The following is a 72,089-nucleotide window of genomic DNA, read 5'->3' as shown; positions in this document are numbered from 1 at the left end:
ACCAACACCCAGCTTCACTTAACGACCAGCAAGCTACAGTGCTAGACACCCTATGCCAAACAACTACCAAGACAGGAACACAACCCCACCCATTAGAAGAAAGGCTGCCTAAAATCATAATAAGGCCACAGACAACGCAAAACACACCACCAAATGTGGACCTGCCCACCAGAGAGACAAGATCCAGCCTCATACACCAGTACAAAGGCACTACTCCCCTCCACCAGGAAGCCTACACAACCCACTGAACCAACTTTAGCCACTGGGGACAGACATCAAAAACAACGGGAACTACGAATCTGCAGCCTACAAAAAGGAGAACCCAAATACAATAAGATAAGCAAAATGAGAAGACAAAAAAACACACAGCAGATGAAGGAGCAAGATAAAATCCCACCAGACCTAACAAATGAAGAGGAAATAGGCAGTCTTCCTGAGAAAGAATTCAGAATAATGATAGTAAAGATGATACAAAATCTTGGAAATAGAATAGAGAAAATGCAAGAAACATTTCACAAGGACCTAGAAGAACTAAAGAGGAAACAAGAAACGATGAACAACACAATAAATGAAATGAAAAATAATCGAGAAGGGATCAATAGCAGAGTAACTGAAGCAGAAGAACGGATAAGTGACCTGAAAGATAAAATAGTGGAAATAACTACTGCAGAGCAGAATAAAGAAAAACGAATGGAAAGAACTGAGGACAGTCTCAGAGACCTCTGGAACAACATTAAACGCACCAACATTCGAATTATAGGGGTCCCAGAAGAAGAAGAGAAAAAAAAAGGGAGTGAGAAAATATTTGAAGAGATTATAGTTGAAAACTTCCCTAACATGGGAAAGGAAACAGATAATCAAGTCCAGGAAACACAGAGAGTCCCATACAGGATAAATCCAAGGAGAAACACACACAGACACATATATATCAAACTATCAAAAATTAAATACAAAGAAAACATATTAAAAGCAGCAAGGGAAAAACAACAAATAACACAAAAGGGAATCTCCATAAGGTTAACAGCTGATCTTTCAGGACAAACTCTGCAAGCCAGAAGGGAGTGGCAGGACATATTTAAAGTGATGATGGAGAAAAACCTACAACCAAGATTACTCTACCCAGCAAGGATCTCATTCAGAGTTGATGAAGAAATTAAAACCTTTACAGACAAGGAAAAGCTGAGAGAGTTCAGCACCACCAAACCAGTGTTACAACAAATGCTAAAGGAACTTCTCTAGGCAGGAAACACAAGAGAAGGAAAAGACTTACTATAACAAACCCAAAACAATTAGGAAAATGGGAATAGGAACATACATATCGATAATTACCTTATATGTAAATAGATTAAATGCTCCCACCAAAAGACACAGACTGGCTCAATGGATACAAAAACAAGACCCATATATATGCTGTCTACAAGAGACCCACTTCAGACCTAGGGACACATACAAGCTGAAAGTGAGGGGATGGAAAAAGATATTCCATGCAAATGGAAATCCAAAGACAGCTGGAGTAGCAATTCTCATATCAGACAAAATGGACTTTAAAATAAAGAGTATTACAAGAGACAAAGAAGGACACTACATAATGATCAAGGGATCGATCCAAGAAGAAGATATAACAATTGTAAATATTTATGAAGCCAACATAGGAGCACCTCAATACATAAGGCAAATACTAACAGCCATAAAAGGGGAAATCGACAGTAACACACTCATAGTAGGGGACTTTAACACCGCACTTTCACCAATGCACAGATCACCCAAAATGAAAATAAATAAGGAAACACAAGCTTTAAATGGTATAGTAAACAAGATGGACTTAATTGATATTTATAGGACATTCCATCCAAGAACAGCAGAATACATATTTTTCTCAAGTGCTCATGGAACATTCTCCAGGATACATCATATCTTGGGTCACAAATCAAGCCTTGGTCAATTTAAGAAAATTGAAATAATCTCAAGTATCTTTTCCGACCACAACGCTATGAGACTAGCTATCAATTACAGGAAAAGATCTGTAAAAAATACCAACACATGGAAGCTAAACAATACACTACTTAATAAACAAGTGACCACTGAAGAAATCAAAGAGGAAATCAAAAAATACCTAGAAACAAATGACAATGGAGACACGACAACTGAAAACCTATGGGATGCAGCAAAGGCAGTTCTAAGACAGAAGTTTATAGCAATACAATCCTACCTTAAGAAACAGGAAACATCTCGAATAAACAACCTAACCTTGCACCTAAAGCAATCAGAGAAAGAACAAAAAAAACCACAAAGTTAACAGAAGGAAATAAATCACAAAGATTATATCAGAAATAAATGAAAAAGAAATGAAGGAAATGGTAGCAAAGATCAATAAAATTAAAAGCTGGTTCATTGAGAAGATACACAAAACTGATAAACCATTAGCCAGACTCATCAAGAAAAAAAGGGAGACAACTCAAATCAACAGAATGAAAAAGGAGAAGTAACAACTGACACTGCAGAAATACAAAAGATCATGAGAGATCACTACAAGCAACTCTATGCCAATAAAATGGACAACCTGGAAGAAATGAACAAATTCTTAGAAATGCACAACCTACCAAGACTGAATCAGGAAGAAATAGAAAATGTGAACAGACCAATCACAAGCACTGAAATTGAAACTGTGATTAAAAATCTTCCAACACAGCTTACCTGGTGGAACAGTGGTTGAGAGTCCGCCTGCCGATGCAGGGAACACGGGTTCGTGCCCCGGTCCGGGAAGATCCCACATGCCGTGGAGTGGCTGGGCCCGTGAGCCGTGGCGGCTGAGCCTGCGTATCCGGAGCCCGTGCTCTGCAACAGGAGAGGCCATAACAGTGAGAGGCCCACGTTCTGCAAAAAAAAAAAAAAAAAAAATCTTCCAATAAACAAAAACCCCGGACCAGTTGGCTTCACAGGCGAATTCTATCAAACATTTAGAGAAGAGCTAACACCTATCCTTCTCAAACTCTTCCAAAATATAGCAGAGGGAGGAACACCCTCAAACTCATTCTACGAGGCCACCATCCCCTGATACCAAAACCAGAAAAAGATGTCACAAAGAAAGAAAACTACAGGCCAATATCACTGATGAACATAGATGCAAAAATCCTCAACAAAATACTAGCAAACAGAATCCAACAGCACATTCAAAGGATCATACACGATGATCATGTGGGGTTTATTCCAGGAATGCAAGGATTCTTCAATATACGCAAATCAATCAACAGGATACACCATATTAACAAATTGAAGGAGAAACACCATATGATCATCTCAACAGACGCAGAGAAAGCTTTTGACAAAATTCAACACCCATTTATGATAAAAACCCTGCAGAAAGTAGGCATAGAAGGAACTTTTCTCAACATAATAAAGGCCAGATATGACAAACCCACAGCCAACATCATCCTCAATGGTGAAAAACTGAAAGCATTTCCACTAAGATCAGGAACAAGACAAGGTTGTCCACTCTCACCACTCTTATTCAACATAGTTTTGGATGTTTTAGCCAGAGAAATCGGAGAAGAAAAGAAAATAAAAGGAATCCAAATCGGAAAAGAAGAAGTAAAGCTGTCACTGTTTGCAGTGACATGATACAATACATAGATTTCCTAAAGATGCTACCAGAAAACTACTAGAGCTAATCAATGAATTTGGTAAAGTAGCAGGATACAAAATTAATGCACAGAATACTCTGGCATTCCTATACACTAATGATGAAAAGTCTAAAAGTGAAATTAAGAAAACACTCCCATTTACCACTGCAACAAAAAGAATAAAATATCTAGGAATAAACCTACCTAAGGAGACAAAAGAACTGTATGCAGAAAATTATAAGACGCTGACGAAAGAAATTAAAGATGATACAAATAGATGGAGAGATATACCATGTTCTTGGATTGGAAGAATCAACATTGTGAAAATGACTCTACTACCCAACGCAATCTACAGATTCAATGCAATCCCTATCAAACTACCACTGGCATTTTTCACAGAACTAGAACAAAAAATTTCACAATTTGTATGGAAACACAAAAGACCCCGAATAGCCAAAGCAATCTTGAGAAAGAAAAACGGAGCTGGAGGAATCAGGCTCCCTGACTTCAGACTATACTACAAAGATACAGTAATCAAGACAGCATGGTACTGGCACAAAAGAGAAATATAGATCAATGGAACAGTATAGAAAGCCCAGATATAAACCCACGCAGATATGGTCACCTTATCTTTCATAAAAGAGGCAGGAATGTACAGTGGAGAAAAGACAGTCTCTTCAATAAGTGGTGCTGGGAAAACTGGACAGGTACCTGCAAAAGTATAAGATTAGATCACTCCCTAACACCATACACAAAAATAAGCTCAAAATGGATTAAAGACCTAAATATAAGGCCAGAAACTATAAAACTCTTAGAGGAAAACATAGGTAGAACACTCTATGACATAAATCACAGCAAGATCCTTTTTGACCCACCTCCTAGAGAAATGGAAATAAAAACAAAAATCAACAAATTGGACCTAATGAAAGTTAAAAGCTTTTGCACAGCAAAGGAAACCATAACCAAGAACAAAAAGACAGCCCTCAGAATGGGAGAAAATATTTGCAAATGAAGCAACTGACAAAGGATTAATCTCCAAAATTTACAAGCAGCTCATGCAGCTCAATAACAAAAAAACAAACAACCCAATCCAAAAATGGGCAGAAGACCTAAATAGACATTTCTCCAAAGAAGATATACAGATTGGCAACAAACACATGAAAGGATGCTCAACGTCATTAATCATTAGAGAAATGCTAATCAAAACTACAATGAGATATCATCTCACACTGGTGAGAGTGGCCATCATCAAAAAATCTAGAAACAATAAATGCTGGAGAGGGTGTGGAGAAAAGGGAACACTCTTGCACTGTTGCTGGCAATGTGAATTGGTACAGCTACTATGGAGAACAGTATGGAGGTTCCTTAAAAAACTAAAAATAGAACTACCATATGACCCAGCAATCCCACTACTGGGCATATACCCTGAGAAAACCATAATTCAACAAGAGTCATGTACCAAAAGGTTCACTGCAGCTCTATTTACAATAGCCAGGACATTGAAGCCACCTAAGTGTCCATCATCGGATGCATGGATAAAGAAGATGTGGCACATATATACAATGCAATATTACTCAGCCATAAAAAGAAACGAAATTGAGTTATTTGTAGTGAGGTGGATGGACCTACAGTCTGTCATACAGAGTGAAGTAAGTCAGAACGAGAAAGACAAATACCATATGCTAAAACATATATATGGAATCTAAAAAAAAAAATGTCATGAAGAACCTAGCGGTAAGACGGGAATAAAGACACAGACCTACTAGAGAATGGACTTGAGGATATGGGGAGGCGGAAGGGTAAAATGTGACAAAGTGAGAGAGTGGCATGGACATATATACACTACCAAATGTAAAATAGATAGCTAGTGGGAAGCAGCCGCATAGCACAGGGAGATCAGCTCGGTGCTTTGTGACCACCTAGCGGGTTGGGATAGGGAGGGTGGGATAGGGAGGGTGGGAGGGAAGGAGACTCAAGAGGGAAGAGATATGGGAATATATGTATATGTATAACTGATTCACTTTGTTATAAAGCAGAAACTAACACACCATTGTAAAGCATTTATATTAAAACAAATGTTTTTAAAAGTAAATAAATAAATATAAAAAAAGAAAAATTTTTTTAAAAATCTAAATGAAGTGTTTTTTTGTTTTGTTTTATTTTTTAACCTCAAACTAACTTTGAAATTCCCCAGTGGGTCCTGGAACATTTCCAAAGGTTTGTTCTCTCTCCTTATAAAAAAGGAAGATGTTACACTAATTAGGCTTATTTGATATGTTAAACTACATGGGAAGCATTGTTAAATAAGAAACAATACTAGGTATTCTTTATGTTGTGTATGTATAAGTAAATAAGTATTCCAGAAATTGTGTGATATACCTAGAAATCTGATATGTCCTAATGTAATATTATCAGTCATAACTCTGGTTATTATCTTAAAATGTTATATGTTACAGAAATAACCATTTCCCTGCAATTTCCATTATAATGAACTCTCATCAGATATTTAACCATCAGCATTTTAGTCTTTTGTCATTTACAGAGTTATTGTTTTACTCTGATGCTTTTACAAAAGCTTCCTGCAAAAGTGCTTCATCCTGAAAGAGACTGAATGAAAAGCCTTTTGACGAGTACAGCTTTCTGATAACTTTAACATCATACAATTGAACTCGGTAAGAATTTCCAGAACTACTGGAAAAATGATACAAGCAGAACAAATATTAATTACATGGGACTAAATGAGCTGAGAAGTTTGATTATACATTTTTATGACTTCTTGTTTGAAATATTGCTGATTTTTTTTAAATATTGCTGATTTTTTAAATGTTTTGTTTTTCCAGATTTAAGGAAACCTTTTTCTCTTAAGCTACCTCTGACTTACAGCACTTTGGTAAAATACATCTTTGTGAAAAAAGATGAAACATTTATCTTTTTCTTCGTACCTGATCCCTCCCAGAATTCACAGACTCTAAGTTAGTATTCTTATTTTCATGGCAATATAGTTATTTGCCTACGTTCACTAAGAATCTGTTCACTTTGTAACAGGACAGAATTGGGAAACACTGGGTATACTACCAAGGCTTTAAGTGGAGTATCATACTTGGGAGAGGTCTGCCTAGACTTGGATATGACCAAACAGCTTTAAGTAACCAAGGTTGACTTTATAGAGCCAATAAAGCCCCTTGGAAAACCAGTCTGGTACCTTGCTAACAGGGTCCCCAGAACCCTTACCAGGTGAGTAAGAAAGGTCAATTCCTGCCAAGTACAGGAACCTTCATATATTTGAGGGACCTCGAGAAGAGACGAATTAAATCTATAGGTGCTGCAGGCAAAGTCTGATGACAATCCCTTGTTTTGACTTCCTAGCTTTGAGGGTTTTAAAAGTCCAATCTGAGATTCCTTATGAAAAGTTCCAGCAAAGCAGATTTTTAAAAAGCCTGTATGGTCAATGATTGTTCTTGCTTCACTTATGCAAATAATCAGGTAAAGTTTGATGAGACTAGACTTATTTTGCAAACAAATTAGTATTAATCTGGCTATCTTAGGTGAGAATGAGCTTGATTTTAGAGAAAAAAATTATGCTTCAGTAACACTTTTGTGAATATTAGATCTAGTTCTGTTTGTCTTTGAGTGTTTGTTTTCGCCTATAAAGTGGACTGGATCATAAGGTCTAGTTTCCTCCAATGTCCGGGTACAACTCTCCAAATGAATGTTTCCAATTTTCTCCCATCCTTTTGGCTTGGAATCATGGAGAACTAAATCTGCCCTTTTTCCTGAAACCCTGCAAACTGAATGTGAACGACTTGATATAAACTTCAGAGAAAATGCCACAACAGCTCATGTTTAGACATTCTTCTTTGTGCCTTTTCCTGAATGGGCCACTCAAAAAGTTTACAAGCACACCCAATGACATCATGAGAGATATTCAAACTGCAAACCAGGAAAATATGTCAGATTGCCACTGCCTGCCCTCAATCTATCTGAAGATGTTTTGAGCTTGACATCCACCTAGAAATCTTCTCAACTAGCAACATTCAGGACTCATACAATGGGTTTACAATTTTCCCCAAAAATTAACCTTTGTTTTCCTTTTGTTTCCATCAAAATTCCTCCTGTTAAATACCTGACTTCTTGCACAATATAGTCCTAACTTTGGGGACCCAGGTGCATCACTCACCTCCTGAAATGCTGTATCTACGTAACAACCATATCCTTGTTTACTGTGTTTTTCCAGGTAACCTCCCATAACTGACTCCCCACCCCCAACATCTTTTGTCTTTAGCAGAAGATGGTATTTAAAGCAATGCCTATGGCCATTTTGAAGAGTTACTCAGTTTTCCTAGCTCTCACCCATGTATACAGGAAGTATACATGTTACTAAACTTTTGTTTGTTTTTCCTCTTGTTAACCTTTCTTATATCAATTTATTAGACCAGCCAAAGACACTAGAAGAACAGAGGAAAATTTTTTCCTCACCAATATAATACTAACTTATTAAAGATGGACAAAGGAACAATTAATAGGTCAATGGAACACACTAGAGACCCCAGAAATAGGCCTAGGCAAATACAGTCACTTGATACTCTACAAAGGAAGAATAACAGAGGATTAAAGAAAAGAGGATCTCTTCAACAAATGGTGCTGGAACAACCGAGTGTCCATATAGAAAAAAAAAAAGTGATGACACTGAATCTAATGTATACCAGACACAGAAATCAGTTCCAAAAGAAGAAAATCAGTTCCATTATAATAAAACATAAAAGAATATTATTACACTGAAGTTAAGGAAAGATATCTTACAACACAAGCACTAACCATAGGAGAAAAGATTAATACACTGGATATTAAAATTAAGAAATTCTGTTCATTAAAAGACACAAGGAGGGAGTCTGGATCAAGATGGCAGAATAGAAGGACATGGAGCTCACCTCCTCCCACAAATACATCAAAAATACATCTACAGGGCTTCCCTGGTTGAGAGTCCGCCTGCCGATGCAGGGGACATGGGTTCGAGCCCCGGTCTGGGAAGATCCCACATGACGCGAAGCGGCTGGGCCCGTGAGCCATGGCTGCTGAGCCTGTGCGTCTGGAGCCTGTGCTCCGCAACGGGAGAGGCCACAACAGTGAGAGGCCTGCGTACCGCAAAAAAAAAAAAAAAACACAAAAATACATCTACATGTGGAACAATTCTCACAGAATACCTGCTGAGTGCTGGCAGAAGATCTCATAAAAGCAAAATTGTAAGAAAGATCACCATGTAACAAAGTAAGATGAAACAAACAAACAAACAAAATGAATCAGGATGGAACCTGCACCTCTGGAAGGGAGCTATGAAAGGGGAAATGTTCCCTCACCTGGGAAGCCCCTTCACCAGCAGGGAGATCAGCTGGTACAGAAAGGGAGCTTCAGAGGCTCAGAGGAGAGTGCAGCAGTCAGCATGCAGCAGGCAGAACAGAGAGAGACCAGCACAAAGGGTCCTGGCCACCTCCCTGCACTCCCCACCCCATAACTCACATCTGCTGGTGCACGTGGGGGCTGGGTGCTGAAACATGGGCTTCAAAGGACAGACCCAGGGAGAGGACTGGGGTTGGCTGCACAGAGACAGCCTGAAGGGGTTGGAGTGTGATCCAAGCCGCAACCAGGGGTGTACAAAGTAAGGGGCCCAGGTCCTCCACTGAATCCCCATTGTTAAGGTGTGCACCCAAAGGGAGGGGTGGGGCCCACTATAGTGGCCTCATTCTCAGTGAGTGTTGCTCTGCCTCTATTAGCTTTGGGAGCTAATAAGTAATACTTAGGAAAAAACCTGACCAAGGAGGTGAAAGACTTATATGCTGAGAACTATAAAACATTGATAAAGGAAACTGAAGATAATTCAAAGAAATGGAAAGATAGTCCATGCTCCTGGATTGAAAGAATACTGTTAAAATGGACATACTACCCAAAGCAATCTACGTATTTAATGCAATCCCTATCAAATTACCCCTGACATTTTTCACAGAACAAGAACAAATTATCCTAAAATTTATATGGAACCACAAAGCCCCAGGATTGCCAAGTCAATTCTGAGGTAGAAGAAAAAGGCTGGATGATTCACCCTCCCAGATTTCAAACAATACCACAAAGCTACAGTAATCAAAACAGCTTGGTATTAACACAAAAACATATGGATCAATGGAACAGAATTGAGAGCCCAGAAATAAAGAACTGAGAGCCCATCCACCTACCATAAATTAATCTTTGACAAAGGAGGCAAGAATATACAACAGAGAAGAGACAGTCTCTTCAGCAAGTGGTGTTGGGAAAGCTGGACAACCACATGTAGATCAATGAAATTAGAACACTCCCTCACATCATACACAAAAATAAACTCAAAATGGATTAAAGACTTAACTATAAGAAGTGACACCATAAAACTCCTAGAAGAGAACATAGGCAAAACACTCTTACATAAATTGTAGCAGTGTTTTCTTAGGTCAGTCTCCCAAGGCAACAGAAATAAAAGCAAAAATAAATAAATGGGACCTGATCAAACTTATAAGCTTTTGCACAGCAAAGGAAACCATAAACAAACCAAAAAAACAACCTACAGACTGGAAGAAAATATTTGCAAACGATGCAACCTATAAAGGCTTAATCTCCAAAATATACAAAAACAGCTCATACAACTCAGTAACAAAAAAATCAAACAACCCAATCAAAAACTGAGAAGATCAAAATAGACATATCTCCAAAGAAGACTTACAAATGGCCAATAAGCACATGAAAAGATGCTCAACATCACTAATTATTAGAGAAATGCAAATCAAACCTACAATGCGGTACCACATCACACTGGTCAGAATGCCTGTCATTAAAAAGTCTACAAATAACAAATACTGGAGAGGGTGTGGAGAAAAGGAAACCCTCCTACACTGTTGGTGGGAATGTAAATTGGTGCAGCCACTATGGAAAACAGTATGGAGGGTTCCTCAAAAAATGAAAAATAGAGTCTTCTTATGATCCAGTGATCCCACTCCTGGGCATATATCCAGAGAAAACTAATTCGAAAAGATACATGCACCCCAGTGTTCATAGCAGCACTATTTACAATAGCCAAGACATGGAAGCAATGTAAATGTCCATGGACAGATGAATGGATAAAGAAGATGTGGTGTACATATATACAGTGGAATACTCAGCTATAAAAAAAGAATGAAACAATGACATTTGCAGCAACATGGATGGACTTAGAGATTATCATACTAAGTGAAGTCAGAGAGAGAAAGACAAATATCACTTATATGTGGAATCCAACATATGACACAAATGAACATATCTATGAAACAGAAACAGACTCACAGACATAGAGAACAAAGTTATGGCTACCAAAGGGGAAAGGGGATGGAGGAGGGATAAATTCGAAGTTCGGCATTAGCAGATACAAACTACTCTATATAAAATAGATAAACAAGGTCCTACTGTATAGCACAGGGAACTATAATCAATATTCTATAAAAAACCATAATGGAAAAGTAGACGCACACACACCTGAATCACTGCACTGTACACCAGAAACACAACACTGGAAATCAACTATACTTCAATTAAAAAACAGACAAGGAAAGTGAGCCAATGGAAGAATATATGTGCATCTTATATAAAGAAATAATATCCAGAAAATATAAAGAACTCCTACAAATCAATATGAAAGCTCATGAACAGGCATTTCACAGAAACATAAATTTTGAATAAACAGAGGAAAAGATTCTTAACTCCACTGGGAATCAGGGAATTGTAAATTAAAACCCAATGAGATACTATTTTAAACACTCGAAATAAGCACAACTTTACAAGTCTGATAGTTCCACATGTTGGCAATGATGCAGATGAATAGGAACTTTCACCTACTGCAAGGGAAATGTAAACTTGAAGAACCACTTCAGAAAACAATTTAGTATTATCTTTTAAAATTGGAAATTTGCTCACCCTTGACCAACAATTTCACTCTTAGGTATATACTCTAGAGAAACTTTGCAGAGGCATACAGAGAGATATGTTGAAGAATCTTCATGGTAACACTGTAATAGCAGAAAAATGGAAATAACCACAATGTCTAGTGAAAAGAATTGATAAATTATACTTACAATAGAATATTACATATCAATAAAATTGAGTTTGCTACAGATACACAAACAAAAGCATCTTAGAAGCTTTGAATGAAACTGCTAGAATATTTGCAAATAAAACAATGAACTTGTAGAAAATAACACATTTTTAAAATGACAGGATCTCCTCGTATCAGGAACAAGAGAAGGATGCCCACTTTTGCACTTTTACTCAGTACAGTATTGGAAATTCTAGACAGAGCAATTTGGCAAGAGGTAAATAAAAGGCATCCAAGTGAGAGAGGAAGAGGTCAAATTATCTCTGTTCACAGAAAACATGATCATATTGTAAAACACCCTAAATATTCCACACAAAAAACATTACAGCTAATAAACAAATTCACCAAAGTTTCTGAACACACAATCAACATGCAAAAATCAGTTGCATTTCTATAGCCAAAAAGGAATTAAGGAATACTTCCATTTACAATACCATCAAAAAGAATAAAATACTTAGGAATAAATTTAACCAAGGAGGTGAAAGATTTATACAATGAAAATGACAAAACACTGCTGAAACAAATGAAAGAAGGTATAAACAAAAATACTGCCCATATTCATGGATTGGAAGCACTTAATATTGTTAAAATGACAGTTCTACCCAAAAGTGATCTAAAGATTCAGTGCAATCTCAGTGAGTATCCTAATGGTGTTTTCAGTAGAAATAGAGAAGGCTATCCTAAAATTCACATGGAATTTCATGGGACCCAGAAAAACCAAAACGATCTTGAAAAAGAAGAAAACATTGGAGGATTCACACTTCCTGACTTCAAAACTTACTACACAAAGCGACACTAATCAAACCAGTGTGGTACTGGCCTAAGGGCAGATGTATAAACAAACAGACTAGAATAGAAAGCCGAGAAATAAACCCTCACATATATCATCAATTGATTTTGTTTTGTTTTTTTTTTTTACAAAGGTACCAAGACCATTTGATGGGGAAGAGTCTTTCAACAAATAAGGATGGGGAAACTTAATATCCACTTGCAAAAGTATGAAATTGGACCCTTACCTTACAGCATATACAAAAATTAACTCAAAATGGACCAAAGACCTAAATTTAAGAGCTAAAATAGTAAAACCCATGAAAAAAGATAGGAGAAAATCTTCATGGCGTTCGATTTGTCAATTATTTCTAGGACATGACACCCAACAAAAGAAAAAATAGGTAAGTTAGATTTGGTCAAAATTTAAATCTTTTATACATCAAAAAACACTATCAAGAGAGTGAAACAACTGACAGAACAGGAGAATATATTTGCAGATCTTATATCTGATAAGAGATTAATATCCAGAAAGCAAAGAACTCCTGTGATTCAACATAAAGAATAACAACAAGATAAACAATTCAAAAATGGGCAAAGGACTTGAAGAGACATTATTCAAAGAGATATACAAATGGTCAGTAATAAATAAGCACATGAAAAGATACTCAACATCACTAATCATTAGGGAATTGCAGATGACATGATACTATACACAGAAAATCCTAAAGACGCTACCAGAAATCTACTAGAGCTCATTAATGAATTCAGTAAAGTTGCAGGATACAAAATTAATACACAGAAATCTCTTGCATTTCTATACACTAACAACTAAATATCAGAAAGAGAAATTAAGGAAATAATCCCATTTACCATCGTATCAAAAAGAATAAAATACCCTAGGAATAAAGCTACCTAAGGAAGCAAAAGACCTGTACTCTGAAAACTATTAAGATGCTGATGAAAGAAACTGAAGATCACACAAACATATACCATGTTCTTGAATTGGAAGAAACATTATTGCTTAAAATGACTATATTACCCAAGGCAATCTACAGATTCAATGCAATCCCTATCAAATTACCAATGGCATTTTTCACAGAACTAGAACAAAAAATTTCAAAATTTGTATGGAAACACAAAAGACCCTGAATAGCCAAAACAATCTTGAGAAAGAAAAATGGAGCTGGAGGAATCAGGCCCCCTGGCTTCAGATTATACTACAAAGCTACAGTAATCAAAACACTATGGTACTGGCACAAAAACAAACACATAGATCAATGGAACAGGATTGAAAGCCCAGAAATAAACCCATGCACCTATGGTCAATTAATCTATGACAAAGGAGGCAAGAATACACAATGGAAAAAGACAGTCTATTCAATAAATAGTGCTGGGAAAACTGGACAGCTACATGTAAAATAATGAAGTTAGAACATTCTCTAACACCATACACAAAAATAAACTCAAAATGGATTAAAGACCTAAATGTAAGACCAGATACTGTAAAACTCTTAGAGGAAAACACAGGCAGATCACTCTTTGACATAATTGGCAGCAATATCTTTTTGGATCCACCTCCTAGAGTAATGAAAATTACAAGGAAAAAACAAAAATCCAAATGGCACCTAATGAAACTTAAAAGCTTTTTCACAGTAAAGGAAACCATAAACAAAATGAAAAGACAACCCACAGAATGGGAGAAAATATTTGCAAATGATGCCAGCATCAAGAAATTATCTCCAAAATATACAAACAGTTCATGCAGTTCAATATCAAAAAAAAAAACCCCAATCAAAAAATGGGCAGAAAATCTAAATAAACATTTCTCCAAAGAAGATATACAGATGGCCAAAAAGCACATGAAAAGATGCTCAACATTGCTAATTATTAGAGAAATTCAAATCAAAACTACCATGAGGTATCACTTCACACCAGTCAAAATGGCCATCATCAAAAAGTCTACAAACAATAAATGCTGGAGAGGTTGTGGAGAAAAGGGAAACGTCCTACACTGTTGATGGAAATGTAAATTGGCACAGCCATTATGGAGAACAGTATGGAGCTTCCTTAAAAAATTAAAAATAGAGCTACCATATGTTCCTGCAATCCCACTCCTGGGCATATATTCGGAGAAAACCATAATTCAAAAAGATACATGCACCCCAATGTTCATTGCAGCACTATTTACAATAGCGCAGACATGGAAGCAACCTAAATGTCCATCAACAGATGAATGGATAAAGCAGATGTGCTATAGAGATTATCATATTAAGTGAAGTAAGCCAGACAAATATCATATGATATCACTTATATGCGGAATCTAAAAAGAAAATGATGCAAATGAACTCATATACAAAATAGAAATAGTCCCACAAGCATAGAATACAAAATTATGGTTGTCAAAGGGGAAATGGGGAGAGGGATAAGTTAGGAGGTTGGGATTAACATATACACTCTACTATATTATAAAATATATAACCAACAAGGACTTACTATATAGCACGGAGAACTATACTCAATGTTTTGTAATAACATATAAGGGAAAAGGATCTGAAAAGGAATATTATATATATAGGAAAAGAATCTGAAAAGGAATATTATATATATATATATATATATATATATATATGAATCACTTTGCTGTATACCTGAAAGTAATACAACACTGTAAATCAACTAAACTTCAATAAAAAATAAAATTAAAAACAAGAAACAGAAAACCCACTTTGAAGACTGTTTTACAAAAAACAAAGGCATAGCTACAGAAGAAATGTTTGCATTAAAAAATAATTTAATCCAAAAACTACAGTGAGGGCTTCCCTGGTGGCACAGTGGTTGAGAGTCCGCCTGCCGCTGCAGGGGACACGGGTTCGTGCCCCGGTCCGGGAAGATCCCACATGCCACGGAACGGCTAGGCCCATGAGCCATGGCCGCTGAGCCTGCACATCTGGAGCCTGTGCTCCGCAACGGGAGAGGCCACAACAGTGAGAGGCCCGTGTACCACAAACACACAAAAAAAAACTACAGTGAGATACTACATCTAATTAGGATAGCTCTAATATAAAAAAAAAAGAAAATATCAACTGTTGACAAGGATATGGAGAAAACACTCGTGTGCTGCTGGTGGGAATGTAAAATATTGTAGCTACTGTGGATAACAGTTTGGTAGTTTCTCAAATGGTTAAACAGAAACACCACATGACCCAGCAATTCTGCTCTTAAGTATACACCCAAAAGAGTTAAAAAGAAGAACTCAAAGAGATAATCCTTATACACCTATGTTCACAGCAACAGTATTCACAATATCTAAAAGGTGAAAACCACCCACATGCCCATCAACAGATGAATGGATAAACAAAATGTGGTATATACATACAACGAAATATTATTCAGCAATAAAAAGGGAATGAATTCTGATACATGCTACAACATAGATGAACCCTGAAAAAACATTATGGTAAATTAAATAAAAGCCAGACACAAATGGACAAATATTCCATGAGATAGCTAGAATAGGAAAATTCATTGAGACAGAAAGTAGAATAGAAGTTACCAGGGAATGGATAGAGAAGGGAATGGAGACATTTTCGGAATGATGAAAAAAAGCTCTGGAGATGGATAGCAGTGATGGTTGTAGAACAATGTGAATGTACTTAATGCCACTGAATTGTACACCAGAAAATTATTAAAATGGTAAATTTTATGTTATGTATATTTTGCCACAATAAAAGAAACTAAAACCAGGGGAAAAAAAACAGAAAAGACAAGAAAAAGTAAGTAATATGTTGTGTGGGGAATTCATACATATTCAACAGACATTACTAACAAGAACAGTAAACACAAAATTCAGCATAATCATACCTGGAGTGAAATAAGGAGGGTGGGAAATGGCAGGAACACACAGATAGATGGCAGGAATATGGTAGTGTTCTAGTTGGGTAGTGGTTTTACAGATGTTCATTTTATCAAAATGCAATACTTACATGTGTTATATTTATTCTTAGAATGTATCAAATAGCATATAATAAAAAACTGAAAATAACCTCCCTCCCAAAAAATAAACAAACCAGCATAAGACTTTTCATCAGCATCACAAAATGCTAAAATACAACAGAAGTGAATTTGCGAAGTTTTCAGGGAAAATGGCTTTGTACGCAGCATTGTAAACCTTACCAAGTACTGATCACGGATGAGACAAAACAAAAATTGGGGGACACGCAAGAACTCAAAGTTTAATGCCCACTCATAATATATTAAAATACTTCAGATGGTTCATCAATAAAATAAAAATCTAATCCAAGAAGGAGGAAAGCATGGGATACAAGGAACAGTGGCAGATGAGCATAATCCAGAGGAAGTCAAGAAACATAAAAAGAAATGAGTAAACAATACACTTTGACACCTCTAATATTCCTGCTGGAGGCAACGGTTTAATAACATATTTTCTTTTCTTTGGAAAAATCCCTATGATTCCACAATGAATAATATTTCACTAATTCTATAATTATAAATGTGGTCTTATGGTGTTTAACATGGTTTTAGAATTAACATACAGAAAAAACCAGAAAAATTGTTTATAGGTAGGTACGTAAGAGATTGTACAGTTTAAAAATTCTGAACAAAGTAAAAATAATAATGGACTTAAAACTTTGGAAATGGAGGAGATAAGTAGATATGCATCACAGCTAAGAAGTCCATATATTGTTTAACATTAAATCAAAAGATGGAGGCAAATATTTTTAGAATTATGGTAATTACCAAAAAGGCATTAAAAAAAAGAAATGGTTTAAAGTAGCCACTATGGGACTAAGACCAGGAGTGATGAATAGATGGGAAATGGGAGAACATTTGGTTTTTATTTACTATCATAAAGGCAAAGAATAGATCTAAAAATAAAAACATGGGAAGGAAGAGTGTTTGATCATGTGTTAAATTTTTTATATTTCATTGTGGGGAGTCCACAGTTACTATTTAAAGAAAACAAATCAAGAAACAGGGGTGTATGTATGGTATTTACAGTTAAAATCAGTGGTGTACTGGTCAATGTTTCCCAGCCAGCTACCGGGAGGGAAGGTCTAATTTGTAGCATTTACTGATTTCCGTGGCATAATACTCCCACTACAGCCAATTTCAAGCACCAATGTGACACCAATGAGCTTGTAAAATTCCTGAAAAGTTAGTGATGGGTTCTCATAATGATCCTGTTCCAGGGTACCACTGGAAATGGAAGAACTAAAAACAGATAGCTTCTTAATAGTTGTTGCCTCTAGCGAGTGGGGCTTGTAAGAAATTTTACCTAACGTTTTGTATACCCTTTTAATTGTTTACCCTGTTCATGTATTACTTCTATAAATTAAAAAAAATAGCTCGAGAAATCAAAAGGCATTTCATCTTGCATGTAGAAAGAGCATTATTATCACCTTAACAAGAAAAATCCAGATAAACAACAAAATCATACTTTTTTCTGCTGTCACGAGAGAGCTGACATGGCAGGGAAAACAACTAATCTGAAACCCAAGGAAAGACAGGCACCTCCCAAGGCAGAGATAGGTCACAAACACTGGTTTACCTGTGGTAGAGCACAGGAGGAAGAGACACTGAGTATCATACAACTGAGGAAGAAGAATTTAGCTACAATTTTAATGTACTGTTAAAAACCAAGAATTGGCTAGTAGAACTCCTGGGCACCTCAGACACAAGAGAAATTTACACCTCTTCACAGACTCCTCTCCACAGACTTCTGTCAGATGCTTACTAGAAAGATTGAGCGGGAGGGAAAATGCAAAGAGCCTCTCTCAGTGGTACAGACCTGGTGAGGCTGCCACTTCAGGCAAGGCACAAACTCCTCCCAGACTCTTATCCCCAAAGAACAACAGTCTTAAGCCACTGGCAGAGGAGCAACAAACCCTGTCACTCCCAGGGCACAGGTGAAGACCCATTATGACAGAGGAGAGTGTGAAAGAAAACTATTCCACCACTAGGGGAGAAGCAGAAAATAGTCCAGGGCTCTGAATCCTATGCTAAATACCATTAGTGGTCTCCTACAACTGGGGGTGGCAGGAAATTCTCCTGCACAAGATCCATCAAAGATACAAGGCAGAGTTTGGCTAGAAATGGCAGGATAACAGAAAGTTCCACCCCATGAGACCCAGACACACAGGTCTAAAAATGAAACCAGACAACAGAGAACCTCCTCTGGCCCCAGCACCAGACTACCAAGCACTAAGTCACAAGCAACAGCAGTCTACTGTTGGCATGGCAGGCAAGAACATGGGAGGAACACCCCACCCCACCACTGCTCCAAGGTACAGGTGCACAGGGAAGGCTGAAAGCCAAGGGTGATGCAGGAACAAAAAAAAAAGAAAAAGAAAAAGAAAAAAAAACCCTCCATAAACCCAACCCTTATCTGATAGAATTTCAAAGAAAACTGGACAGATCCACAATTATAGTTGAATATTTCAATATTCCTCTTTCAATCATTGATAAAACAAGTAGACAATCTCTAAGGATATACAAGACCTAAACAACACTGTCAGCTAATTTGACTTCACTAAAATTTCTAGAACACTCCACTCAACAAATACACATGGAAAATTTCATCAAAATAGGCTACATTCTGGATCAAAAAATAATCCTCAATTTTTTAAATGAAATTGAACTCAGAGTATATTTTCTGATGGAAAAGGTACTAAGGTAGAACTAATAACAAAAAAATCAGGAAAATTCCCAAATATTTGGAAATCAAACTTCTGAATAACAATAAAAACACACATGCCTATATCAAAGCTTGTGGAATGCAGCTAAAGCAGTGTTTAGGATGAAATTTATATAGCACTGCATGGCTATAATTAGAGAAGAAAAGTCTTAAATCAATGATGTAAATTTCATCTTAAGACTAGAAAAAGAAATTAAATCCAATGCAATAAGAAAAAATAACGAAAATACAAATGTCAATGAAAACAGAAAAACGATTGAAAAGAATCAATGGAACCAAAGGCTAGTTCTCTCAAAAGATTATTAAACCTGACTTTTTAAAATACGCAAATGAAAGGAAACAAAACCTTAAGTTTTTTTTAAAAGCATGGACTTCCCTGGTGGCGCAGTGGTTACAAATCTGCCTGCCAATGCAGGGGACGTGGGTTGGAGCCCTGGTCCGGGAAGATCCTACATGCCGCGGAGCAATTAAGCCCGTGTGCCACAACTACTGAAGCCCACACCCCTAGCGCCTGTGCTCCACAACAAGAGAAGCCACCGCAATGAGAAGCTCGCGCACCGCAACAAAGAGTAGCCTCCACTCTCTGCAACTAGAGGAAGCCCGCACGCAGCAACGAAGACCCAACGCAGCCAAAAATAAATTAATTAATTTTGTTTTAAAAAATCAGTAGCCTCCTTCTTCCCCTTTCAAAAAAAACAAAATCAGCCTCCCACTCTTAGAGGTCTCTCCATCCTTGTGGTCACCACTTCTACCCAGGAAAAAAGCAATAAAAACAACCTAATCACATATTCAGGCTAGTCCTCACATCCATTAGTGGCTATTTGTTTAACAGTCAAATCTATGGAAATGTTTGACTTTTACACCATCAATCTCTCAGACTTCCCCTCAGCCCAGTGATTCTGAATTTGTGGTAAGAATGGTAAGAGTAGAATTTGTGGATAAGACAGATATGAAGTGATGACTATGATGTTTATTAAATACTAATTTATGACAAGCAAAGTATAGGGGTAAGAATATTATTAACATTCATGTTATGCAGGAACAACCCACAGGGCCCCGGGAAGAGGATTACTGCCAGGCAAAATTATTAAATCACTGAAATCTTTCATTGGTGTCACTACTCACAATGAATGCTTTCATCCATTTCTCACCTCCTCCCATTAAAATCTGCTCTTCTTAGGAAAGAATCAAGGATATAAAGAAATGAGAACAGCTTTAAATGCTACCTCATTCAAGAAAGGAGAAATGCGGAAGGGAAACAACATTTGCTGGGCCAGGCACTTTATATATATTATCCCATTTCATCCTCACAAAAGCCGTGTGAATTAGAAACTATTATCCCCATTTCACCAAGGGAAAAACTGAGGCCCAAAGACATGAAATGATTTGTCCAAAATCACAGTCACACAGATAAAAAATAGCATAGTTAGGATCTATACTCAAGCTTGTCAGGTTCCAAAGCCCATGTTCTTTCTGTTACAACACACTACCTCTCTCCAAGGTGGTGAAGGTTGTATTACAATAGAGACAAGAGCCTTAAACTAAAAGAACAAACCTAGAGATAAAATTACATAGAACTATACACACACATAGAGAGACATAAATAAGTGTATGTAGAAACTAGTGAAAATTGAATAAGGCTTGTAGTCTAGTTAACCGTATTACACCAATGTCAAATTCCTGGCTTTGAAATTATACTACACTTTATGTAAGATTAGCATTAGAGGAAGCTGAGCAAAGAGTACATGGGACTCTCTGTACTATTTTTATAACTTCCCGTGGCCTTTAATTATTTCAAAATAAAAACTTAAGAAACACCTCTCGGTAGAGATAAATAAAATAAAATTAAGAATGAACCTCTACTAGTGTTGAGGGGAAGGTAGGCCCCCCAGTCCCTTTAATTCACATCACAAAGGTGGTCATCAACTCTGCTTCCACATAAGGTCCACCTTGGCTGCCAGAAATCCACTGTGGTTGTACAAAGTAGACCATTAGATGGAAAACGGGGGCCTAACTTTTTCCCTTAGCATTGCTGTGTAGTGGATGGGGAGCTCCAGTTCTGATCAAATTCGTTCCTAGTGAACATGACATGTATTACATGGGGACCTCCTCCCACAACCATCCTCATCCCTGTATCTTGCTGGATGTATATGTCACCATACATGAAGCCCATATGTAGGAAAGAGCAAAAGAGATGGGTCAGTTTCACTGGATTCTTGTTAGAGATGGTGTGATGTTACAGGAAGAGAATTGGCCATGGAATCAGAAAGCCCAGTTCTACAACTTTGTGACATCATGATCTTGAGCAATTTAACACAGCTTAACCTCAATTTTCTCTCTATAAAATAGGGACACAAGTCTACATAATCACATGAGATAATGACTGTCAATCACAATTTAATTACACAGAGGATTGATTTGAACAGAAGGTTTACTGTCCCGGATACTTCACACTGTATGTGGAACTAGCACCGGCCCCTTATGAGGTTATTTCACCAGTGCACATTCACAAATCTTCATGCAGAAATGTGTTCAGGTATTCTCTGTGGTCTGAATTTGCATGTGGATGTATTTTAGCTTCCAACCCAAACTCTGTATGATAAAATTAATCCTTGGAGCTGCTGAATTATAAGGCTGTAGGCTTCCATTGGAGGTCCCAGTGTTAGTCACAGCTCTGGTTTTACAAACTCATAAAACATTAACTGCATTTCTCTGTGATTTATGTCTGATTTTGTTTTTCACACATGATTCGTAAGTGAAGTATGCTATCCCCATATGACATCAGTGCCCTGATAAACACAAGAACAAGTTTATAGATTTAACTGTCTTCACACCCTAGAAATATAAAAACTGAATGATATAAAGATGAATTGGAAATCTATAGACTTCATAAGACTATTGGTTGCACTGTCCTATGCTGGAAGAATGTGAGTGGGCCAAAGCCTGACATTAGCTAACTGGGCTCTCTTAGCAGAAGTTCGGGTAAGATGACTAGGCTTTCCTGGTGATCCCCGAGGAACTTTTATTTTCTATGTTTATTCTCTTACATTTCTTTCAGGGACAGTGGTACACATTGTTTTCGGAAAGATTGCTATCAGTATTTGCTGCAGTGAAAGTTAACCATCTCTCAGACCAGGACCATGGTAGCAGGTAGGTAATACCACATTTTACAAAGCCTTGGCTCTAGAGGTATTATGTAACTGATGGGCAAGGTTGACTCCCCAATAGAACAAAGAGGCAATTCTTCTTGTTTGTGCATTTGGTCATCAAATTCAAAAATGGCAAAAAGACAAAAATGAATCAAGCATTAGGGCCATTGCAGCTTGGTACAAAGCCAGGCTCAGGCTACACAATCCCCATGGTCATAAAAGCCACAAACATAAAGAATTTCCCAAGAGCCTAGGATGGGGAAAAGGGAGGAAGACAAGGGAGCAGACAGAAGAAGAGGAACCTAACAGAATGGGAGTAGAGATCTTTGGATGCCTCAGGCAAAGTGAAGTAATTGCCAATTGAAGGGCCAGACAGCAAAGCAGCATAGGAATTCAAAAGGACAAAGCAACCTCCCCCAAGCTCCTTGCCATATAGTTTACCATCTAAATCAGGAGAATTTGGGGGATGAAAAGAGGGTGCTCTTAATAATTATGCCAGAACTACAGGTGCATACTGGGTTTATCTGTGGCAGACTGGGACATATGGTCAAACTTTGTGTAAGCTCCTCTCTGATCAGGCTCCTACCTACCTGCCTCCTCAACCTACTCTGTGAAGCAGAAGCCAGTTCTCAGGTACCTCAGCTATCCTAACAGCGACAGCCAACTTCTTTCCCACAAAGACACTCCTGCCCAGGTTGCACGTGCCACACTCACAGTACCTAGTTGATCAGCTCAATTTCCCAGGCCCACCAAACTAACGAGACTAAAGTAAAAACACCAGACCTCACCACCACCTTCTCGTCCACAGAGTTTAGCTGAGCCTTGACTGGTCAGTCACACTCTGTCCCTATACCCTGAACACAACCTCTGGGAAATAAGTGGACTAACAGAGACTCATTTACCTTAGGAACTTGTACATATCTATCAGTTTCTTTGATCAAATTTTATTTATATCAAGATCTCTGAATTACCATCTACACAGCGAAGAGGAAATGTAAAACTAGCGTACCATCCAGTGGGTAAACCCCATAGTCCAGGAATAGGTAATGGACACTACCTCTCTCCTAATGGTTAGAAGGACTGTGGAACCCAGTACTCCAGTGCCTGTCTTTTCCTTTCTTGCCACAGCTTTTGCTTAGCCCTCCCAAATATGATTCTCATCTCCTACATTTCCCTAAAACTCCAATATAGGCTGTTTTGGTCTGTTGCTTAGACTAAAGTGCTCCAGCTATCCTTTTACTTAGGCGAAAGTGCTCCAACTATCTTTTTGCTTTGGACTTGATTATCTTTATCAAGACTCTGCTATTTCTTTTACTGTGGCTTCCTAGCACTACTCCTATGGCAAGTTCATGTGCCTGAAGCTTTTTTGCTTTGGAGGTCTTTTCCAAGAGACTCTGTGGTCCTTTATAAGAACTGACTCCTGGCAAATGTGCCTCATAGTCCTTCCAGATGTGCCCAGAGATGCCCAATTAGTAGAGTAATACCAGCTTAGACTCCAACTGGGATCATTCACTACACTTACAATAACCCTATGTATGACAAAGATCAAGTGTTATCTCTATTTTACAGTTGAGTTAACTGAGACTGAGAGGGTAAGACTTACCCAAAGCCACACTATTAAGAAAGCAGAGAGGCAGAACTGCAGTCTAAGGGTACCTTGTACTCACCAACAGGGCTGCAGTAGGGCCTTATCTCATGTTAAGCACTTCACAATAGACACTGTGGAGTTTGTCAAACTATATATCTTCCTTTAGCTTCAAACAACTCACATTGAATGTCAGAGATGCATTTCATGATTGAAAATGAACCCAGAAGCAGAGCATTTCAAAGGCTCCATTAGAAACATGCCAGAGCTTGAAATCTCCAGAATAAGGAAAGGAAGCAATGCACATATTCATGCCCCCAAAACAGCCAAAGCTTCACAGCCCAGAGCTAGCAAAAACTGGTTAGACTCTAGGATAATGTGCAGCAGTTATCAGTCCTTTGTTAAGGCTATCAAAGCACCACCTTTTAAAAAAAACAAAAAACAAAAAAACATTAGAAATCCAAGTCTCCACCAGCTTGTACCCATGGAAACGATTCTGCCTGCAGAAATCGCCCCACCAGGGAACAAGCTAGCATAGCTCCAAGTTGCTCCTCCAAGCAAAGAGTGAGGTCGAAATGACTCCTCTAGCCCTACAACTCACTAGTGTCCCATGATTTGACCATTTTCTTCCCACAATCACTCCCTTATCCCCTAAGAAAGGAAAAAATTAAACTTTAGACCCTCAAAGCAAGTGAAATGATGGGTCAGTCTATCCGAACAAACAAGAGGTGATTCATTGGCTGATCTGTCCTCCCAAAGTGGCAGAGGGGAAGAATTTATTGCTTGTCTCAGGCATCCTTCAATCTGACCTGCAAAGCAAGCAGATCTAAAGTAACCTTAGCTTGGTGCTGATGGCTTTTTGGCCCAACTCCAAAGCCACTTCCATTATTTGCATTTTACACACACACACACACACACACACACACACACACACACTTACTTGTCTTTGCCATACCAAGGTCACTCAATATCAAGACCATTAAATCCTCTCTAAAATGAAGCCCCATTATCAAGAGGAATTAAATAATGACTAAATATACTAAGCGCTGCCTCTGCTTTAGAAATACTTATTCACTGTTCTGGCACTCCTTAGCAAAAAGCTAGTTGTCAATATGGGAAAGCTATTTGCACCATTAGGTTAAAACCTTTCCTCTCCTCCTTCAATGCCACTGTCACTTACACACACCCCCACTACCACCATAAACTTAGGTCTAGACAAGTTTGGGAAATAGGTAGACTTTAAGGTCGAGTATTTGGTTTCTTGCAGCCATTAGCACTTTAGCCTTTAAAATGCTTCTCTCTCATTTTCCAGCATTCTCTCTAACCCAAAGTCAGCTCCCATTCCATAATTCCACAGGCTGCATCATTATACACGGCTTACAGTGCTTTAGGGAAAAGGTGGAATGTAAACAGTTCCATCCAAGCACACATAATCAAACAGAGCAGGCAGTGTGAGTGGTGATGTACAACCTTGGACATGACATCGGTATTTCAGGTGGAAACTTCTCCCACAAAATATGTAAAGGAAGGAGGAAGAAGACAAAGAATATACCAAATATCTCATAAAGCCAGGGCAGGTTAAATTCTCATTGCTGGTGTCACCCTGCTCGTGTCAGATTTTGACAAGATAAAAGTAACTCCCTTCGGGCTTCCCTGGAGGCGCAGTGGTTGAGAGTCCACCTGCCAATGCAGGGGACACGGGTTCGTGCCCCGGTCCGGGAAGATCCCACATGCCGCGGAAAGGCTAGGCCCGTGAGCCATGGCCACTGAGCCTGCAGGTCCGGAGGCTGTGTTCCGCAACGGGAGAGGCCACAACAGCGAGAGGCCCGCGTACCGCAAAAAAAAAAAAAAAAAAGTAACTCCCTTCAAACAAATTTTTGAAGCCCAGGAAGGAGGCTTCTCTATCTACCTGATACCAATACAAGTAAGACTACACAATCCTCCTGCTATGACTTGATGCTCTTAATATTCTATGGCTATAGTCCAAACAGGTTGATCTCAACATATATTGCCTAAAATGGAGAATACCAGTATTTCATTCTATTGCTCAGGTTTTTAATGAGTTCAGGTAAAATGAGAGTAACAGGACAAAAAATTAAATCTCAGCCACCAACTCTCTGCTACCCTACTACCCATGCAATTTTAATCTTTCACTATTTTATTAAAGTCACAGTTAGCCAGATACTGCCCAATAAATAACATTCATTCCTACCTCTGTACCTTTATTCATTCTGGTTTATACATCTTCTTTTCAAAAGTCTATACTGCTCCTATATTTAGTTTGTCTCACCTTCTCCATGAAGTCTTCCTTTCCTGAACTTCTGGGGTAGTGGTTTCCAAACCTTAGCATACATCAGAATCCCCTGTAGGGCTTGTTAAAACAAAGATTACTAGGCCCCACTTGCAGAGTTTGAGTCAGAAAATCCGAGGCCTGAAAATTTGCATTTCTATCAAGTTCCCTGGACTAATGCTGATGCTGCTGGTGGTTTATCTTCAGTGTATCTAGCACTTGACTACATACTTTATATACTGTCATTTATTGTTCTTCAGTTGATTTATGAACATACCGGATAAGACTTTATGCTGGAAAGAACAGAAAACCCAATGCAAACTGGCTTAAACAAAAAGTGGATTTATTTTCTCACTTAACTGGATCGTCCAGATATTGGTTGACCCAGTAATTCAGTGATATCTTCAAGGACTCAATTTCCTTACATCTTTCTGCTCTGACATCCTCAGTGGCAGCTTTGTCCTAAAACTGGTTCCTCTCTTGGCAATAATACAGCTGCCAACCACAATTAAGGCTACATATTTCTTACTAATATCCAGAGGGACACACAGAACATCTTAGCAGCATTCCAAACAAGAGAACTAAAATTCACCCTGATTAGGTAGCCTGAAGCAAGTGGCCTGTGAAGGACAGGGATGGATATCAGAAGAAAAATCTGAATATTGTTAGGAAGAGAACGTATCCCATAAAGGCACCCAGCAAACGTCTACTACACAACTCAGCCAGAGTATAAAACCAACTAGGGTATCATCTATATCTCTTATACCACACAGGGAACACTCAATAAATGGATGATTTATTGCTTTTTAAAAAATAATTCTATCAACTGATTTGGAAGTATCCTTGTAGACTGGATAATCACTTAACCAAATTTTGTTCTTGATCAACCAATTATTTGAACTTCATGCAAAAAATGTTGGTAAGAGTGTTCTGTAGTTTTCTTATATTGGGTTGGCCAAAAAGTTCGTTCAGAATTTTCTGTTACGAACTAACCTGAAGAAACTTTTTGCCCAATCTAATAGATCTAAGTTAGCAAGCACCAGTTCAGACTTTTCTGTTACGATGTAAAAAATTATTCTTACTTGTTTAAAGAGAATCAGATATTCTCATGGTATTTTTTATTTTTAAAATTTTACTGAAGTATAGTTGATTTACAATGTTGTGTTAGTTTCTGGTGTACAGCAAAGTGATTCAGCTACATATATGTAAATATGTATTAAATATTTATATATATATTCTTCTGCATATTCTTTTCCATTATGGTTTATTACAAGATACTGAATATAGTTCCCTGTGCTATACAGTAGGACTCTATTGTTTACCCATCCTATATAATAGTTTGCATCTGCTAATCCCAAACTCCCAATCCTTCCCTCCCCCATCTAATTCTCTTTAAAATGAATTTTTTATCCAAAACATTCATGAAAAACTAGTTCCACTACCTCAACCAAACGTCTGGGGTCTGACTATTAGGACAGCTCTTACTGCTATGTACTATTGTAATTGTTAGAAAACTCTATATATTGAACTAAAAATCAGTTTCCTTAGAACTTTTACTCATTGATCTTAATTCTACCATTAGAGGCTATGCCAAACAAGTCTTTTTTAGGGTACTGCCCATACCTTAGGGCATATATTTGAATGTAGGTGTCTTATACACTGGAAATTAACAAGACCATTTTTCATATGCTACTTCGAAGAAAAACCAATTTGGGAAAACATGGTAAGCTATTATATTAGTTTACTGAGCTGCCATAACAAAATTCCACAAACTAGGTGGCTTACAACAACAGGAATGTATTCTCTCACAATTCTGAAGGCTAGACGTGCAAAATCAAGGTGTTAGCAGGGCCATGCTCTTTCTGAAAGCTCTAGGGAAGAATCTTTCCTTTCCTCTTCCTAGCTTCTGGTGGTTGCCAGCAATCCTTGGCATTCCCCAGCTGCATCACTCCACCCTCTGCCTTGGGCATTACATGGCCTTTCTCCCTGTGTTTCTCTTTTGTGTCTCTGTGATGTGATGGCAAAAGAGGCAAGAAAGATTTGAAAGGTAAGAGGGACTCAAACCCACCATTGTTGGCTTTGAAGATGGAAGAAGGGAGCCAAAAGCCAAGGAATGCAGGTGACTTCCACAAGCTGGGACCGTCTGTCAGCTAACAGCCAACAAGAAACTGCAAGAAACTGAATTCTGCTAACAATCTGAATGAGCAAGGAAATGGAATCTCCCCTAAAGCTTCCAAAAAGGAACCCTTCTGAAAACTTGACTTTAGTCCACCAAGAGCCTTGTCAGACTTCTGACCTACAGAAGCGTAAGATAATAAATTTATGTTGTTTTGAGGCATTACGTTTGTGGTAATTTGTTACAGCAGCAATAGAAAACTAACACAGTAGGTAAATAATAATAACTATAATAGTTATATTATTATTATCATCATAATCACCACCACTACCACCACCATCGACAGACCAAAAAGACAATAATAAGTCTCAGAAAAATTAAGTATTATTCCTAAGGTCACATAGGTAGTAGGTAGCAGAGCAGAAATTTAAACAGAAGCATGCCTGATAGCAAAGGCCATGTTTTTTTTAATCACAATGGTATACTGCCCATCCCAAGAAACAGTGAGATCCCAAAGAAATAAGTCTTAGAAGAAATAAAAATTACATTAACCCTGTGCATCTCACAGAGTACTGACAGCAATGCCAGTAAATTTAGGCAGGCAGCTTTTCTGAGCTTTGAAAATATCTGACTTCAAAAGCAGCGTTGACTTTTAGAATAACTGTAGCATGAGCAAATGTTTATTTGTAACCCTTCTTCTCTCCCTTTCTTTTCCTTAACTCCTTCATCCCTCTCTCCAATATCCCACCAACCTAAAATATCTTCACAGAACAAATGGCCAAGAATAAGCAAAATGATCCTGAAAAGTAAGTTGGGGAGATTTGCTCCCTTTTCCAAAATCTTAAAACTTTATAAAGCCACAGCAATTAAGATACGATAAGAAAATAGGCCAATGGAATGGAATAGAGAATCCAGAAACAGACTTATGCATATATGAAAACCAGATATATGACAGAGTTAGCCACTGAAGATAAGAAGAGTAAGAATGAGTTATTTAATAAATGGTTCTGGGATAACTATTTATATGGAGGGGAAAAAATGGATCCCTACATTACACCATACAAAATCAGTTGCAGGTCAATTAAAGAAGACTCCATTTGAAAGACCAAACTTAAAAAAAAATGTAAGGGAAAATATCTTTTATGATCTCAGGTTAGGGAAAACATTTTAAGCATATCAGAGAAACACTAATCATAAAGAAAAAGATTGAGAATTCTAAAGCATCAAAATTGACAAGTTGCGTATCACAAGACACCATAAAGAAATTAAAAGGCAACTTACAAGCTTAGAGGAAACGATTGTTAAGTCATATAACTGGCAAAGAATTAGTTTCAAAAAGATATAAAAAACTCCTACAAACTATTAATGAAAAATACAAATTGTTCAACAGAAAAATGGTCCAATGATATGAACAGGTATTTGACAAAAGAGGAATTATAAATGGCCTATAAAACATGAAAAGCTGTGCAACCTCACTTGTAATCAGAGAAACACAAAACAGAAACATAATGATATGAAGTTTACAACCACCAAATTTGTAATAAATTAGAAGTCTGGGGGCTTCCCTAGTGGCGCAGTGGTTGAGGGTCCGCCTGCCGATGCAGGGGACACGGGTTCCTGCCCCGGTCCGGGAAGATCCCACATGCCGTGGAGCGGCTGGGCCCATGAGCCATGGCCGCTGAGCCCGCGCATCCGGAGCCTGTGCTCCGCAACGGGAGAGGCCACAACAGTGAGAGGCCCGCGTACCGCAAAAAAAAAAAAAAAAAAAAAAAAGTCTGTTAATAAGAAGTGTTGGTGAAGATGAGGAGCAACAAAAACTTTTACACTCTGCTGATAAATTGATATGAACTCTTTGGAAAAGTTGAATATGCTTATTCTCTATGATCTAGTACTTCCTCTCCTGTATACATACCCTAGAAAAATTCTTGAACGTGTACAAGACACATGTACAAGAATGTTTCATAGCAGCACTTATAAATCTGAGAGCAAACCAAGTATTCATCTATAGGAAAAATTTATAATATATTCATACAACAGAATACTGAAAATGAATAAAATACATGCAATAACATGAAATATCTTAGAAATATAATGTTAAGGGAATAAAGTCACAGTATTATTCCATCCCCACAAAGTGAAAGACATGCGAAAGTAAACAATATTTTGTATAAATATATATACATATGTGATTTTTAAAACTGAAAATAGAAAGAGGATGATGAACACACAACTGAGTATAGTGCTTTCCTTTCATGAGAGTGCAGCAGCTTTCAAGTGGGCTGATAATGCTCTATTTCTTAAGCTAGGTGGTAGACATATGGGTGCTCATCTATTATTCTTTTGGATATACGACATGGTTCATTATAAACATTTTATACGTCAGTTGAGAAAACATGTATTTGAGGAGTGGTATTGAAACTGTGCTTCACTGAACTGCCTAAAAGACAACTATAAGAGGGGGTGAAAGGATGCCAGAGCTGTGGGAGTGTTAAGGAGGTAACAGTCTGGGCTCCCCTACTGTGACTTCACTCAGAGCAGCTGCACCCTTCTGAATACAGAAAAAGGTTTGAAAACCACTTCAAGCAGGATTATTTTGCAAAAAGAAGGGTGTACACTAAGTCACAAGGTACCCTGGTACACATGTATTTGCTTGTATGGCATTAGCTATTTGGCAGAAGGCCAAAGAAATCAAAAGCCTAAGTAGCAGTATCCACTGTATTTCAATTTTTAAAAAAGCTTAAGCACCAGTAGCCATTGCCCACAGATGACAAATTCAAAATAAAGACAAAACAGTCGTGAAATGATATTATAGGTCAGGATGAGAAAACTGGTGCCTACTTACACGCAACTTTTCAAGAATTCATCAATAATGAAATGGACAAAGTAACTTTTCCCTAAGCCTCTGCCCTTGATTCCTTCTTTTTACCACCTGTAAGCTTCATCATCATTTCCAACATCAAAAGGGGATCTATTATTCTTTTTAACCCTATCTCTGCTGCTCACTCACTCTCTCTGATAAAATGTCCCATGTGGCTATACATTTTTTCTTTTACAAAGTGTATCAGCAAATGTGAAATTTTCCCCAGCATCAATCATGGAGTATTATTGCAAAAATATTCTGATCTAGCTGTATGCTTCGGCAATTCCAATATCTAAACGGAGACCATCAAAAAATGCTTTTATGGCTTTTAATCTTTTTTTCTTTTCTCTGCAGCATTTTCAACCTGGTGCAACATCCCTGCTGACTTTTTTTGTTTGGCAAAGGTCAGCTTTGTGCCTTGGCGTTTCAGCAGAAATGAATAATCTGCTTAATGAGGGCAATTTCCTGCTCTGACCTACCCTTTAATTATTTTTTAATCATGTATTTGGCATATTTGGTCATGATAGTTCATCGCTTCCTTTGCAAAGCTGCTTTGTAAATAAGAATGAGAACACTTATTCTGTACAGTATGAAATGAAGCTATCACAGGGAGGGTGAGCCTCACTTTACAGTAGACTAGGTTCCCAAAAGGTGGGTACAAATGACATTTCTGTATAACCAGCCTTATCTTTCCATAAACGAATATGATCATTTCTAATATGCTTCATATCCATCTTGGAGTAGTCATCACTACTGATTATTTGCCCCTTAATTTTTGATTTACTAAGGTCTCTCCTCCAAGTTGTTAATACTCTATAAACATATATCAAATATACCAAGAGAATATAACATTTAAAGAACAAAAATGAGAAATTTGGGGATATGGGAAGGCATTTTATAATGTGACTAATCACCTCCCTAATTTGTTGGGGCTTTTAACTTTGAACTTTCATGCACAGATAAATACTCTTATATACAAATACCATTATAAAGGATCCTGTATAAAAAAGGTTTCCAAGTCCTACTGGATGACCTTGTATTGATACTCAGTAAAGGAGCCACTCTTTATCGTGCATCACAAACTAGTGTACCAACACTGAGGGGAAATCCAGCAGTGTGTGACACATATCCTGGCACAACTTCCTGGGATTTCACTATTACTCAAAGACTTAGGGGCAGGGAGAGATTCAAGTAATTTAACTAAGTAATCAAAAGCATTATTTTTTATTAAAACAAACATTCTGAAAAAGGAAGTTATATTCATATAATATTCCTATAACTTAAAGTACAACTATTCAGAGAAATATCTTGCTTTCAGAAGTACTTAGAACTCTGTCCCCCCTTACCCTCACAGTTTTAGTAAAGTTTTCTCTACCATTAGGGGTACTTTGTCAGAAAAGTTTGAGAAGCTAGATCTACAGCATCTCTGACAAGAAGCTTTCCAGTCTCTATTTGAACATTTCAAACGATGGGTGAGCTTTCACCTCCAAAAAGCAAAGCACTGCATTGTTAAAAAAAACAAAAACAAAAAAACCTTTAAGGATGGGCTGGCTGCCTTACCTGCTCGGGCTTCTGCTTTCATGTACTACTGCGCTTGCCCATGCCAGCACACACACACACACATGCTCTCCCCTCCCCCATTCCAGATTAGTCTCTTTTTCCAGTTTAAGTCTATTTTTTTTCTTGAAGCATAACAAGAGCAGCCTAAGCAACCTCGGCACCAAAACTCTTCAAATATTCACTCTCCTTCTGCCCGACTTTCTCACTGGAAAGGAGGTTGGTAAGACGAGGTCAAAGGTACAGTGACCTGGATGTACTTCCGCTTCCTGAACTCAAGAGAGTACGGCACACGCGCGCCCTGGGTCAGTAAGGTTGACTTCCGCTCCCCTCGTGCTCTGAGAGCTGAATCACGGAGCGCGCCCAAGGATTCGATCATAGTGCAGAGGACCGGTATGACTCCAGTGGGTAAAGCTTTTAGAAATGAACAAGGATGTGTTGAAGATGTTTTTTGGGACTTTCAGATAAACATCTTAGGTGAAAAGGATGATACCCCAGTGCATTTCTGTGACAAATGCTAATTGCCAATTAAAATCGATGGGCAGATGATTCCATGCAAGCATGCTTTTTGCTATGCCTGTGCTATTTTACATGGAAAAGAAGGCAGTAAGATGTTCCCAGGCTGTAGTAATCCTGTGGAACGAATTGAGAAGCATACGCAAGATTCTCTCTTTACATGTGGCACTGTTCAAGGATGCAAGAGACCGTGTTTGTCTCAAAGAGACTTAAAGGCTCATATCAACCATGGCCATACAAGAGCTGAAAATTCTGTTGCCCGTACTCAACTTGAAAATGTTCATTCTGCATGTTGTCCCACCACCGACTGAAATCTGATCTTATAACGCCGCCAGATGAGCATCATATGAACCATATTCCGCCAAAGCAATACCTTATGATACTACTACCTCCTTTGCAAAGTGTTCGCACAAGCCATATAATCTGCCACAAGAAGATATTAGTGCTCCTCCAGAAGAGTTCACTGTCCATGAATTCACCTCTATATTTTTCAGTGAGTCAGGAAGCTGAGTCAGAAAACCTTTACATTTCAACAAGAAAACATAGCAATTTAGTAACTGTCCCTATTCAGAATGACTCAAATTCGGGTACTTGAGAACCACTGCCTCCTGCCTCTGCAATTGCTCACCATCATCCTGAATATCAGGGTCAACCAGTGGTTTTGAACTCTCATGGAACTATGCCTCCACAGCAATATTTTACCATGCTACCTCCTCTGCAATCAATAAGTCATCAAAGGCCACATCCTTCCCAGACCACAGGTACTTTTCACTTGATTCATAGCCACGCTTCAGGTGCATCAGTGACTTCTACTCCACCACCCTCTCCATAGACCTATTATTGCTCAGATGCCACCTTATATGAAATATCTTCCACCAGGACCTACCTCACCTCAACAGGGTAATCCACCTGTAAGTACACATACTTCTCACCATTATAATGCTCACTCTTTACCCCAGTTTACTGAAGATCAAGGAACTCTGGGCACTCCATTTATATAACTAGGGAAAATAAGTCATGTTATGTGGCCTGCACCCAGAGGACCACCCATTCCTCCAGGAAAGCAGCATCTTCCTTTCTCAAACCTCACTTCTTGGACTACACTTCCCAGATCAGACAAGATATAAACCATATGACCAGTAGTAATAGTAAATATTTTTAAACAGAAGATATGATGAGGGGAAAAAAAGTATTGTCAACCTTCTCATTAAGCTTTGACCATTTGGGGAAGGAAAAGCACCTCTTACAGAAGTGGCTATAAAACATTTAAAGTCTTGTCTCTTAAAATGGTTTTAAACCTTGATCTTGGGAGTGATTTTAAGTACTTTACTACAGTGCAGATAAGTGGCTCAGTTGAGATTAACTATGCTTTAACAACTTGGTTCCTCTAGTATGGTAACTTGATCCCAGAAGTGACCATTTGCAATATTATATCCTGGGTGGGGACTGTGTTCTGCTTTCAAAAGTGTTGTTTTTATTAAATCCAATGTTTAGTTTTTCTTGTGATACATTTTGTTAACCTGGGTAAAAAGAGTAAATTTCAATATGGTTGCAAAAGAACAATAAGGCCTTTGTACACAAATCTGTCTCCCTGTAACTTCCAACGTTCTTGTTTCTAGGCCCAAATTGCTTTTTCTTTACTGTAGCTTAGGCTCTTGACCCAAACCACCTGCAGGCTGAGCTCTGCCCTGGATTCTAGACACCACACAAACCAGAAGTATTTAAGCAGTTCTAGCCCAAATCTGTCAAATCCAGCATCAAATCCCCCTTACTACTCCAACCCTGATCTTATGCCCCAGTTTTAATGTGCCATTGCCCCTTTCCTGTGTTAAAAGATGAACTGAGGCATATTAAAATTTTTAAGAGTTATGAATTCGAATCAGGCAGCTTCAATCTAGCAGATAGAAAGGAGCTCTGAGGAGCTGTATAAAACGAGCAACTTTTATAGGCAGAAGGGAACAGGAACAAGGAAGTTACCCTAGGCAAAAAAGCAGATTGGTTATTGCAAGGTTACTTTCCTTTAGGGGATGGCAGGGATTAGTTAGGCAGGTTGCCTAACTAGTGCTGATAAGGTGATTTCTGGCTGATTGGGTTAAGATTCCATTTCTGGGAGAGCCAAAGCTGTAATTAAGTCAAGTCTCAGTTTGGTGACCTGGGACTTAACATAAATGACTCCATTTTGTTGTCTTGTGTAAATGACTCCATTTTGTTGTCTTGTTTCTAACACCTGAGAGCCAGTGCTCACCTCATACTCAAGTTCCAGTTACTAAGGCTGTTTCTTCTTCCTATGTGTGAGTCCCTATCCAAGTAATATATTAGATAGTATAGGCTGTCTATGACTTTTTCTTGCCAGTGTAAGGGTAAATAAAATATTAAAAAATTTTCCCTAGTGCCAAAAAGTAGAGAACTTTCCTCCTCCCATTTTCTTTTAACATTTCCTTCAGAAAACTTGAGATTATAAATGCTAGCTCTGCCTCTGAAATATATGTAAATCTTTTTCAAAGCTAAATAAGCCTCTTGCAGTTTTACATCCCAGGAATGTCATTCCTGGGGCCAAGGAGCCATTTCTTTGAAAAATGAACACCAAGAGTGGTACCCTATCTCTCTGTCTGTGGGAATTTTAGTTCCAAGATGTAACTTCTTGCTTGTAAAAAGGATGAGATTTTATTTTTCCTCTGGATACAATTAATGTGTATGTAATAGATTAACATATATATACATGTAAAACATATGTACATGTTAATGGGTTAACAAGTATATAAAAGGGTAAGAATTCTTTTTTGTCTCTGCAATCTACTGTGGAGGAAGAAATTTTTCTCTACCCTTCTGGCTGGTCTAAGAGTTAAATTGACATGAGACAGATTAACAGGAGAAAAATCACACAAAAGTTTAATTACATAGGAGAGACCCAGGAAAACTAAGTAACTGGCCAACATGGCTAAAGCCCTTACCTTAAATACCATCTTCAGCTAAAGACAGAGGATGGGGGTAGTGGTTTGGGACTTCAAGGGGAGGAAGGCAATTCACATGGAGATAGAAAAGCAAATGTTTGGTAAACAAATGTTTGCTGGGCCAGGCAGGCAGAGACAATGGGACACAGAGTAGACTCTCATCTTTAGGCCCTGCCTAGAGTTCCCCACAGCACACCTAGCCCATATTCTTTGCAGATAGCTCTGGTGATAACTCTATTCTGGAACAAACCCACTATCGACATTCTTTTAGGCAGTACGAGGGAAGGTCAAAGTTTCTTTTAAGGCCCAAAGAGTCTTAATCAGCTTAAATTAATCCTCATGCCAAAGAGACTCATTTTAGGGTGGCAAATTTTGCTCCCCTACAAATCTCTTTAGCAGATTGCCTATGCTGCACATCGCAGTCTGGTTTAATGTTTATCAATTAATAAAGCTATTTCATTCTTCTCCATGTTTTATAGAGAGGTCTTATTGGGTTGGCAGGAAGTTTTATGTTTGCTATTTCCCCAACAATTTGGCAATAAGGATAGGATCCATCCGGCAATTCCTTAATTGGGTGGATCGGCTGAAAGTCTTGTGGCCACACAAGAGTCATGTGAGAGACCCTGAATTATAAAAATTCTTTCTAGCTCTCTGCTCTTTTGGAATACTAGCCAGATGTGGATTACACTCTCCAAATTCAAGATTATATTATTGACTAAGTATAGGTGACACCAGTTCTAAAATCCCGTCAGGGTCACCATTGACTTTGCTGGTGGAAAAATATGGGAAGCCGGAAATGTTGCCTGCAGGTCTCCCACTCAAACTGCCAATACCTTTCTGTCACATTTGGAATGAGTATACATACGAGAATCCAGTCTTACAGTGGCCTGAGGACTGTTTCTTTTCATTCGGACAGATTAACATATTTACAGGGGTTCTCAGAAGTACCTCATTCTAAGCATATGAATTACTGGTATTTATCATGATTATCATTCTAAGGAGTGAAAAATTATTTGATAAGTAGGAAGAAAGATTGAGAAAAACTAAGAAATTCAAGAATTAAAGTCACCTTCTCTTACACAGAACTGCCCTCTCTTCTCTGCTATCCCAGCTTTCTCTCTGAGTGTCTTTATCTTTCCCTATTTCAAATCAACTCCTGGGAAGAAGGCAGGTGATCTTTTAGATGGGCGGTTCCTTCCATTAGACTTCCCTGCAGAGAGAGACAAGGGTACAACTTCTCCAGCTGTTAATGAATTATTTGCCCTGTTTGAAGGCATATGTTTGTATGCCTCATGTCCTAGCCTGACTCCACTTCACATCTCAGCCCTTGAATCCACCTCCAAGAGTCACTTAGCAAACACTCACCACGTCACAAAAAAGCAGACAGGATAGAAAGATGTCATGGGGGATAATTGAGAATTTGGGTAAAAGACTGTGTCCCTGTACGAAGGCAACAGGACAGAGTAGCTGCACAGGCCACATGGGGAAAGACAAAGGTGTTAGGCCTGATAAATATTCACATTGGAAAAAGAAACCAAAGTGCCATATAATCCTACATTTTTCTTGTCTCAATATAAGGAAAACTAGACCTTCCTATTCAGATCACCAGTGAAGCCAATACCATCGAGAAGCTATCCAGGCCTCCCAGGTAAGCCATGCGCCTCTCTCACCACTTGATATCAGTCATTTAAAGACTTCTTTTCCTGTGCCTGAAAAGACTCACAAAAGTACTCTGCAACATGTTTCCAGTTTGTAGCTCCATAAATGGGGATGTCCACTGGCTGCTACAGGGAATTCTGCAACCAGCAGACTTCACTCAGGTTGTGGAGCAAACATGCTGGGGACTAGAGGTGGCCCACTACAATGGGTATAGTGGCCAAGGGAACCCACCACTGCTGCGGAAGAACTAAGGGCTTTTAAAACCCATCAAGAAGGGTTGGTAATGGTGAGCTGGGAGACCCTGCCACAGTATACCCAGAAACAGGTGCCTCCCCACTTGATTTCCACTAGCAATGTGTTGCTTTCTCACAATTCACTGGCATGGATACACGGGCAGATCAAAATCACTCTCTAGTCCTGTTCACCTTTGTCTTGGCTCTCTTGCAAACTATCCAAACTCAAGTTAGGGAAAAGGTGATAGGTTGGCAAGGACAGACTATTTCTCAAAACTTAGCAGCAGCTACACAGTTTTGTGGCAATCTAGAGAAAGACAAAAAAGCGAAAAAAATAAAACGCACAGTGTTGGTTTAACTGAGCAGCTATTTACTAAAGGGGATAACCCTACTCTGGTCAATCTATGCAGGGAGCAAAGGAAGAAGGGAAAACTGCATATTATTATGGCAAAAAGCCAGGATACTAGAAGAGAGATTGTAGGAAGAGACTCCAGAGAATGGAAAAATTCCAACAAGGGAATCAAGAAAACCCAGAAGGACAAAATCCTTAGCTGGGAGATAATTGGCAAATGGCTCAAAATTGACAGATTGTGGGAATCTCAGAGGTGAGAACTGGCAAACCATATTCTTCAATAACTTTCCCTCAGGCTAACCTATCCTTGCCTTTTCTGGTAGATACTGGTGCTACTTATTCTGCAATTAACTTGGAAATTTCTCATTTTGCATCTAGTGATAGATCAATACAGGTTGTTGTTAAAAAAACAAAAAAAGTTTGTTAGTATTTTGTGTCAGCCTTCTAATTGTTCCTTTTCTTCAGTAGTTCCCATACAAATTGTTCCTCTGACTGAGGAACACGGTTTCTTACTTTCTCCTGATTCGCCTGTCAACCTACTGGGGAGAGACCTGCCATGCAAATTAAAGGCTATCATATTCTACACTCCAGCTGGAGTGTTTGCTGAGCTCCCTTGGAAGACGGCACCTGATTTGGTTACTATGTGCCAGAGCTGAAACAAACTGATGCATTGCTTTGGGCCATTACTTGGGAATAATGTTACTGGTTTAATTTGAGATAGAGAACCAGGAAAAATAGCTTACAAAAAGGATAAGCCATAGCCAGGTGTAAAACAAGATATCCTTTGTGTAGAACTCAATATGTAGGAATAAAACTAGTTATAAAAAACTAGGAGGAAAAAAGGAGGGATAATTTTCAAATGTACTCACCCTGTAATACTCCCATACTTCTAGTAAAGAAGGAAAATAAATTTGATATAGCTGACTACTATACAGATTTGTATAATTTCTTAAATAAATTTTCTGTTCCTTTAATCTATATAGTTCCTAACCCCACAGCTCTTCTGATTTCAGTACCATTGTCTGTAAAGTTTTTCACTGTAGTTGATCCATATTCTACTTTTTTTTTCTTTTCTTCTAGTGGATGAGTCTATATTTTTGTTTGCTTTTACTTATGAAGTCTAATGAAGTTAGAGGATTCCAAAAGGGTTTGGGGATTCTTACACTGTTTTCCCTAGTTGCTTATAAGAAAACAAAAATTTGTCCCACCAGGAGGATCTATAATTATTAAACTTATAGATGATTTTCTGATAGTTTCAGAAATTAAAGAGTAATGCAAAACTGATCCTTTGGCTTCACAGGAGCTCAAGGGCTCACTAGAAAATTTGCAATATTGCCAAACTGAAAAAAAAATATTTGAGGCATCTGTTATCAGCTAAAGGACACAAAGTGATAATGAGTCGGCCAATTATGTAGATGAAATGACCTACTACCAAAAAATAATAATAAAATAAATTTAAAAAAAATACTACTTAGAGAGTTTTGGAGACTAGTAAGGTAGTAGGGACAGGGAATTCCAGTTTTTGCAGAGCAGGCAAAACCTCTGACAATGCAATTGCATGATAATTCTTCAGATCCTCTAGTTTGGTCCCTAGAATCTCAAGAGGCATTTGAACAATTGAAATTGGCTACAGTCTCTTCCCCAGATTTGGCGATTCTACATTTTGTAAAACCTTTCCATTTTTTTTTTGTCCTGAAAATACAGGTGCTGCTAGTAGAATTTCAACTCTAAAGTTGGGATTAGACTAGACCAATCTAGATGCCATGGCACTGGGAACCACACTTACTGAAAAGGCTCAAGCCCTGGCATTAGTTGATTGATTTATTTGAGTATCCCATATGTGGTGATATTTATCTTACAAGTGCATAAGACCCAGCATTTGTTGGTACATTGTCAGACTGGCTATGAGCAAGCATTATAATCCAATTCTAGTATTGTGCTTGGAAGATGCAATCTCTTAAACCTGCTACTGTTTTACCAGATCCTAATCATATAGATGATGATTGTACAATGGTAACAGAAGAAAACGCTAGGCCCCAATCTGATTTATTTAATAATCCTTTTTTTTTAAAACAAACATGGAAGAACTTTTTCTTATAAATTTATTTTATTTATTTATTTTTGGCTGCGTTGGCTCTTGGTTGCTGCACATGGGCTTTCTGTAGTTGCAGCGAGCGTGGGCTACTCCTCGTTACGGTGTGCGGGCTTCTCATTGGAGTGGCTTCTCTTGTTGCAAAGCATGGGCTCTAGGCGCACGGGCTTCAGTAGTTGTGGCTCACGGGCTCTAGAGCACAGGCTCAGTAGTGGTGGCGCACAGACTTAGTTGCTCCGCGGCATGTGGGATCTTCCCAGACCAGGGCTCGAACCCGTGTTGCCTGCATTGGCAGGCAGACTCTTAACCACTGTACCACCAGGGAAGCCTGATAATCCTTTTAAAGGCAGATTTTATAATGCTTACTTATGGGTCATTTACTAGAGACAAAAGTGGCCAATTTAAGGCTTTCTGTGCTGTGGTGACTTATCATGAAGCTTATGTTTTGCCTGCAATTAAGTTGGCACAAGAAGGTAAGTTAATAGCCATTACTAGAGCTGAAATTCTTGGTTCTAGAGTTAAAAGTAAATATATATGCTGTTGGTAAATATGTGTTTGGTGTCTGTCATGCAACAGGGCAAAATTAGAAAAATTGAGGATTCTTGATTTCTATGAGAACTGAAACATGTCATGGAGAATTAAAAGCTGATTTGTTAGAGGCTTTACAAATGCCTACTCAGATTATCGGTAGTCTATTACAGAGCCCACACAGGGCAAAATGACAATTTCTGAAGGCAATGATTTTGCTGAAAGAGCTGCAAAAGCCACTATTGAAACATGACAGACTCCAAATTTAGAAGCCCCACTTCTAATACTAGAAACCTCTGTCCATTTTCAAAAACAAGCTTCATAAAGAGAAATGAACAAATGATCAAAAAAAAAAAGGGGGGGGGGGCTAAAGGGCTTCCCTGGTGGCGCAGTGGTTGAGAGTCTGCCTGCCGATGCAGGGGACACGGGTTTGTGCCCCGGTCTGGGAAGATCCCACATGCCGCGGAGCGGCTGGGCCCGTGAGCCATGGCCGCTGAGCCTGCGCATCCGGAGCCTGTGCTCCACAACGGGAGAGGCCACAACATTGAGAGGCCCGCGTACCGCAAAAAAAAAAAAAAAAAAAAAAAGGGTGGGGGGGCTAAAAAAAATTCAACTGGACTATAGGAATTACTAACAAAATAATTCCTATATCACAGTTTTTATTTGCTTGATTAGTTTATTGTTCTGTTATCAACAAAATCAAACTGAAAGGGATTTCTTTAAAGCCACTAGACTAATACTATGTCTATCAAAGAGATGAAATTATTCAAAACATATTAAAGAGTTTTGTTATTTGCCAGTAGAATAATTAGGGACCACTTCCAAGGTAGGTGCAGAAAGAGTTCCCTGACCAACTTTACCAGGAACCCAATGGCAGTTAGATTTCATAGAATTCATGCCTATGGAAGGTAAGAGATTTTGTCTAGTTGTGGTATGTATGCTGTCTGAATGGCCTACTCTTTTCCCTTTTCAAAAGCAAATGCTCAGGCAGTGAGGTAAAGACCCTCTCCATGCACATAATCCCCACTTTTGGGACCCCAGAGCTTACTGAATCAGATGGAGAAAATCATTTTATGTCTACTGTTGTTCAGGAATTGTGCAAATGTTTGCAGATTCCTAAAAGCTATCATACTCCAAGTAGAATGAAAAACTCAAACTCTAACAAACTCATTGGCTACAATTCAGCAATCTATGGGTAAAATGGCCTAGAGATTTACCAGTAGCTTTGTTAAAAATTAGAGCAACTCTTGCAAGCAATAATGTTCTCTCTTTGAACTTACGTCTGGCAGGTCTGTGAATTTGGGTCTGAAATCACTTCCTCTGCTTTGATTTAACTGAAATCTCTCATAATCATGTTCGATACCTAAATGGCTTTTCTCTTCCCTAGAAGCCCTGAGACAAAGTCAGAAAGGCCTAGAGGGACCTACTGGAAGAAGTCTGTCACTCTTATCAAACTGGGCAATTTAGTTTACATAAAAGTGTTCTGGAGGAATGTGTTTTGTCACCATGTGGAGGGACCACTCCAAGTACTGCTGATCACCCAAATGGCCATCAAAGTGAAAGAAAACCCAAATGGATTCATGCTTCTCACATGAAGCCAACTGTTCAAGAGGACTAGTGGACTGTGGTTCCCACAAAGAACTTGAAACTTAAAGTTTCTAGAATAAATGGTGTTGGTACTGAAATTTTCTAGAATAAATGGTGTTGGTACTGAACTCAACTGAAAGGAGGTATTCTAATGAACTTATTACTATTCTCAGACTGCCCTGTTGTCTTATTCAAAGTATTAGTGAATAGTAGTATAACAGTGAATTAGTTGTTATTTCAGTTACTGTAAGAATCACATTTTACTAGAAAGCAAACAGGTTATTTGTTATACCACTCTCTTTTCTGTACGCCCATAATGGTTCCTACAGTTACACATTTCTCATCAGCTCTAAATTGTATTCCCAGTATGGACATGGCCTGGACTTATGAATCCAACAATCTGATTTATTGACATAAAACATAGAACCATATTCATTACTAACTTTTTAGAATATTAAAGTGAAAGTAACTAATATGCATCCAGAGACTCAAGCCCCAAGTTTGACACAAATAATGTTTTGTTAACTAGCTTGATTGGAAGGGTGGTATACAAGAGCATCTGATTAATAGAAAAACAGAAATTTGGCATTTATGGATAAAGACTACAGAAGACAGGTATAATGTCATTGTTAATCACTTTGGGATACAAGTTTTTTCCAGTCCAAGTGTGGATAAACATGCCTGTTATACTATTATAGTAGTTAATTAAGTACCCATGGATAACTACCGACTTAGATGGAGGTGAAAAATGGCCCATAGGTTGGGTTTGTCCGCAAAACTTAAAATGATTAGAGGCATGTACAATGAACACTGGAAGTTGAAGGGGAGAATTTGCCACCCCAAAATATGCTTCTTTGAGGTAAGGATTATCTTGAGCTGCTTACTTTTAAGAAATAGCAGATATAGGAAAAGCTATTAGTAGAGGGGAAGTTCCCCTTTTGTAAGAGATATTTACATCTATAAGGAAAATCTCCATTCCTAAAGATGTCTCCCTTTCTGTACCAGGAAAAGGAAGATGATTAAATCTCCAGAAACTTATCAATGGAGAAAGCAGCAACTTAAATTTGCATAACAGCTATACCCTCGTTTTCTGTGTTTTGCCTGCTAACCTCCCATAACTGCCCCCCCCACCCCAACACCTTTTGTCTTAGCTGGAGATGGTATGTAAGGTGAAGACTTGGGCCATTTTGGAGAGTTACTCAGTTTTCCTGGGTCTCTCCCATGTATATGGGTGGTATACATGTTATTCAATTTGTTTATTTTTCTCCTATTAATCTTTTATTACAGGGGGGTTTAAGCCAAGAACCTAGAAGGGTAGAGGGAAAGTTATTTTTCCTCTCCTACGAAGTTTAATCTACACCCTTCAATGGTTGGCTCATACTAGGACTTTGATACTAGGTAATGGCCATAGGTGTCTTTGTGTTTTATATCTGGGAGAAATATTTGAGAAGATAGAATAATTACAGAAGGGTCTAGTTTATTCTGTAATTATAATGTTACTTCTATGACTGATGAGAACTCAGGGGAAATTTATTGGGCCTTAAGAAAAACTCAGTTAAAAATTTAGATTATCAGGCTCCAGAGTTAAACTACTCATTAGACTTAGATTGGATGGAATATTATAAAAAACTACAAAATAATACTCAAGTAGTTGTTCGAAAGCACAAAGATATAACAGTTTGTAAACTTAATGTATGACAAAAGAGAATTTTTGTGCCGTTTTTCAAGAATCTGCTTTAACGATTCACCATTAGTATGATATACTTAAAATTTTTTCCCCAAGGCAAATATTATACTAATTTTTTCAATTCATTCCGTTGTAATTCTGGTAATTGCTTTTGTATTTTACTATGGCCTTACAATGTATACTTAGACTGTTTCTGGAGAAGGATACAAACGGTGTAAGGCCAACTGGTGCGAGGCAGGGGAACACAATCAGATTCACAGGTTTCATCAGACCGAAATTCTCCGGACCACCCAGTTCCAGAAACTGCCCTGGAGACATTCCGGACCACCCAGTTCCAGGAACTGACCTGGGGACTTTGCACCTGGCCCAGCCTTCCCGCCTTTCGAGGGGCGGGACTAACGGTCCCCTAGGATACCCGAAAAGACCACCAAATAAGGAATACCCTGCGCCCTCCCAGATTCACCACACCCCTTTCCCTTCTTCCCCTATAAAATCTTGCCCAACCCTCGCCCGGGTGCGACTTCTCTGGCCCCCTTTCTCTCGGACCAGTGAACCTCGCCCGGGAGCGCTCCCTAATAAAGCTCACTTGAAGCTTTCCTCTGTTTTGCGGTGCCGTTTGTTAAGATCCGACCTTACAAACGGCATTGTAGATAATTAGAAACCGTAGTTTTACTAGAAAATACCAACAGAACGAGGAAATTGTAAGGGTAAATAAAAATCTAAAAAAATTTAATTTTTCCTTAGTGCAAAAAAGGAAAGAACTTTACCCTCTCCCTTTTCTTTTAGCATTTCCTTCAGAAAACTTGAGATTATAAATGCTCTCTCTGCCTCTTTGAGATGTATGTATTTTTAAATGGGAAATAAAGTTTCTTGCCAGTTTCACATCCCAGGAATATCATTCTTGGGGGCCAAGGGACCATCTCCTTGAAAAACATCAAGAAGGGTAGTGCCCTATTTCCATGTCTGTGGCAATTTAGCTCCAAGATGCAACTTTCTACTTGTCAAAAAGATGAGAAATTTTTCCTTTGGATAGACAGTTATCATGTATATAATGGATTGTATCTGCTTGGTTATATAAAAAGAGTAAGATTTCTTTTTTGTTTTTACAATCTCTTTAGGGGATTGCCTGTGATATGCATCACAGTCTGGTTTAATGCTTATTGAAGAATAGTATTGTTTTATTATTTTGTACGTTTTGTGGAGAGGTTTCTTCCCCCTAGGGAGGAAACTATATCAATGACATCTAATTACAACATCCTTTGCCGTTTTTGGAATACAAATGGATAGATTTCTCCCTAATTTATCTGTGGAGACACACATATATCAGAGTAAGCAAACAAGTAAGCAAGTGAGCAAGCAGTGTTTCCAAATTAAGGGGATGTAATGAGGAAACCACCAGATGTTACTCATTTTCCCTTAATGAAGATATGCAATTTTAGGAACAGAGCTCAATGACTTTGGCCTACCTTCTTAAAAAACAATAGTAGTAATTTATCAGTCTCCTCTCTTCTGAGGAAAAGAGCATTTGGATTTCGCATCATACATAATTTGAACTCATGTCTGTCTGACTCCAGAACCCAGTGAGTCTGGATTGAAGATCTAGCATTGGAAGGAATTGAATAAGCGTGAATAGTGAGGGTAGACTGCTGGGTAATAATTCAACGCAGGTGTTAGATGCCATCCCTTTCCTTCTTCTAATCATGCCTTGCCCTTTCCATTTTTGAGTTACTGCATCCAAGGCAAAATTAGAAATAGTGCCAGGAAGAAATTATTTTTAAATCTAAAAATTTTACCAAAGCAATATGTGCTCATGATTTAAAAAGTCAACTACTAGTACTGCAAGGCACATATATAAAAGCAGCAGTCCTCCTACCTGCCCTCATCACTCCTGATTCCTATTCCCAAGAGTTATTTCTTCTGTTATTACCTTCATATTTTAAAATGTTTTATTGGTTTTTCTTGATATTTAACTTTTAGCATTATCTATTGATTTCATACTATTCAGTATGAAGATTTAGTTATCAAAATCTTTCTCCTCTCAGACACAAACACACACACGGACACGCGCACACTTCTTTTCCTATTATCCCAATATATGGATAAATCAGTAATCACTATTTACATCTATAAATATTGTGCACAGCCAGCTGAACTATGTACTATATTACTATTTTCTTTTTGCTATAGTCTGAATGTTTGCGTCTCCCTAAAATTCATATGTTGAAATCCTAACCCCCAAAGGTGATGGTATTGGTAGGTAGAAGTCTTTGGGAGGTGATAACAACATCGTGAGGGTGGAGCCCTCATGAATGGGATTAGTGTTCTTGTAAAAAGAGATCCCACAGAGCTCCCTAGCCCCTTCTGTCATGTGACAATACGACAAGAAGTCTGCAGTGCAGAAGAGAGCCCTCGCCTGACCATGCTGGCACCCTGATCTTGGACTTCTAACCTCTAGAACTGTGAGAAATAAATGCCTGTGGTTTATAAGCTACCCAGTCTGTGATATTTCGTTATAGCCTGAATGAACCAAGGCACTTTGTTACAAATTCTGTTTTTCTTTGGAATTAAAAATGTGCTCATATTTGTTTCAGTTGTCTATGTAACTTTCATAGTCCCTCTATAGAGTTGTAAGCTTTTCTTAATACAGGAAGGCACAGGAATTTGTCTATTCTACTTTTTTTCTTGGAGACATCCCTCCTAAAGTTTCCCATCATGCCATTTCAGTCTAGACCAGTTGCTCTTTAGTTCTGCTGTATAGCTGTTATCCTGGAGCTTCCCTTCACTATCATCAAACAAACAGAAAACAAAAAAACACTTTCTCTTCTGTACTGGTTCTGTATTCTGGATCCCTTGGTGCCATCTTTTTGGTTTACTCCCTTCTTTCTGGTGGAGCTTATCCTTTATTTTTGAGACCTTATGTGTCTCCAGTGTCTTTAGTCTATCTTCATATTCGACTGGTATAAAGTATAGCATTCATGGTCAAAAATAATTTTCCCTCAGAATTTTGAAGGCATTCATTCCTCTTTTACCTTCTAATGTTGCCGTTGAGAAGTTTAACGGTATTCTCTTCTGTAATTCATTGTATGTTTCACATTCTTTCTCTCTGAAGGCTTTTAAAATCTTCTGTCCATTCTGGGTGTTCCAAAGTTTTGTGCTTTGTTGCATTAATCATTGTGCTGGGCCTTTGAAAACTGTGAAGACATGACCCTTAAATGTAGAAATTTTCTTCAATTATTTCTTTTAATTTCCTACTCTTTATTTCCTCTCTTCTCTGAAAGCACTATTGAATGACCTGGATTGATCCTATATTTAATTATTTCTCTCCTACTGTCTATCTCTGTCCTTTTGTTCTAAGTTTTAGGAAAACATTTTTGAACTTTCTTCCAATCCATAACTTATTATTTTATCTTATATATAGATATGAGTGTATGTATATGTGTATATACATAATTACATGTACACATATATGCATATATTTCATTTCTAAGACATCTTCTCTGATTTTTCCTTTTCTTACAGCATCCTTTTTCCTTGTTCATGGATTATATATCTTAACTCTCTAAAGATATCCTAGTTCTAAAAAAATGTTTCCTTCTGTTCTCTGTATTATCTGTTTCCTACCAAATTCTTTTGTTTGCTTGTTTTTATGTTTCATGTTGGAGGCTCTCCTCAAAAATATGGTGGTTTGTGACTATATATTCGTATTTAAGAGTGAGGCATTTAAAACTAATTGGGAAACACTTCTGACCATGATGGAATAACTGATAACAGACGTGCTCTCCTGCCATAAACAACTAGAAAATTATACAAAACGTATGAAACAACTGTTTTTCAGATTTTGGACTAGAGGCAGTACAGGTCTGTGATCTCTGAGAGAAGGGAAACAAGGTCATCTTTATGATCATCTCAGCTTTCTGCCTAGAGGCACTTTTCAGAACTCAGAATAGGAAGAAAGTACCCAAGCAAAGAAACGGAAGTCTCACTGAGTTGAGGAGCTAGAGAACATAGTTTGGGGAGTCTAAGGCAGCTGGAGTTTGTAGTGCAGAGTATCTTGAAATTGACCATGTTTGGAGAATTTATACCTTGGCAATCAGCAAACGCTACAAATCAGGGTTTTTTGTTTGTTCGTTTGCACCCATGCTCCCAAAGTGCCTGTTGGTAAACATTTACCAGCATGCTCCTGGTAATATCCCTTGTCCTTAAGTATACTGTGACTTAGAGAAGTGAGACAGAACAGAGAGTCCAGAAATAGACTTACACATATGTTCAATCAATTTCTGATGAAATTGCCAAGGTAATTGACTGGAGAAAGAATAGCCATTGCAGCAAATGGTACGAGAACAACTGGAAAACCAATGGAGATGCGAAATCCAAATGCTCTTTTCCTCAGAAGAGAGGAGACTGATAAATTACTACTATTGTTTTTTAAGAAGGTAGGCCAAAGTCATTGAGCTCTGTTCCTAAAATTGCATATCTTCATTAAGGGAAAATGAGTAACATCTGGTGGTTTCCTCATTACATCCCCTTAATTTGGAAACATTGCTTGCTCACTTGCTTACTTGTTTGCTTACTCTGATATATGTGTGTCTCCACAGATAGGGAGAAATCTATCCCTTTGTATTCCAAAAATGGCAAAGGAAGTTGTAATTAGATTTCATTGATATAGTTTCCTCCCTAGGGGGAAGAAATAAAAAGAGGAGAGAACACTTTCCCTAGCTAGAATTTTTATCTTAAGCTCCCCACAGAAGTCTGGCTCTCAACTGGGGGCAGGAGGGAGTGGGGGAGGCCCTTTCATCAAATGAGTAATTCCAGCTGTGGAGTTCAGTACCATCAAGACAATTTGAAGAGTCCCACCTTCAGACAGAAAACTAGAGGAAGTGTGGCTAATATCAGGATATTTGGGGGTTTTTCATTTGATAGAGAATGATAGTAAAGCTCTTAAATGAGCATTTTAAGTTAAAATAAAATACTTAGATGTGTATCTTTAAGATTCCCTGTTGTGATTGATTTTCTTTTATTAGCTAACCCTAGTCCTGATCATCTCAGATAAGAGGGCCTTTCAATTTCCCATTGCAATGCCTCACCCCATCTCACACAGACACACCTACACACACAATTACTGGCCTAGGCTCTCAACATTCTTTATGTTTCCCATATTTTGAGGTAACCAGTTCTGCCTGTTGCACTGTGAACTTCCTCCTACACTCTGCAGCTGAGTCTGTGCCTGCCTCAACCCCCTTATGCCAGTCTAATTGCAGATCTCAGTCTTTCCAAGTCTTCCCCTTCCTGTTTTAAAGATATAACACTAGTTCTGACCTCTGTGGTATTGCAGAATGTATCTACTAGCCCTTCAAGCTCTTAAAGACAATCAACTCCTATCCACAGATTTTTTTCAACTCTTTTTCATGTGTGAATTCGCTACAGAAAAGCTGCATTTAACTTGGCTTTCTTTCAAGGAATGTAATTACTGGATTCATTTTAACCAAATACCATTATAACAAAAATACTCTAACTTGGATTATCATGGGGTTTGTACTTCCACTGCAGTGATTTTCAGACTTTAGTGTGCATAAGAATCTCCATAGGGGTGGCTAAAATGCATATTCCTGAGCCGCATCCCCCCTCAAGAGATTAAGTCAGTAGGTATAGTGTGAAGTCCAGGAATCTGCAGTTTATCTAAGCACTCAGGTGATTCTAATGTCAGGGGTGCTGTGGACCACAATTTGAAACACCATGCTTACTAGCTTGTCAATAAAGCCCACATGGATCCACTCAAGTAATAGGAACACAAATTCTCCTTTCAAGTACTTTGAAGAATTGTACATAGAAGACTGCTTTTCCCCTCTGATGGCATTAAATGCAAAGAGAAGGAAATCAAGAGCTATACTGCTGGCTCTGTCCCTTTAAAAAGCATCGCTATTCTGAAAATGGAATGTTTGCTTGCTTGCTTGCTTCCTTCACGAAGAAAAAGTTCTGCTTGCCGTGGGAGTAAAAGGTGTTATGATTGCAAAATGTGTGTTCACCAGACAAATTCTAGTCCTTTCATATGGCTTTAGACAATGCTCTCTTTTAACTGTTTGTACAGCACTTCAAAATCCTGAGGAGGTGGTTTCAGTGTGGGCTAATACCAGTGTTATTTAGAGAACATGCAAACAGAGTCAAGACAGAGCTGTTCAAGAGGACAGAACCGTGGCCTCCCCAGCAATAGGGACTTGCACTTGCTGGAGCCACTGAGTCATCATGGAGCACAGACTGCCCAGCTCTCTTAAAGGTGTGGGAAGTAAATTACTTCTCAGGCTCAAACACCAGAATCTGGCTCAAACACTCCATGGGATGCTCTCCTACTCCGAATTCTAGGCTCTCATAAGATCCCAGGCAATGACAGAAATGAGAATTCATCGAAGCTCTGACACTTTGCTGACTCTACGGCCTTGAGCAAGTCTTTCACTGCTCTGAATTTATAGAATTAGGATGGTAGTGTTTACCTCACAAGATGGTGGCAAAAAGTTTAGTTTATGAAAATATGTAGCATAGTACCTGACAGTAAACCACTGCAACATTTATTTTTTCATTCCTACCGCATAATTTGGCCTGGGGTCAATGCCACACCAATCACTCAATGGCAGTGAGTATTCCCAGCCACCATTTAGCTCAGGGCAGCACCCTTTTCCAATGGACACTATATGCCATTTAATGTAGTTGATTTTATGGTCTAGCAGTTAAGAACGACAGTTGGGTGTGGTTGTCAGTTACCAGTGTGACAGAGTAGCAAGCAGGTAATAGATTTTAATGCTAATTGAGAATTCTTCTCTTTTCCTTAAAAATTCCATTTTGACTCACTTATTTTCACAGTATATTAATGAAGTTTAAAAATTATATATAGCAAATTCTGTATTTACCAATCAATTAAGGCACGGGCTCTCAACAGTGTAAGGGAGGCTTTGCAATTTTCTGAAAACCTGATGAATGCTATGAATCCTCACTCTTTCCTCTGGGAAAAAATATACATACACATCAAATTTCATAGTTTACGGAGGTTCACAGACTCCCCACAGACCATCAATGAAACCCAGGCTAAGAAGCCCTGATATAAACATCATCACTCACCACTCTTTATCTAGTAAAATAGGAGCCTAAGACCCCCTAATCCTGAGAATAACATGGGAACTTCTCTATGAAGGCTGTTAAAACCCCACAGAAGATTTGTGTGGGCTCCTTTAACAGACACTTGGGTTCTCAAAAGGACTACATACGGCATATGTCTAGGCAATGATGAGGTTGCCATGGTGAAGTGATTAAGAATTCAGTTTCATAGTTTAGCAAAAATGTCTTCCAGCTTCTGTAAATCAGGCAAAGATGGAAGGCAGGGTGGGGAGAATAGTCCAAGGAAAACAAAGTTTTCTCGAAAGGCCTCATCCAACCTTTAAGGGTCATGTTATCCACAGTGCTTAAGTCATATTGCAATTATGCTCGAAAAATGCTTCTGCTCCACTATCAGGCACTGCCCACTACCTTCCCGATTCTGCTTTTTCTAATGGGGATTTCAGAATATCAACTTGCCAGTGCTCTGATTCTCAGATATCAAGAGTCAAACAGCAAGAGTTCTATTTTTCGGGTGACAAGCAGCTGGGGGAGGCAAGGATGAAACAGGCAGCATACAGTAAATAACAGGAATTAGACATCAGGCAAAAAGCAAATGTAAACTATGTTCAATTAACTTCTATTATTACATATTTTTTAAACTTTCAGTGTAGGCATGGCATGGTTATTCATAACCCTGCCTCCTACAGAGAGGTATGTTTTAAGGGTCTGAATGCTGTATCATTCAGATATAAAGATAACAATCTTGGCCTTCTCCCAAGGAAACATGAATGAAGAGTTGCTCCTCCATAAGAATCATCTCCACTCCTTCAACCCTTGTGATTAAAGATATGCTTTTAAGAGAACAATGGTTAAGTCAGGAGTACAATTTGTGGCCAAAGAACAAGACATATGTGGCTCACGTATGCTATGTATGTGGTTTATATGCATGCCCTTGACCTCATTAGCACAAGTCTGTCATCATCAGCCTCATCTGAGGAATCAAATGCAAACATAAGATTTGTTACTTTCGCTAGAGAGGGATGATATCCAGGGAGAAACTTAAAGAGGTCAATGGTAGCTCTGGGGGAAAAAAAAAAAAAGGTGACTTTTAAATTAATTGGTAAATAATGAATTGAAATAGGCAAGAAAAGGAAAAGTTGAGAACCTCAGAAATGAAAAAATGGGACTCATCCTGTTCTAATACTCAGCTAACACAGGAAAGTAGCTCTCAGCTTAGTAACTTCAGCAATGAGATCCAATGAAGGTACCCAAATGACAGTTATGTCACCTGTTCATAAGACTTCAAGGATAAATATAAACTTTTCCACCAATAAGTAAGTTAGGCTTTCAAGTTCTCAGGGGTTGGTCCTGCATTTTCTGCTCTTCTCTGGCTATATTCTCTTCCTAAAAGACCTCATCTAGTCCCACAGCTTTAAACACCATCAACACACCAATTATTCTCAAATTTATTTCTCCAGACCTGACTTCCTCCAGATCTGTATGCTCAACGGCCTACTTAATCACAATTCCCAGGGTAACTAATAAAATAACCAAAATACATACAGAAAAGGAAATGAGGAGGGAATCAAAATACTACAATAGGAAAGAAATACAAAAGAAGGAAGTATTGGAGTAATTAAGGAACAAAAATAATAGAAGCAATATAGAAAACAAATAGCAAAATGGCAGAAGTTTTCCTTAATAATCTTTCCTTATCAATAATTAGTTTAAATGTAAATGTTAAACTCACCTATTAAAAAACAGATTGGCAGTGTGGATTTTAAAAATGATTCACCTATATGCAGACTCACTTTAGATCCAAGACAGAAATAGGTTGGAAGTAAAAGGATGGAAAAAATATATTCCATGCATACAGTAAACAAAAGAACTTGATTGACTATACCAATAGCAGACAAAATAGACGATGTCAAAAATTGCTATGAGACCAAAAAAAGACATTATATATTGGTAAAAGGGTCAATTCATCAAGGAGATATAACAGTTACAGACATATGTGCACAAACAAAAGAGCCCCCAAATATACGAAACAATCACTGACAGAACTGAAGAGAGAAATAGTTCTACAATAATAGTTGGAGACTTCAATACTCTACTTTCAATAATGGATAAAACATCTAGACAGAAGATCAATAAGGAAATAGAGGACTTGAGCAACAGTATAAACCAAATACACCTAACAGACATACAGAATACTCCTTCCAACAACAACAGAATACACATTCTTCTCAAGTACACATGGAATATTCTTCAGGACAGACCATATGTTAGGCTACAAAACAAGTCTCAATAAATTTTAAAAGATAGAAGTCATACAAAATATTTTCTCTGACCACAATGGAATTATTCTAGAAATCAATAACAGAAGGAAAACTGGAAAATTCACAAATATGGGTAAATTAAAACAACACACTCTAAAACAACCAATGGGTCAAAGAAAAAAAATCACAAGGAAAATCAGAAGATACTTGATACAAAATAAAATGAAATCACAGCATACCACAACTTATAGGAGGCAGTGAAAGCAGTGCTCAGAGGGAAATGTATAGCTTTAAATGCATACATTAAAACAGGAGATCTCTCTCAAACCAATAACCTAACTTTATGCCTTAAGACGTTAAAAAAAGAAAACCAAACACAAGGCTAGCAAAAGAAAGGGATTAATAGAGCACAGATCAATGAAATACAAAATAGAAAATAAGAGGGGATCAATTAAACCAAAAGTTAGTTTATTGAAAAGATCAACAAAATTGACAAACCTTTACCTAGACTAAGAAAAAAGTAGAGAAAATCCAAATAATGAAAATCAGAAATATAAGAGGTGACATTATTCCAAAACTTACAGAAATAAAAAGGATTATAAATGAATACCATAAACAATTTTATGCCAATAAATTACCAGGCTACAAAGTTAAATGAAATAGAAAATATTAATAGACCTATGACAAGTAAGGAGAATGAGCCAATAATCAAGAACTTCTCAACAAAGAAAGTCCAGAGGGCTTCCCTGGTGGCACAGTGGTTGACAGTCCGCCTGCCGATGCAGGGGACGCGGGTTCGTGCCCCGGTCTGGGAAGATCCCACATGCCACGGAGCAGCTGGGCCCATGAGCCATGGCCTCTGAGCCTGTTCTCCGCAATGGGAGAGGCCACAACAGTGAGAGGTCTGCGTACCGCAAAAAAAAAAAAAAAAAAGAAAGTCCAGGACCAGATGACTTACCAAACATTTAAAGAAGAATTAACATGTATCAGTATCCTCTTCACTCAAGAATTATTGATCTTTCAGTTGTAATAACATACAAAGTTCCCTCCTGTCATGCATTCCAATTCCTAGAATCCTCTTCTCCCACATCTTTAAATAACCAGCTTAATGTTTCTCCTTCATAGAGGCCTTCCCAAATCATGCTAATAGATCCCCTCTACTTATTCTTTGTCACAGTATGCTGTTTATTTCAGCACTTATACTGAAATTAACCTTCCTTATCTGTTTACCTTTTGATCTTATGTCTCCCTTCCCACTAAATTGAAGTGCCATGAGGGCAGAAGCCTTGTTCATCTTATTTTCAGTTGTATAGCCAGAGCCTAATGAAGTACCTAACAAACAGCAGGCAATCAGCAAATTATGGTGAATTAATAAAGAAAATACTTTAATATCTAAGGATTGTATAACCAGTGACTGAAAATTTGGCACAAGAAATAACTACGTTTTGAGTTAATATTTCAGCAAACTAAAATATATTCATCTCTGATGTGTTCCATCTTTCTCCAATCTTTTAAACATATAGATTAAATATTCTCCTAAAAATTTAAGATGAAGAATGACTTTTCCTAACTGCAGCTAAATAGTATCCTTTGGCATGACTCTAGATAACCAAATATCATATTCCCTTTAAGAAGGTCAAAAAAGACCAAACTACTAATGCTTTATTTGAACATAAACTTACGATGATAAATAAGTCATTCTATATACTATTAATAAGTAACAGTACACATGTATTAGTATTCCCTGAAGGGAGATACTGAATAGTAAGGCACTGCCTGAATGTTACATATAGGCATATCAGTCCAAGATATAGGTGGATTCTCAGTCTACATTCTCACAGGAGACCCAGACCACATTGAAATGAGAAAAGGGTGACAGCTTCATCAAGTTGGTTTGCCTGATTTTTTAAACACCAATTTAGATCTCTAAAAATTGTTACCCACAATCATCTAATGGCCAGAATTTGGGGACAAATGTCTTACAATCCCACGTCTCATAAAAAAATGACCCCAAAATTGAGTTGAGGTACTTGTACTACTATGAAGTTGCCAAAAGCTAAACAGCAGTTAGGACCCATCCACATAGCTAACATGTATTGAATGCTTACAATGGGCCAGGGTTTTTTAGGCATTTGTAAATTTTACTGCATCTAAATCTCACAATAAGTCTAAGAGGTAGGTGCTACCATGATGCTCACTTTACCACTAAAGAAATCAAGACTCTGAAAGGTTAGATAACTTGCCAAAGGCTAACAAGTACTTAATGGAAAAGCCAGAAGTTGAAGCCATGTAGTCTGACTCCAAGGTTAGAGCTATTAACAGTTAGGCCATAATGCTCAAAGGAAAAAATTATCTAGAGAAAAAGAAATTCTATTGAGAATGCAATCTCAAAAATCACATAATTTCTGAATAAGTTTATCGAACCAACATCCTGACTCTCCTTATTCAATGCCATTTAAATCTGAAAGTTCTCTTCATGGTCCTTAATAGTATTATTTAAAGGGGATATGGGGACTTCCTTGGTGGTCCAGTGTAAAGAATCCGCCTTCCAATGCAGGGAATGCAGGTTCAATCCCTGGTTGGGGAACTAAGATCCCACATGCCACAGGGCAACTAAGCCCACGTCCCACAACTACTGAGCCTGCGCACCTCAACTAGAGAGCCCGTGTGCCACAAACTACAGAGCCCATGCACTCTGGAGCCTGCGCCACAACTAGAGAGAAGCCTGAATGCCGCAACTAAGACCCAACACAGTCAAAAATAATAAATAAATTAAAATTAAATTTTAAAAAATAGAGGGGATATGGATTACGTATCTTAATGTGTCAATGTTCACTCAGCTGGTTTATTTAATATGTACAGACACTAGGTAGTCCTACCCCTACTTTTCGGTCCCTTTTCCAACTGAAAGTCCCAAGCAACAGGCATTAAGATGCTGATGAAGAAAACCATAATTTCATGTTGAAAGAGACGAGGAGAAAATTCTATGAACAATAAAATAGTGATCACATTTCCAGGAAAGTAGCAAATCATTTACCCTTAGGTTATGGTCATACCCTTGTTGTGGTCATAAAGTCTGCCAGTTAAGACACTATTTCAGTAACTTTTGTAGCCTTGGAATACAGTTTATTATTGATCTCAAAGCTAATCACTGTATGTATCTCCACTCTAATAGAAACCACTCCAGGATAAGTACAAGACTTACGTCTTCATTTGCTGTAAGGATAACTCAGATGCTACAGGCTTCCAACTTCTGTTTCTATTTCCACCTTGGTTAAATGCCGTATCTTTTCTCCTGAGATAATCATACAAGCCATTAATGGGTGCCACCTCAGGAGGAACCAAAGGTTGAAATACAACACAAGGCCTCTTCTGCAATCACCCACTAGCATTAGAGAACCCATTAATCTTAAGCAGTTCTGCTTTTCCTTCAGCAAGATAAAGGACTTCCCACTTCTAAGGAGGTCAGGGATAGGATGAAGTGAGAGGCAGGAATTATTCTTATCTAGTAACAAGAGTATTTATTACCTAGTAAAAAAAATATTCTTGTTTATCATAATTGTTCTAAAGCTACATCTGCATCAAAAATGTATCCAGTACCTAAAATAGCTATATCTAATTGTTCCCTGAACTTCTGGTTCTGTGATAAGATGGAGGAGTAGATGCATTTAGTACAATTAGCAACCCTGGACATTATATATAAAAAACAGGGACTTCAGTGGTTAAGAATCTGCCTACCAATGCAGGGAACACGGGTTCGATCCCTGGTCTGGGAAGATCCCACATGCTGCAGAGCAACTAAGCCCGTGCACCACAACCACTGAGCCTGTGCTCTAGAGCCCACAGGTCACAACTAGTGAGGCTGCATGCCACAACTACTGACGCCCACACACCTAGAGACCGTGCCCCACAACAAGAGAAGCCACCGCAACAAAGAGTAACCCCCGCTCGCCACAAGTAGAGAAAGCCCATATGCAGCAAAGACTCAATGCAGCAAAAAAAAAAAAAAAACAACAAACAAACAAACAAAAAAAAACAACCCACACAGGACGACTCTGGAAGGTGGAAAGGAGAAAGACCGTAGGGACTCTGAGACTCAAGGAATGGCATGGTGTTAAATTCCCTCCCTGAGTTTTATTTTTGCCTAATACACCCTGGATTGAGTGCAGTAGAAGCCTGCAACCAGGACACATCAATGTGTGCAGACTAAAAATGCTCCAAGAAAAACCTACTCTCTCTAGCCAAAGGACCAGGATAAAGGCAGCCTAGTAAGACAGAATACTTTTAGACAATAATCACCCTACTCCAGCCAAATACCATGGGGCAAAAACTGTGCTCTCACCCCAATCCATGACAGCATAGGCTAAGTAGGAGACCTAGACTTCTAGCTTTACAAAGCTATAACTAGGCACCTCTTCCCCTCTGCCAGGGTGGTGACAGAGAAGGCTGAGTAGATAGCCAGGACTTTCATTCTTGCCCAATGGTAAGGAGGCCCCCTTCTATGATGACAGTGGAAGCCATGTCAAGTGCAGTAACGAGGCACCCCTTCCCCTTCCAGCCAGGGTGGTGTCAACAGAAGCCTAGTGGGGACTTGAAATTCTATCCCTGCCCAGAAGTAACAAGAGGCTCCCCCGCTTGGAATGCTGAAGGTGGCCAAGTGGAAAACATGGACTTCCATCCCTAACTGGCAGTAATGCGGCAGAATTCTGTATCTGGTAAAAATATCCTTCATGAAAAAGGGAGAAATCAAAACTATTTTTAAGGAAAATTAAGAGAATTTGCCATCAGCAGACCTACCCTAAAAGAATGGCTAAAGGAAATTCACGAAGCAGAAAGGAAATGATAAATCTTGGAACATCAAGAAGTAAGAAAGTGTAATTAGAAAAGCAAAAAGTTCAGTAAATACAACAGACCCTCCTTTTCCTCTCGAGTTTCTATACACTAACAATGAACTATCTGAAAAGGAAAGAAAACAATCCTATTTACAATATCAAAGCAATAAAGTACATAGGGATAAATTTAAACCAAGAAAGGGAAAGATCTATAAAACACTGATTTAAGAAACTGAAGAAAATGCAAATAAATGAAAAGGTATCCCACATTCACAAATCAGAATATTGCTAAAATGTACATACTACCCAAAGCCATTTGTAGATTCAATGCAATCTCTCAAAATTCCAATACTGTTTTTCACAGAAATAGAAAAAGCAATCCTAAAATTTGTATGGGACCACAAAAAACCCAAAGAGCCAAAGTAATCTTGAGAAAGAAGAACGATGCTGGAGGCATCACACTTAACCGATTTAAAACTATTTTACAAAGCTGTAGTAATCAAAAATAGTTCAGTACTGGCACAAAAATAGACACAGACCAATGGAACAGACTTGAGAGCTGAGAAATAAACCCACACATACATGGTTAACTAATACATGACAAGAGAGCCAAGAATATACAATGGGAGAAGGACAGCCTCTTCAATGAATGGTACTTGAAACACACCAAAATGCAAAAGAATGAAACCAAATGCAAAAGAATGAAACCAAATGCAAAAGAATGAAGCCAGACCCCTGTCTTATACCACTCATAAAAATTAACTTGAAATACATTTAAGTACTTAAATGTAAGACCTGAAACCATTAAACTCCTAGAAGAAAACAGAAAAGGCTCCTTGACATGGGCCTTGACAATAATTTTTTAGATATGGTACCAAAAACACAGGAAACAAAAGCAAAAAAATCATCAAGTGGGATTTCAAACTAAAAAGTTTCTGCACTGCAAAAAAATCGATCAACAAAATGAAAGGGCAACCTACAGAATGGGAGAAATATTTGCAAATCATCTATCTGATAATGGGTTAATATCCAAAATATGTAAGGAACTCACAACTCCATAGCAAAAAAGAAAAAGCAATCCAATTTAAAAACAGGCTGGACCAAAAAAGACATACAAATGGACAACAGGTACATGAAGAGATGCTCAACATCACTAATCATCAGGGAAATGCAAATGAAAACCACAATGAGATATTATCTCACATCTGTTAGAATGGCTACCATCAAAAACACGAGAGTTAAGAAGTGTTGGCAAGGATATGGAGAAAAGGGAACCCTTGTGCACTGTTGGTGGGAATGTAAGTTGGTACAGCCACAGCAGTATACTATAAACAACAGTATGGAAGTTCCTCAAAAAATTAAAAATAGAACTATCATATGATCCAGTAATTTCACTTCTGGGTATATATCCAAAGGAAATGAAATCAGGATCTCAAAGAGATATCTGGACTCCCATGTTCGTTGCAGCATTATTCACAATAACCAAGATATGGAAACAACCTAAGTGTCTATAGATGAATAGAATAAGAAGGTGTGATATTTTACACATATACACACAGAAATATTATTTGGCCATGTGAAAGAAGGAAATCCTCCCATTTGCAACAACATGAATGGACCTTGAGGGCATTATGCTAATTAAGTCAGACAAAGAAAGACAAACATATGATCTCACTTATATGTGAAATCTAAAAAGGCCAACCCCATAGAACAGAGAGTAGAATAGTTCCTGCCAAGTCTGAGGAGTGGGGGAAATGGGGAGATATTGGTCAAAGGGTACAAACTTGCAGTTATAAGATCAATAAGTTCTGGGGATCTAATGTGAAGCATGGTAACTATAGGTAACAATACTGTATTATATACTTGAAAGTTGCTAAGGCAGTAAATGTTCTCATCACAAAAAAAATGGTAATTATGCAAGGTGACAGAAGTGTGAAGTAGCCCTACTGTGGTAATCATTTCACAATATATATGTGTATCAAATCATGTTATGCAACTTAAACTTACACAATGTTATATGTCAGTTATATCTCAGTAAAGCTGAGGGAAAAAGTATAAGAAGGGAGGGAGGGAGGGAGAAAAGAGAAAAAATTTTAAGAGATGAATCTGTAGGAAACAGTTTAAAAAAAAAAATCCTAACAAAGGATCTGATTTTAATTGGGTCAGTCTGTGAAGCAATTTATCCTTCAGAGACAAAGAGAGCCCTGCCAGGGCTTCCCTGGTGGCGCAGAGGTTGAGAGTCTGCCTGCCGATGCAGGGGACACGGGTTCGTGCCCCGGTCCAGGAAGATCCCACATGCCGCGGAGCGGCTGGGCCCGTGAGCCACGGCTGCTGAGCCTGTGCGTCCGGAGCCTGTGCTCCGCAACGGGAGAGGCCACAACAGTGAGAGGCCAGCGTACCACACAAAAAACAAAACAAAACAAAACAAAAAAAAAAGAGAGCCCTGCCAAAACAACTATTATTACAGGGTGCCTGTGCCTGTGCTCAAGGCTGTGTCCTTTAAGGAGTATCAGAGGCTTCATACTATGGGGAGGAAATACATTTCATTCAAATGATCCTGTTAGCCATAAACAAACAACAAATAAGTATAACAAGCTGCCACCCTCAAGGGTGGGGAGGAATGTGGCCCAGTAATCAGAGTTGCTACAATATATTACCTAAAATGTATTTTTTTTCCTTGGGAATGAGACAAGATATGCAAAGAAACAGTAAAGTCTGACCCATATATGGAAAAACAAGCAGGCAACAGAAATTGTCTATGAGAGTGAACCAATGTCACATTTCATGGATAAAGGTTTCAAAGTAGCTATTAGAAACATACTCAAAGTACTAAAGGATACCATGCTTTAATAAGCAAAGGTATGATGAAAATGTCTCATCAAATAGAGACTCTCAATAAGACAGAAACTATAAGAAAGAACCAAATGAAATTATGAAACTGCAAGTACGATAATTAAAAGGAAAATTTTACTAGAGGGGCTCAACAGTTGATTTGAACTGACAGAAAAAAGAATTAGCAAGTTTGAATATAGATCATTGTTATTTGCAATCCAAATAACAGAGAGGAAAAAGGAAGAAAATGAGAAGAGCTTCAGAGAAATATGGGCCCCCATAAAAGTATACAAACCTCATGCAACAGAAATGCCAGAAGAGACAAGAAAGAATGGAACAGTATAGCACAGGGAACTCTACTTAATGTACTGTGGTGACCTAAATGGGAAGGAAATCCAAAAAAGAGGGGATATATGTATATGTATAGCTGATTCATTTGGCTGTACAGTAGGAAGTAACACAACATTGTAAAGCAACTATACTCCAATAAAAATTTTAAAGAATGGAACAGAAAAATAATATTCAAAGAAATAATGGCTGAACATTTTCAAATTTGATGAAAAACTAATCTACACATCCAAGAAGCTCAATGAATTTCAAGTATGATAAAAGCAACCAGATTCACAGGAAGACACATCATAGTAAAAATGCTGAAAGCCAAAAAACATGGAGAAAATCAGGAAAGCAGTAAGAGAAAAACGTGTCACTTATAAGGAAACTCCAATAAGATTAATAGCTGACTTGTCATCAGAAACAATGGAGGCCAGAAGGTCAAGGAAAAACATATTCAAAGTGCTCAAGATAACAACAAAAAACTGTCAGTCAAGAATCTTATATCCTTCAAAGCTATCTTTGAATAAATGTGAAATAAAGACATTCCTTGATCAACACAGAGAATCTGTCGCTAGTAGACCTACCATACAAGAAATACTAGGCTGAAAGCAAGTGACCCCAGACAGTATTTCCAATCCACACAAAAAAGCAAAAACCACTTGTAAAGGTAATTATGTTATTATAAAAAGCTGTATAAATGCATATTTCTTTCCTTTCTTCTCTTAACCAGTTTAAAAAGCAATTTTAAAATATATAATTGCACTGTTGGACCTATAACATATAGAAATGTAATATATTTGCCAATAACAACATAAAGGAGGTGGTGGGGAGCAAAGCTGTATTAGATTAAGGAAATTAGATGGCAACATGGATCAACAAGAATAAATGAAATGGGAAATAAGGTTCACATAACAAAAGCTATAAATATATACATGTTCTCCTCACTGTAGTTACTTTAAAAGATTTAAAATTGTATAAAGTAATAATTATAGCACTGTGTTGTGTTTTTAACATGTAATAGGTATAGCAATAATAATTACAAAAAGAGGAAAAAGACGACTGAGCTACACAGGAATAATATTTCTATATCTCATTAGAATTAAGTTAGTATAAATCTCCAGCAGATTCTAAGTTAAGATCTATACATAAGCCTAAGAAACCACTAAGGAACCATGAAGGAAATAATGCAAAAGTATAAAAAATTAAAGAAGTAAAAATTTTACATTAGAAAATATCCACTTAATGCAAAAGAAAGCAGTAAAATGAGGAATAGAGTAACAAAAAAAGCATGGGGCATATAGAAAATAAAAAAGTAAAAATAATTTACATGAAGCAAATTATATCAACAACATAATCAAAAGGCAGTTTGTCAGAATGGATAAAACAAGAAGATCTAACTACATGCTGTCTACAGGAGACACACTTAAAATTCAAAGGTATAAATAGATTGAAAGTAAAAGGATGGAAAAAGATATGCAAAAAGCAACAGTAAGAAAGCTGGAGTGGCTATACTAATATCGGACAAAATAGACTTTAAAACAAAAAGTGTTTGAGATAAAGAGGGTAATTTTATAATGATAAAAGGGACAGTCCATGAGGAATATATGACAATTATAAACATATACACCTAATTACAGAACACCAAATTACATGAAACAAAATCTGACAGAAAAATAAGGGAGAAATACACAATTCTACAATAATACTTGGAGACGTCAATCATCCACATCCGATAATGGATAGAACAAAAAGACATTAACAAGGAAACAGAACTGAACAACGCTATAAAACAGCTAAACCTAAAGGACATATATAGAACACGTCTCCCAACAACAGCAGGGTATACATTCTTCTCAAGTGCACATGGAATACTCTCTACAATAGACCATATGCTGGGCCATAAAACAACTCTGAATACCTTTAAAAGGATGGAAATCACGCAAAGTATTTTTTCTACCACAAGAGAACAAAATTATAAAATCAGTAACAGAAAGAAATTTGGTATGTTCACAAATACGTGAAATTAAACAAAACACACCTAAATAACAAATGGGTCAAATAAGAAATCACAAGGGAAATCTGAGATGAATGTAAAACTTATGGGATCCAGTGAAAGCAATGCTTAGAGAGTACTTTATAGCTGTAAATGCCTAGTTTTAAAAAAGAAGAAAGATCATAAATCAATAAGCTAACCTTCCACTTTAAGTCACTGGAAAAAGAAGAGCAAACTAAACCTAAACAGAGGTATAAATAAATAAATAAATATTAGAACAAAAATAAAGAAAATAGACAGGAAAATGGCAAAAAAATTAATGAAACCAAGATTTGGTTCTCTAACAAGATAACAAAATTGACAAACATTTAGCCAGGCTGATCAAAAGGAAGAAAGAAAGAAAAAAGAGACAAGACTCAAGGTATTAGAATCAGAAATAAAAACCGTAGCTGCTATAGATTGCATGTTTGTGTCCCCCCGCCCCAAATTCCTATGTTGAAACCTAACCCCCTGTGTGATGATATTTGGTGCTGGGGCCTTTGGGAGGTGATTAGGTTATAAGAGCAGAGCCCTCATGAATGGGATTAGTGCCCTTATAATAAAAGTGACCCCAGAGAGCTCCCTTGCCCCTTTCTGCCATGTGAGGACACAGCAAGAAGATGTCAGTCTACAATCCAGAAGAGGGCCTTGCCAGAACTTGACCGTGTTAGTACCCTGATCTCAGACTTCCGGCCTCCAGAACTGTGAGAAATAAATGTCCACTGTTTATAAAGCCAGCCAGGTACTTTGTTATAGCAGCCCAAGCTAAGACAGTGATATTGCAGAAGTAAACAGGATTATGAATAGTATGAACCACTGCATGCCACTAAATAACAGATGAAATGGATAAATTCCTAGGAAACACAAATGACCAAAACTGACTCAAGAAAAAACTAGAAAATATGAATAGACTTTTAACAAGAAATTGAATCTGTAATCAAATCCCTCCCACTAAAGAAAAGCCCAGAACCAGGTGACTTTATAGGTAAATTCTATCACATACTGAAAGAAGAATTCATACCAATTCTTGAAAAACTTTCCCAAAATAGAAGAGGGAACATTTCCCAACTTATTCTATGAGACTGTTATTACATTGATACCAAAAATCAGATAATGACATCATGTGAAAAAAAAATCTACAGACCCATATCTCTCATGAATATAGACTCAAAAGTCCCCAACAAAACTACTTGCAAACCAAATCCATCAACATATAGAAAGAATTATACACCATGACTAGCTGGGATTTATCCCAGGAATACAAGGATATATTAACTTCAAAAAAAATGACTATACCATATGAACAGAATTTTTTTTAAAAAGGATCATCTCAATAGATGCAGAAAAAAATTGAAAAAATTCAACACATTTTCATCTCAGAAACACTCAAATAGGAATAGAGGGGAACTTCCTCAATCTGATAAAAGGCATCTACAAAAACCCCGCAGCTAGTATCCTACTTAATCAGAGATAGAGAGGACATTATAAAATGAAAAATGTCAATCCACCAAGGTGACATAACACAGTGACAATGTTTATGCCCCAAACAACAGAGCTGCAAAATACCTGAAGCAAATACTGACAGAAATGAAATAAGAAATAGACAATTATAATGGAATATTTCAACACACCTGTCTGAAAAACTGACAAAACTAGACAGAAAGTCAACAAGAATATAGAAGAATACAACAACACTATCAACCAGTGTCTAACTGACATTTATAGAACACTCCAGTCAACAATATACATTCTCATCACATGCACGTAGAACATATATCAAGATAGACCACATCCTGTGCCAAAACAAATGTGAACGAAATTTTTTAAATTGAAACCATACAGAGTATGCTGCCCAACCACTCTAGAATCAAACTAGAAATCAGTAACAGAAAGATTAACAGGAAAATTTCCAAACACTTAGAAACTCATCAACATACTGCTAAATAATCCTTAAGTCAAAGAATAAGTCTCAAAGGAATTAAAATACATTGAGTTGAATGAAAATAAACATATCAAACTTTGAGGGATACAGCTAAAGAAGTGCTGAGAGGGAAATTTATAGCACTAGATGCTTATACAGTAGTCCCCCCTTATCTGTGGTGGATGTGTTCCAAGACCCTCAGTGGATGCCTGAAACCATGGATAGTACCAAACTCTATGTATGTTTTTCCTATACATACATACCTATGATAAAGTTTAATTTATAAACTAGGCACAGCAAGAGAAGAACAATAATAAAATAGAACAATTATAATATACTGTAATAAAAGTATGAAGGTGGTCTTTCTCTCAAAGTATCTTATTTTACAGATTTAATGCCTTTTCCATCTTAACTAAGCACTTATCATGCACAGTGGCCGTAACTTTTACAGTTTGAGTTGTAACAGCAAAACTAGCACAAATTTTTCTTTCTTCACAATTTCACAGATAGAAGATTCATTCTTACTGTAGATCTTATTAGCAACCTCAGCACATGACTTTTTCCTTTTCTTATCAAATCAAAAACTTACCTTTTCACTTTTCTTTTGAAGTGCTTTCAGAAAAAGCACTTTACAGCTTCTCTTTGGCATATCCAGATTGCCAGGATCCCTACTCTTGCACTTCGGGGCCACTATTAAGTAAAATAAGGGTCACTTGAACACAAGCACTCGGATACCATGACAGTCAGTCTGATAACTGAGGCACCTACTAAGTGACTAATAGGCGTGATGTGCTGGACAAAAGGATGATTCAGGTCCCAAGCGGGAAGGTGTGAAATAATCACACTACTCAGAACAGCTCCCAATTTAAAACTTATGAATTATTTCTGGAATTTTCCATTTAATATTTTTGGACCTCAGTTGAGCACAGGTAATTGAAACCACAGAAAGTGAAACTATGGATAAAGAGGAACTACTGTACTAGAAAAGAGAAAAAGCCTCAAACCAATACCCTAAAGTTCTAACTTAAACTGGAAACAAATCCAAAAAGCAGAAGGAAGGAAGCAAAGAGTGAAGTCAGTGAAATAAAAAACAAAAACAATACAGAAAACAAATGAACCAAATCTGGTTATTTAAGATCAATAAAATTGACTAAACTCTAGCAAAACTGACATGAAAAAAAAGATACTTCAAAGAGAATAATATGGATAAATAAACACATGAAAAGATATTCAACATCACTAGGAATTAGTGAAAAGAAAATAAGGACCACAATGAGATATAACTACACACCTATGAGTATACTAAAAACATTTAGCTGTACTCTTTAAATCAGTGAATTTTATGGCAAGTGAATTATCTCAAAGCCTTGAAAATAAACAAAATCAAGCAACATCCCCTTCAAAATTGTGATAATTCCAAATGCTGGTAAGGATAAGTTGAAACTGGTCTCTCATCCTTTGCTGTTGGGAATGTAAAAATGATACAGCTACTTTCCAAAATAGTTGGCAGTTTCTTTAGGAAAAGACAAAAAAACCTAAGCATATGTTTACCATAACACCCAGCAATCACACTCCTCCTCAGCATTTATCTGAGAGAAGTGAAAGCTTAGGTCCACATCAAAACCTATACACGATTGTTCATAGCAGCTTTACTTGTAATTGTCAAAAAACAGAAAAACAGAAAATTTCCCTCAATAGGTGAATAGTGACAAACAATGGTAAATTCATACCATGGAAGACTAGTCAGCAATAAAAGGAAATGAAATAGATGCATGCAGCTTAATAGACTACAAGGAAATTATGCTGCATATAAAAAAGTCAATCTCAAAAGGTCACATATAATTCCATTTATAAGAAATTTTCAAAATGACAAAATTATAGAGATGGGGAACAGATTAGTGGTTTCCAGAGGTTAGAGACATTATGGGAGATGCGAGTGCATGTGACTATAAAGAGGTAGCACAATGGAGATTTTTGTGTTGCTAGAATAGTTCTGTATCTTGATTGTGTTGTGATCACAAGAATCTACACATGTGAAAAAATAGCAATAACTATGCACACACATAATACCAATTTCCTGGTTTTAATATTTTACTGTAGTCATTTAAGATGTAATCATTGGAGGAAACTGGGTGAAAACAATCAAGACCTTTCTGTACTAATTTTAAATCTTCCTGTGAATCTTTATTTCTGAATAAAAAGTAGAAAAAATAAAATTCCCTGTATCAAATTTGCCTTGTCAAAATGTCCCACTTCATAGCTGGCTTGACCATGAACTAGGATTGTCAACCTCTGTTTCATCTCCTCTTACTTATTTCTTCCCTACCACCACATTATTAGCCTCATTGATTGCCCCATCTCTAGGCTCAGTCTTGCCCTACTTTAGACTTATATGGACTGGAAGCAAGCAGGATTAAACACCTTGGTCCATCTATTCCTTTCCTCTTCTCTCCACTTGTCCACTCATCCCAGTGAGGCTTGAGAATAGTCACTCTACAAAGTCTTGAATCTTTCTACCCCATTGCTAATACTACTACTAGCTATACTCTCCTAAAATTCTACTGCCTGCCAGATGCTTTATATACATTAACTCATTTAATTCTCACCACAATATTCTATGAGTGAAGTATTGTTTTTATCCCTGTTTTACAGATGAGGAAACAGAATCATGGAGAACAAGTTCCTTGCACAAGGACATTCAGAAAATTGGTGGCAGAACTGGGATTCAAACCCAGATCCTAAAGCTATGATCTCTATTGTTAGAACCACAAGGTTCTCTAGTGCTGACTGTTACGTTTCCATGTTTCCTCTCAAGTCACAGCTCTCTCCAGCTACTCAGTCCTCAACCTACAACTTCAGTCTCTACCACTCCTCTTGCTCTGGCCAGTCCCTTGACCCCAAGTCTCATCCTGGGGGCCACCCATGGAAAGAATGATATGATGTATGAAAGTGCCTAGCAATAGTAATCCCCTCAACAAATAGTATTTTTTAAATTATAATTTACCTCATTTAATATTTACTGCAATCCTACTAAGTAGGCATTATTATTTCCTATTTTACAGCTGAGGAAACTTAGGTTCAGATCAGTTAAGAAACTTGTCTAAGATCACAGAATCAACAAATGATAAAGTCAATATTCTCATCTGAATTTTTGGCTTTGGGCTCATGCTCTTTCCAAAACTGAGTCTTAACCAAGGCCTTGCACTGGAATTATCTGAGGAAACTTTTTCACAGTATGTTTTCCTGGGCTCACCACCAGAGACTGAGTCAGTATGTTTGGACTGAGACAGTACTTTGAACAAGCTCCCCAAGTAATGCTGATGTGAAGAACCATTGCATTAAACTTTCATAATTCCTGGTATTTTAATCACTAACCAAGTGTCCAAATGTGTATCATCTAATCTATAATTGTCCACCTTCTCCACAGAAAGAAAGGTCATGAAAGACTGTCAGATTCTCTACTGAGATCTGGGTACATCACAGATAAATCATATATACAGTAACATTTCCAGAACCCTCAAAATTGTCATTTAAAAATAAAAAGTTCCATGACTAAGTAATATTCCCCTTTGGGAGTTTCACAATCTATGGTAGCCTATCAAAGTCTCTGAAAAGTACTCCAGTTAAAGAAAAAAAGACAACTTTGTTTAGCACAGTATTTTATAACTTATTGGACCATAAAACTCCTTTATTATGTGGAATGCCAATTCATGGAACATAGAAATGCTGGCTTACAGAGTTCCACTTATCTAATACCTGAGTCTAGAAACCTTATCACAGAAGTAAAAGATACTGTTGTGAGTTATTTCATGACTACTTGAATTCTCCCTAAACATGCTCCTCTCTCATCTTCCCTTTCTCGATAATTGATATCACCTTCCATCTGACTGATCAAGGCAAAAAGCTTAGGCATCCTTAAGTTATCATCTTTTTCCTTCTTCACACACAAATAATCAAAAAGACATAGATTCTACCTACACATTATATGCTGAATTTTTCTACTTCTATCTCTTCTTCTGTAACAACCCTAGACTAAATAAAACACAATTCACTTCAAAATCCTCCTAATTGGTCTCCCTGCCTCCACTCTTTCCCCACTACAATCTACAGTTGAGCCTTGAACAACATGAGGTTTAAACTGCGTGGGTCCACTTATTCACGGATTTTTTCAATACATACATATTACAGTACTACAAGATCTGTGGTTGGTTGAACCTATGGATGCGGAACCATAGATATGGGGGGCCAACTATAAAGTATATGCAGATTTGACTGCATAGGAATCAGCACCCCTGACCCCCATGTTGTTCAAGGGGCAACTGTATTTTCCACTCAGCAACCATATCATGTCACTCCACTGCTAAAAACCAAACAGTGACTTTCTATTACTTTTTCCAAACTACTTTCAATGACTTTTTATGGCCACAAGGTCCTGCATACCTCTCACCCCTTACTCATTCTGCTCTGGTTACACTAGCTTTGGTTCTATTAAGTTAAACCATATGAAACTGCCTTTTTTGTAGTTAACTCTGTCCCACATGTCTGTAAATAGTTCTTTCATTAAACTCTCTCCCCTAATCCCTTTGAATGTTTCATCCATTTCCTGTTGGAACCCTGACTGATAACTGTCTTCTTAGTCAAACCAAGCAGGACCCTGTGGGGCCCTCCTGGTTACAAGAGCCTTTCCGTGTCCTCCATTTCTTGTTTGTAAGAAAGGGACTTTCAGCCTCCTAGACCTTCCCTGAGTTCCAAAGGGCAGTTTCAAAAAGTTACTAATTAGCAGAGTGAGGAAATGCAGAAAGAAACAGTGGTACAGCAGCGATAGAGCAGAGTCCTACTTCCTCCTCAAGGGCTATACATAACAATCTGGTACACGTCTCTGAGTTGTTCTACAGGAACTAAGGCCCCATCCAGGTAGAGGATGGTAACTTCAGGCTGAGCACAAGCACTGGACCCCAAAATGGTCAGAACCAGAAGGCTGATGATTGAGATTCCTGGAACATCACCCTGTTACCTCACCACCAACCAATCAGAGGAAGGTCACACACCCTGCAGCCCTCCCCACAAATTTTGCCTATAAAAACTCTTTCCCGAAAACAATTGGGGAGTTCAGGTCTTTTGAGCATGATCTGCCTGTTCTCCTTGCTTGGACCTTGCAATAAACCTTGCTCTGCTCCAAACTCCAACGTTTCAATTTGTTTGGCTTCACTGTGTGGCAGGCACACAAACTCGGGTTCAAAAACATTAGTAATGTTCTAAAATATTACTTGCTCTAGAATTTGAGCTTATGAGCCTATAGTTCAGACTCTACCTTCTCTCTTTTGAAAATCAGGTCAGTATCTGCTCCTCTCCCAGTTTCTTTATGGACCTAGTCCACTTTCATGATTCCTTAAAGAACTCTAACAGCAGTGCTATAATCCCATCTGTTGTTCAGTCTCCTGGGATATAAACTGTCTGGGCCAAGAAACTTAAGGTCACAAGCTCATCTTACTGTTTTATTTCTTTTTTTTAATTTTTATTGCAGTATAGTTTTACGATATTGTGTTAGTCTCGGATGTACAGCAAAGTGAATCTGTTATATATATGCATATATCCACTCTTATCTTGACATTGGATTCCTTCTTACCATGGTTAGCTCTACCGTTTGTGATGCAGACAGAAGCCAAATGAAACTTAAATACTTCTCTCTCTCACAACAATATCAGCCCTAACCACCAGACCCTTGTCCTCAGTAGCCCTCAGAGCAACTTTTTTAGAACATTAAGACTCTAAAAAACAGTTTGAAAATCAGTGTACTAAACTATGCTGCCTCTTCTATAGAAATAGAAAAACCAAGGCTCCATAAGCTCTACTTCCAGCAATATTACAACCTCACTGCCTGACCATGGTTTATTAACCTGTGCCTAAGGTTTGCCCTCCTTTAAAAAATGTAGATATTACAGTTGGCCCTCCATATCCACGGGTCCTTCATCTGTGGATTCAACCAACCATAGATCAAAAATGTTTTTTAAAAAAATTCCAGAAAGTTACAAATAGCAAAATTTGAATTTGCCACATGCTGGCAACTACTTACATAGCATTTATATTATATTTATATTATATTGGGTACTGTAAGTAATCTAGAGATGATTTAAAGTATATGGGAGGATGTGCATAGGGTATATGCAAATATTATGCCATTTTATATAAGGGACTTGGGCATCCATGGATTTTGGTATCTATGGTGGGGGATGCGGGGTCCTGGAACCAATCCCTCTAGGATACTTAAGGGATGACCATATACTCATTTGCCTGAACATCTTAATGAGAATGACTCTAGAACCATCACCTTACCTTAAACACTAATAAATGTGATGTCAATCTTTA

At 37.9% G+C, this 72,089-nt stretch overlaps 1 pseudogene; it reads left to right on the top strand.

The window, feature by feature from the left end:
- The first annotated feature begins 33,236 nt into the window (after positions 1-33,236).
- Positions 33,237-34,465, top strand: LOC101290023 (E3 ubiquitin-protein ligase Hakai-like; annotated as a pseudogene).
- The last annotated feature ends 37,624 nt before the right edge of the window (positions 34,466-72,089 follow it).

This window comes from Orcinus orca, chromosome X (genome assembly GCF_937001465.1).
Source record: "Orcinus orca chromosome X, mOrcOrc1.1, whole genome shotgun sequence".
NCBI lineage: Eukaryota > Metazoa > Chordata > Mammalia > Artiodactyla > Delphinidae > Orcinus > Orcinus orca.
This window is presented reverse-complemented; position numbering and strand designations above follow the sequence as displayed.